Source organism: Sparus aurata, chromosome 20 (assembly GCF_900880675.1).
Source record: "Sparus aurata chromosome 20, fSpaAur1.1, whole genome shotgun sequence".
Taxonomy (NCBI): domain Eukaryota; kingdom Metazoa; phylum Chordata; class Actinopteri; order Spariformes; family Sparidae; genus Sparus; species Sparus aurata.
In genome coordinates, this window is record NC_044206.1 from 25242966 (window position 1) to 25315054 (window position 72089).

Below are 72089 nucleotides of genomic sequence, written 5' to 3' on the forward strand. Positions count from 1 at the left end.
ATCTACTTGGATTGACTGAAACCAACGACGTGCTTGTTCAGATCCTTTCAGTACTTTTGAAGAATCCCTGCAAACAAACACGTTTCATTTCCTGTAACTTCTTCACAGTAAAAGCCCCATTTTTTAGTCATTTAGATGCTTTTATTATGAAGCAGCGTCACAGGAAACGTTTTGTTTTCAGCAGCAGTCAGTAAACACGACGCCTGAACCAGCTGAAAGTGAACACGATGAAACAGAAAAACACAAAACAGGACGAGAGAAACTGAAGAGATTCAGTAAGAAGATACAAAAGTACTGAGAGCTGAACACACCGACTTTTAGAAACGTCTTTCTCTCAGGTTTCCTGCACAGACATAAGTCAAGAATGGACTTTAGGGGTTAGGCGGTTCTTGTTACGGGACAGCGTAAAGATGCGTCGTAAACAAACGACGTGCTTGTCCAGATCCCTTCAGTACTCTTGAAGAATCACCGCAAACAAACACATTTATTTTCCTGTGACTTCTTCACAATAAAAGCCCCCCTTGTAAGCTTTTATTATGAAGCAGCATCACAGGAAACGTGTTTTCAGCAGCAGTCACTAAACATGAACAAGCTGAAAGCGAAAACAATGAAACAGTAAAACACAAAACAGGACGAGAGAAACTAAAGAAATTCAGGAAGAAGATACAAAAGTACTGAGAGCTGAACACACCGACTTTTAGAAACATCTTTCTCTCAAGTTTCCTGCACAGACGTGAGTCAAGAATGGATTTTAAGCATAAGACGGTTCTTGTTACGTGTTGGATTCAGTCGCGAGCTGCAGGTCCATCGCAGACTCGGCTCGGCTCAGTAAAACCGGTGATAGAAAAGCAAATCAGCGCCACTCAGTTTGACCCGTTGCTGCCAAAAGTGCTGGTGGAAAAACAGCATAAGTTCCCATGAAATCAAAAAAGTTTAAGACTACGGACAGAAAGATTTAAGCTTTAAATAAAAAATTTTAAAAAAGAGGCACGCATGCACGTTCATCCAAAAAGGCTCTTTAATTGGTCTAAGTGATTAATTACAGGGTGAGGGAGCCGGGTAATATAGATACTAGAATAGCTTTCAATTACCTCATTTTTAAATTTGATCATGTTAACAGTTAAGAGGGGGATGAGGGAGAAAAGAGAGATGATGAGGGGAATATAAAAGAGTGGAAAAGAGAGAGAGAGTGATGAAAATCTTAAATATAGGCCAACTGATGAGAGTTAATACAGTAATAATAACAAATATTCCAGTAAATCAGCAACAGCTTTACAAAAAAGAAAATGTGCCAGAAGTGTGATTAGAAAATCTTTTTAAGAGTGACTATAAATTACTATTATATGTAGAATACATGAATATGACACTAACCAGCCTCAAATAACACAATTTCTCTATATCGATATAGTATTTAGATGCAGAATTAGTTGATGGTGAGGCCCTGTGTGATGTTGTGCTGTGCTGTGGCCTGGTTCTGAGACCCGGTGAGGAACAAAGAAACCCATGGTTTAAGACACCTAGTGCTGGTCAGTGCTGTCCACGATACCCTCCGTCACTTTTTGCAGATTTGTGTTCATATGGACTGCTTTCACAACAAGTTCTCTGCGTCTCCTCTGACTCATCACTAAATGAAGACTCGAAGGGTTTAGCTCCAAAACATTATACATCTTTTAAAAAGAAGAAGAAGTTACCTGAAAATTCATTTAACAGATGTCTCAAAATGATTATTTCATTCTAGAAAATACTGCCGCTCGTCCGCGCGTCTGGAGTCCAAAACGTTTTTAATATTGAACATCTTTCTTTTTTGGAGTTAAAGGGATATTCCGGTGTAAATTTAATCTATGGTCTAAATCACCGTGAAACTGTGTTAGACTCCCTCTCGAGAGATCAAGTTAGCAGACTGCTAATTTACGGAGTTTTATCAACCTCAGAAACGACCGCACGACAACAATACACTGCAGTAAATGGATCCAAATATAAACCGCCACCAAAAAGCCACAAATAATGCTCAGAACAGCACCAAACTTCAGCAACAGTACAAATAGGGTCTCAGCACATAGTCCGGGGCATCTAACCTCCGCTAGCTTAGCTGGATTTCTATTGGGAAGCTAAAAACAGACTTTAACTCTCCTCCATCAGCTTCCGGGTCGGGGAAGTCCCGACTCGACGATTACCGCGTGCAGGTAGAAATGCTCAATTCCGTTCTTTTCCCTGTCCGCTCTCGATAATAACTGTTATAAACTGGCAGGTAAGACACATATGAACTTTGATTGCTTTTCCATGGAGTCATAATCATACATTTTCATCCATGAGCCGCGGAACTCTACTGCACTCGGTAATCGACTCGTCGGGACTTCCCGTCAACAGGAAGCTGCTGCAGAAGAGTGGTAAATTTAGTCAGCTTTTCAGTAGAAATCCAGCTAAGCTAGCGGAGGTTAGATGCCCCGGACTATGTGCTGAGACCCTATTTGTACTGTTGCTGAAGTTTGGTGCTGTTCTGAGCATTATTTGTGGCTTTTTGGTGGCGGTTTATATTTGGATCCATTTACTGCAGTGTATTGTTGTCGTGCGGTCGTTTCTGAGGTTGATAAACTCCGTAAATTAGCGGTCTGCTAACTTGATCTCTCGAGAGGGAGTCTAACACAGTTTCACTGTGATTTAGACCATAGATTAAACTTACACTGGAATATCCCTTTAAACTCTTGCTGCTCCTCACAAATCTTGCTACAGTGGCTGCTTTGTTTTTGGTGGCTGTATTTTTTTAAAGAGACGATTCCCTTTTTTCCCCCCTTGACTACGTCCTCTGTAAACAGTTCATCTACTCAAGGCTGAACCACCCAACCGTCCACATTAAAAAATATACACAACACACACAGCATGAAAACTCTGGTTATAGTTTAACCATGCGCCAACACCGTGGACTGTTGTAAATCTTAGTGCACATTAACGCACGAGGAACACGCAAGCGTTGTTGTAGGAAAGTAGCAAGTGAGCAAAAACCTGCCGACGCCGGCTTTCCACAGCTTTGTTCGAGGATTAATTGGTAACAGTGCAGTCCCCTTATCTTACTTTAGTCTACATCAAACAAGTCCTAAAACATCTGGTAAGTTTCCAGACCGAAACTTCTATTCTTTACCACAAAAGTCACATAGAAAATCCACAAAAACTTCAAGTCATAACTTCGCCCCCCGGTACATTAATCTAATCTCTCTACAGTCTTCTGTTAATCCAAAGTATCCGTCCCATGAGATCCGTCAAACTTCAGACTCCAGACTGGAAACCCGTCGCCAGGGACGAAGCACGCAGGGGCTTCCCGAGGGTTGTCCTCCCTGACCTGCCAGGACCTCCGATCCAGTCTGGGATCCCTGATAGACCCCGTAAGCCCCGTACACGCTGTCCTGGTACAGCAGAGCCCGCTGGCTTCCACATCTCCCACCACCACAAGCCAGCAGCTGACACACTGGGCTGGGGCTCGGGTGGCTGCTGGAGGCCTGGCTGTGGTGCTGCAGGTCCAGGGGCCCGTGGTAGAGGGGTAGTCCAGGGTATGAGTTCAGGTACTGGGCGTACTGTCTGCTGAGCAAACTGGTGGCTCTGCGTACCATCCCACGCCCTAACCCGGTCCCGTGTCGGACTGCTTCTCCGTAAGTGGGGAGGTGGGTGGAGTTGGAGTAGCGCAGCCTCTGGCCCTTGCGCCCATTGGGCCTCCTCTGGTCCTCCCGTATGTGGAGGTAGGCCTGGTTCCGTGGGAGGCACAGGTTGTTTCGAAGGTGTGCAGGGTTGTAGGGCTTCGCAGGTGTGGTCGGCGTGATGATGCATGGGAACAGATCTGGCACGGTAGACGGTGACTGACTGGACAGCGATGACTGCGATTCGTCGAGCTGGCGCATCTGCTCGCTGCCCCACGTCGCTTTGAGGAACGAGGGGCGGCGGTTCCTGCGTCTGCCTCGGAGCATGAGGTCCTCCGGGGGCCAGGAGCCGTAGTTCTCTACCCGAGGACACATCCCCTCTCCTGGGTAGATGTTGTCAACGCTGGGGGCGGAGATGTGGTTCTCCTGGAGGTGATTGGCTTTGAGCTCACTCAGCGAGACGGGACTTTTGTCACTCTTCTCCTGGTCCCTGTGTTTGATCCTCTCCATATCTCTGTCGTCACACTGGAAACTCTTGGACCTCCGTTTCCGTCGGGATAACCCTGCTTGAGGCGAGGACATCGGGTGAGAGGCGTAGATGTCGGGTAGCTGGAGATCCGTGTAGGGAATGAAGGGCGAGTGAAGATGGCCGTCAACGTAGAGTCTCCCGGTGGTCTGGTAGTGATGTGGGTGCTGATGAGGGAGCGGCTCGCCCACGGCTAAGTGAGGGGTGCTGAGGCTGGACACAGGAAGTGGCCGATCATACAGACATGAAGAAGAGTGTGTCGGAAGCGTGTAGCGTAGCGGCGTGGGCCTGGTTACACCCCGCTGCTGTTTCAGAGAGGTAACAGCCGCAGGTAACAGAGGTGGAGTGATGGAGCGCTGAGGAATCGAGCAGTGATTCTCCGTGATGTAAGCAAATCCTCCCGGCACGGCCTCCGTGGCCACTTGTGGGACACGAATAGGCAAGGTGCCGCCATGACGGCTCAACTGCTCTATGGTCTTGGTGGCGTTGTCCAGAGAGGTCTCGACGTTGGCAGTGGAGACCAGGTCCTTGGCAGTGCGAAGCATCTTTAGCATGTTTGCTTGAGCGTAGTTGGAGGTCAGGTCCGGTTTGGCCAACCCAGATGAACGCCCGGGTTCCTCGACTCCCTTGAAACAACTGTAAATACCCTGCGAGAAGACAAGAGAATGAGACAGAATCAATCACCTCATCATCTGTAATTTAATCAATAGTTAGTTTAACCTTGAGCCAGCCAAGTGGTCCTGAGGGGACAATTCCACAGACGAGATTTCAAACAATTTGCGCTCCTCAAAGAGACGTTCCACCTCCCGACTAATAAAAAACTCCACTGGCAATAAAATGAAGAAAAAAAAAACCTGATTTCATTAATATCTCATTTTATCACCGAGGCAAGACTTAGTCACAAATTCATTATGCATTCTCCCGAGACTCAAAGAAAAACAGTTTAAGCTGAGAGGATTGCCCCAAAACACGATCACGGACACACACACACACACAGAACCCCCGCAGAACAAACCGTCTCTAACTGCACGGACAAACAGAACCAAATCCCATGACTACTCTCTGCTTACAGTTGGCTGGAAGATCCTGAAAGAGCCAAATTTAATTTGGCCCTTGGGGCCGCCCCGTACGGATTAATGATCAGATCGTCATTTAGCCGTTAATCTGATAAAACCCGGACCGAGGCACAATGGTGTAATTACACAGCAGAGGAGCGCAGAGTCCACAGACATTTTCCCTGGCTGTTACTTCAGCCAGAGCTTTTATTTTGCCTCAATAACCACATTCCCAAACAACAGCATCAACACACTGGGTGCTAATTTAGTCTAATTGCAAGCGAACGTTAAGCAATCATAGTTAAATGCTGACTAAACACCAGAATTGGCGCTGCTTTTACTTCCTTTTATCTCCCCTCTCTGCCCTCCTCTCTCATTCTTAATAACAACGCAGCGCCATTTTAAGCTAATATTTTAACAAGACCCTCCAATGATACCATGTAATTACATGCAAATTCACATCCATTTGCACCCATTTATCATCACATAAAAGAGATTTCATGTACAAAAAAACAAAACAAAAACAGCATCACACTGGAAAAAAAGAAGGCAACCAAGCATCCACTCAGAATCAAGATAATCACCCAGCCAATATTTCAGTCACTCAGCCGAGCTGTTACTGAACTAATCCAATCACAGGCAGCCAATCAGTCACTTAACGAAATAATCAATGGAAAAAAATCAGTCAAGCGGTTTCTCGACCGCACTTCCAGCAATCAAACCAACCGAGAGCAACAAGGCTTCCCGACAAAACAACCAATCAATCAACTGATTAGCAACTCTCACCCTGCTGATGGCCAACATGAAGTCAAGTTTGCGCGACTTGTGGAGGGAGTGTCGGAGTTTCCAGTAAAGCAGGTGTTCCCAGGCGAACACCAGCAGGCTGAGGCCCATCGCCACCAGCAGCATGTAGAAGACGCCCGCCATGTTGTCGATGTCCAGCTTGCTGCTCATCACCTCGTTCTTCTCGTTCTGGCAGATTCCCGACAGCCACACCGTCTCCAGGCGCTGGGTGTCTCCTGGAGGAGGAAAAACAGACACGAAAGCTCGAAATAACCATTTATGGATAAGTATATATATTGTGTTGTGCTCTGCAGACTGAAGTTTTAAGACACGTTTATACATTATGGTTGTTTTTCTTTGCACTAGCTCAAGTGAACGACCCGCAGACTTCTTGCTTCCTCTCTGAGCTTCTTTAATGTTAATGTCCTGGGGGAGTTGGTTTTTCCAGCCAAGGATTAATTATGTTTGGGGAAGCTGTGATATAGTTAGCTTAAATAATATGGAGCCCTGAAAGATCAAAGTGGAAGGACGCCTAATGCCAGCCGAGCTGAGTCGTTCACACAGCGCACTCCAATAGTTCGAAGACAGAAATGCTTCCAAGTCGTAAACATGAGAATCTCTCCTTTCGTTCATCCTCAGACCTGAACAACTGGTTTAATTCTCTGTTCTGCAGATTTACAAGTTTATTGGCAACACGTGAAAAGATACAAAAACTTATTGATAGCTAGTTAGCTGTGAGGGAGCTAAAAGATTACAGCTGAGCTAAACACACAGCAGGACTGAGTGTTTCTGCTCAGAGGAACATAAACGTTACACAATGACTTACAGTTAATGTGACAACAAGCGCACCAAGAGTAAATAACTGTACAACACAGATGTATGTGTTTTTGGGGTTGATGTGTTTTTGAATTTGCATCATTTCTGTGTGTGCACAAATTTCTTTAACGTGACTGTTCTGGGCTGTTGCTGTGTGTTTGTGTGTTTTCAAGCATTGTCAGACGATAAAGATAATAATTTTGCGTGTGTTTTCTAAAAACATATTTCACTGTTCACACTATTAGACAATAATTTACATTTATTTAGTCGGTGTCATCAGCCTCTCTGACTCTCAGTCGGTCAGTTAATTTCTTTATAACACAAGTTTCTTGGACAATTTCCAGCCACCGATCTTGTTTTAGGATGTTTACATTCAGATTATTCAGATCTATTCTCATTACAGCATTCTCAATATTTCCGAGATACATCACAGGGCTACAGAGTATTTTAGGGTTTTCATTCCAAAATAGATTTTATACCTGTGTTCACTTTTACCCAATATGACCTTATATGTGGACAATTCCAGAAAATGTGCGAACGGTCAACTCTGTTGTTGTGCAGCGAGTTGCCTGCTTTTTATTTCAGGTGTTAAATCCTTCCAGCAGAATTACCTCCATGCCGGTGAACTCGTCGTCGGTTATTTGAGTCTCTAACTCTTCATTTTGCTTTAATATAGACTGTTGAATCTCCAGCATGCTTTCTGAGGAAGCTTGATAGAAAGATGAGATGAACCGAGGCTTCTGACAAGAAATGGTCTGAGTGTGCTGCACCACAAAATTACTGAATTAAAGCTGCAAGTCAGTGCTTCCAAAGATACTCCGCACGTCAGGCTGACTGACTTTCAGCGTGCCAACAAAGCATCTTTTGAATGAGAAGAATTAAACACCTCCATCAGCCTCCATCAGCAGCAGGCCTCTGAACAGGTGGCCACCCTCTTGATCTACGTTCTCCACAGTGTCCTCCAGGTAGCTCGGCCCATTTTATCCCTCAGTTACGCATCTTGACCACAAACACACTGTTTTATTACATCATCATGGAAAGCTCGGAGTGACTGCGAGTGTGTGTGTGTGTGTGTGTGTGTGTGTGTGTGTGTGTGTGTGTGTGTGTGTGTGTGTGGGGTGCTGTTAAGCTCTCAGAGGAGGGAGGATATTAACTCCACACCGGCGGCTGTCATGGTGAGTGTGTGTGTGTGTGTGTGTGTATAGGTAGAAAGGATAAGTGTGAGTGTGTAATGGAGATAATCATATCCCCAACACTCCCTGCAGTTCTGCAGGATATTAACTCTTCCCTGTAAGCCCACTTCCCTGCTGACAGAGCACACACACACTGAACTGGATCGATGCCAGTCGCGTGGTTTCCCGCACGGCGAGGACAGAAACCGACACACACGGATAAAACACAGGAAAGTGTAGGAGTGTGTGTGTGTGTGTGCAGGCATGACGGGTGGGAGGGAGGTTGTGTTTATTATCATCATGTGCCCACCGTCTCCCAGAAACTGCAGCAGCGCCAGGTCAATGGGCCGTTTCCAGCGGGAGTCCTTCTGCAGGGCGATGCCGTATCCCGTGGTGGCGAACACTTTCCCGCTGCCGATGGTCACCAGCTTGCAGCCTTCGTCCTTCCCGGCCATGTAGTTCAAAACGGCGGCGTCGTAGATGAAAGCGTCCAGCTTCCTGCACGCAAATACATCATCTTCATTCCAGAGAATGTTTAGAAAGTTTCACAAGATGTTAAACACATTTAAAAGGATTCTACAGTATCGCCGTTTTAGCATGTTGTATACGTTAAATTGCTTCTGATCGTTTTACTCTGCAGCCTGCGATCGCTTTCTGTCTTTCTGAGCCTTCATCAAACATCCAGCCGGCTTTTTAGAATTAGAATATTAAAATATACACATGTTGTTGTTGTAATGGGTTCAAAATGTGCAAAGTCACTTGAAGCGTTCTGAGTTTATTCTCTGTGAAGCTTCAGCGTCTGACAGCACTTTACTGTACGAGTGTCGCCGCAGAAGCAGACGTGACTTTTCTTTAATCTAAAAATACATCCGTCACATCGATTCCAACACAAAGAGCGTCAGATCTCTGCTCTATCATCTAAATTATGATCTGTTAAATATATCCTCTTCTCTAAATCGTGTAATTTAGTAAAAATGTACCCGGTTTTGAGGCTCTCCAGAGCTTCTTCCACGCCCTTCTGGTTGTACTTTATCATGTGCGTGTGCATGTCGAGGTAGTTGCTGCGGATGTTCCTCTCCGTGCTGCCGTTTGGGACAGTCCCGAAGCGGAAAGGAGGGTAATGCTCGTGAGGTTTCTGGAACTGTAGAGAGAGACGGAGGAAGAGGAGAGAGGAAGACGGGGGAGAAAGATATGAGAGAGATGAGGAGAGGGAGACAAGAGAACAGAGGGAGGTGAGAGAAGAAGAGATTCGGTAAAGTGTAGGGGGAAGAGAGAAGAAGAAGAAGAAGGGAGCGAGGAGACGATGGAAGGAGAGGGGAGAGACTGAAGGAAGGGGAAGATGGGGGAGGAGAGAAGGTAGGAAACGAGGAGGGATGGACGGTGATGAGGAGAGAAGAACAGAATAGGGAGGGATGATATTTTGAAAAGCAGGGAGAGAAAGTGAGAAGATAAGGAAGGAAGAAGCGAGAAAAGAGAGTTTGGAAAGACAGAAAGGGAGAGAAACGAGTAGAGAGGGAAGGAAGTTGGACAGGAAGAAATGGGAGAAGGCAGGAAGTGGAGAGAGGATAATAAACAGAAGAGAAGAAAAGGGTAGAAGGAGAAAGAAAGGAAGGAATGGGAAAGAGGAGAGGAAATTGAAGCAGTGCAAAGGAGAGAAAAATAAAGGAAGGAAACAAGAGAGGAGACGAGGAAAAGGAAGTAAAGAAGAAGAAGGTAAGACAGGAAATGAGAAAAGAGGAGATAGAGAAGGACAAAAGAGAGGAAAAGGAAAGGAAAGAGAAGGAAAGAAATAGAAATGAAGGAATTATGAGAAGAGGAAAAGGAAATAAAAGAAGAAAGTAAGAGAGGAAATGAGAAAAGAGCTGACAGAGAAGGACAACAGGGAAGATGAGAGGAATGGAAAGAAAGGAAAGGAAAGAGGGAGGAGAGGAAATGGAAGCAGCCGAAGACAAAAGACCAAATAAAAGGTAGGAAGTAGGAAAGGAAACAAGAGCAGAAAAGAGAAGGAAATAAACAGCAGAGGATAATTGAGAGTAGAGGAGGAAGTAAAGTAAAAGGATGAAAGAGGCAGAAGAGTAGAAGTAACTGTGAAAAGAGGAGAGAGGAGTGCTGGAGGACGAGGAGCTGCTCAGTTACAAACAGTCTGAATCATTTCACCGCCCACAGACGGTCCCGACCCGGTCCGACCTGCTCGCCGTCCCACTCCACATCTCACCGCTCGACGTGTTAACGCGGCGCGAGGACAGAAATACTCAATTACACTGTAAACAGGAAGGAGATCCATTCATCTCGCGTTGACCTTCTGAGCCGAGCGAATAAATGAATGGGCCAATCAAAAGAGAGCGTGAGTGGTTCATCGCTCGTCAGCCTTTTTTATACAATCAGCTGTTCGAACAAAAACAACGTCATCGAGACACAATTGGGAATTAAAGAGTAGGCTTTTATTGAGTTCACAGGACGGCTCGGTTCCTGGTGACCCGCGTCGTTATCCAGCCTCAGTGGGCTCCGGTTATATCGCCGCAGTTTCTCCGGCGCCGGCACCCGAGTGGATCAGCTGTAGTAATTATCACAAGAGGGAAGAAAAGTGTTTGTTGAGGTGAGTCGAGTTCAGGAAAAATGAGTCCGTAACCTCTGAATCAGCTCGCAGAAGTTTCCTCAAGTGTTCGGTACGATTCAGGAGAAACAAACAAGGTAACGTTCTTCTTTACACACCGCTCAGTGGAATAAACCATTAAAGGGATATTCCGGTGTAAGTTTAATCCATGGTCTAAATCACCGTGAAACTGTGTTAGACTCCCTCTCGAGAGATCAAGTTAGCAGACCGCTAATTTACGGAGTTTTATCAACCTCAGAAACGACCGCACGACAACAATACACTGCAGTAAATGGGTCCAAATATAAACCGCCACAAATAATGCTCAAAACAGCACCAAACTTCAGCAACAGTACAAATAGGGTCTCAGCACATAGTCCTGGGGCATCTAACCTCCGCTAGCTTAGCTGGATTTCTACTGAAAAGCTGACTAAATTTACCACTCTTCTGCAGCAGCTTCCTGTTGACGGGAAGTCCCGACGAGTCGATTACCGAGTGCAGTAGAGTTCCGCGGCTCATGGATGAAAATGTATGATTATGACTCCATGGAAAAGCAATCAAAGTTCATATGTGTCTTACCTGCCAGTTTATAACAGTTATTATCGAGAGCGGACAGGGAAAAGAACGGAATTGAGCATTTCTAACCGCACTCGGTAATAAGTCGCGTCGGGACTTCCCCGACCTGGAAGCTGATGGAGGAGAGTTGAAATCTGTTTTTAGCTTCACAGTAGAAATCCAGCTAAGCTAGCGGAGGTTAGATGCCCCGGACTATGTGCTGAGACCCTATTTGTACTGTTGCTGAAGTTTGGTGCTGTTCTGAGCATTATTTGTGGCTTTTTGGTGGCGGTTTATATTTGGATCCATTTACTGCAGTGTATTGTTGTCGTGCGGTCGTTTCTGAGGTTGATAAAACTCCGTAAATTAGCGGTCTGCTAACTTGATCTCTCGAGAGGGAATCTAACACAGTTTCACGGTGATTTAGACCACGGATTAAACTTACACCGGAATATCCCTTTAACAAAAACGACATGTTCTAACCATCGCTGATCGGTACATAGTGGCCCGTTTTCGCTGTGTCCTTTGAAAAAAAAAGATTAATGCTCGTCAGATTTTTCCACATTTCTGTTATCGACAGGCGGACCAACACATTGATTTTCCCTCTTTTCGTTGTGTTTATGAACAAATAAGAGACATAAAGAATAACACCTGCTTCATCCTTTAAACCTGCGGGGATGTGAACCCGGCACTTAATCCGCCCACTCCTCCGTCGTGTAGGAAGTGAGGAGTTAAAGGAGGCCAGCTGAGGGTGATTCATGTTGGTCCCTGATGCTGCGGGACTTAAAACATCTGCATAAGAGTTCATGTAGTCGGTTAATTCAGCCGTAGATCACTCTATTGATCCCTGCTGGCGTCGCTATCCGGCTCTTCCGAGGTCGAGTGTTTGTGCTACAGAAATGTGCGGCTGACGTTTTCTTCTTCGACTAGTTTGACATTTGGCGATCTTGTTTTAACAGCGCGAGCGAGACGAGAGACGGAGGCGGCGCGGGAGGGGGGAATATTGATGGACGGACCGAAATACTTGACAGGACGAGCGGAGACTCAGACACCATCTGTATTGACAGACGGCGGTAATTGATTAGTCATTCATGCCACTGGGTTCCCCGCTGATAGGAGAAAGGACAGAGACGATCGACAACAAAGTTCTTTTACTTGACTTGATCTTAAAGGCTTTTCTGCGACTCCTTTGTCTCTCTCTCTCCCGTTCACGGTTTATTAAGCGATGCAGATTGATGGACGGAGAAAAGAGGAGATGATGTGGCACGAGCTGGATTTAAAAACACAAAGACGGAGAAGGAGGTTTTGCTGCGTATCTCCACAAAACCAGCCTGCGTCCAGCGCGTCTCAAACCCCTTTTACACCAAATTAGCGCGAGTTCTTGAACCCAGTTCTGTCGTTTGGATCCGCGGTGCTATCTGGCCAACCAGCCCGCGATTCCAACAGGTTTGAAGCAGAGCCATTAAACCGAGGATGAGTCACAATCAGAGGACGTCGGCGCTTTGTGTGAAGGAAAACCTGCTGTTTGTTGGTTCTGAATCAATTTATTTTTGGTTGCTTAACGATGTGGTGCACAGACCAGAACCTTGGAGCCGGAAAAGTTTAGCTTCCCGGTCAGAACTGGATTAGATCATTGGGTCAACGCTTCTGTTCATCACAGAAGAACTTCCAAGTGTTCTGACTGATTCTAATCGCTTTTCAAAGTACATCCAAATGGGTTTTTTTGCTGTCCAGACTTCTGAAATTCAATCTGGATACGTCAACGAACTCAAATTGGACTCAAAGCCTGGCACTGGTCCTGGAAGCTTCAGCAGAACAGAACTGGATCCATGCTGGTGGAATCTGGACATTCACAGACGTGGGTTTTTTTAATTCACTCCCTTACCTTTTTGTCTGAGAGTCCAGACACCGTGTCGATGTATTGTTCCTGGATCATGAAGGCAGCCAGGTTGGCAGTGTAGGAGGCCAGGAAGATGACAGCGAAGAAGGCCCAGACCAGAACCATGATCTTACTGGTCGTTCCTTTCGGGTTTTCGATGGGGACGGAGTTGTTGAAGACGATGCCCCACAACAACCACACCGACTTCCCGATGGTGAACGTCGGACCACCGGGAGCTGAGGAAACATACACAACACAACAGAGACGCTGTCGATAGAAAGAAATCTAAAACCCAAACTATCTCCTCGACTGGAGGTGAGTGAGAAATACGTTCAGTCTTTCCACTGACGTCCTCAACATCCTCATTCTCTAAGTGTCTCATCTCGTGGCCTTCTGCAGAAACTTCCAAACACGGGAACAATTTCACCGCCTCGGCCCGTTTCCATCGCTCTCTGCCACCGTCGCTCATGTGCAGCGGCGGGAGGGCGCCACCGCCATCAATCACACTTTCGATTAGCACGGCTACGAATCCTAATTAAAACAGGAAAATGACCTTTCGGACCTGGAGACGAGGCACACGCTCTGTCAGCGTTGCATTCTGGGATTGATTAGCCCTCTCCACCCCCAAAAATCCTGTTGAGAGTTCTGCAGGAACGTGCAGACGGGAGCTTTACTGTGTGAAGCGCTTTCCAAGATTAGCAAATTCATTTCATGCATCTTTTTTTTTTAATGATTTGTTTTATTTCACAGCTTCTGGCTATTCCGAGGCTTTTGATGGAGTGAGGACACATAACTACATTTATTATTTTTGCCTCGGAAAACAGAAGACGTTGCAAAATATGTGACATAATTAAGATATTCATGCAAATCTGTGGGCTTTCCTTGAGTCTGTCTCATGCTTACCTCTGGGGATATTAATCCTGCAGTGATCATTTCACTCCGATCAACTCAGGAGGAATAAATACTAAAACAAAAAAAGGTTTTGAGACTCACATTTGGCGCTGATCAGGCTGCGGTTGTAGCCGACTGGACTCAAGTACTCGAACACAAAAACTGTCACCGCCACTACGGTCAGGCACATCACAAACATCATGACCCAAACCGCCGGGCTGTAGGGCTCTGCAGGAGGAAGAGGAGGAGGAACAAACATGAAGGATTAAAGTAAGTCTCTCATGTACTTCCTGCTTCTTAACCTGTGATGGGGGTCACCATATGTGGTCGGGGGATAGCTGATGAGGACATGAGAAGACAGAAATACACTGTTGAGGATTTTTTTGTGCTGAATTTTGTTGTTTGGGGGTTTTTGGAAAAGGGATTTAGGTGTGTGCGCGGTACGTAAGGGGATTTAGTTGTAGGCTACAGTTATCGGCGGGATAAAAGCTTAATGGGAAGTTTTCCTGAAGCGTCTGCAGAGACAGAACTTGTGTAAGTAGGCCACACCGGGAGAATGTGGGGAGGAAGACGACGGTGGTCCACACGCTCTGTGCTGTACATCCAACTTCAAGGAAAAACGGATGTTGTGACCGGATTCAGGTGGCACAAATCAAAATGGACGGAGGAGAAGAAGAAGAAGCAGTTGTTTGTTGTTGCTCACCGAGAAAGGCGGAGGGGGAAACTGTCCCGTTGCTGCGGGCGACCATCACGCTGATGCCCGTCTCGACGAACGGCACGGAGAAGTCGATGATCTCCGAGCGCTCCTCGTTGATCGTGAGCGAGCCGATGGCCATGTCAGCTCGTCTGTACACGACCTGAGAGGAGAAAGAGACGAACACAGAGGTCAGCTGTAGCAGGAGTCACGTGCTTCTGTACCAAACCAGTACAAGAAACAACAGAACCTGCTGCCAGGGTCCCAAAGGACGACCTGCCAGGACCTCCCTCACTAAAACAAGAGAGCAAATCTGAATTTTCGTAACACAATCCTCTCTGAATGCAGCACACACTTTGTGCTCCGCGGTGAGACTCTAATGACGGCTGTCTGCAGAGATACGAAAAAAAACATTTGTCTCATCATCATCATCAGAGCGGAGAGAGAGCATGCTGCATCTCCAGAGTGCTCGTATCTGAGCTCGCATCTCTGAAAAGCAGGAATCTTTTGCAGAAACAAAATCTGCTTTTTTTATTATAAATGTAGCACACACACACACACACACACACAGATTCAGACCCACAGCTAAACGCCTGCAGGCAAAGAAACACAAGCATGAAGGCTCCCAAGGAACACCTGTTCAGGGCATTTTGCCTTCAGATCCAGCTGTGTTTGATGTGGCTCGGTGTGTATCAGCTCCGTATGTATGTGCGCGGCCTCACACCACTGACCTAGATAACAGCCATCAAAGAAAACTCTCTCGGCCGAGGCAGCACGAGCATCATGGCCGCCATCCTCCGACCGCGCCGGAGTGATCGGCCGATGAGTCGCTCGAGCTGCCGAACGATTAATCGCTCCGGTTGCTCTCGTGCAAAAAAATGTCAAACATGTGATGGTTCCGGCTTCTTAACGGAAGGATTCGCTACTTTTCTTTGTCATTTCTGACAGTAAATGATGAGTTTTGGAGGTTTCAGACTAATTAATTGGACGACAGAAGCAACCTGAAGTCGTCACGCTGGTTGATTGATGGGGAGTCACCACGTCCGTCTACTTAAGAGCCGCTGTCACTTTAGGCTTTTTATCATTTCTTTGACATTTTAAAGACTTAAAGATGAATCAATTAACCGTCTACTAAAGAGCCGTCCTTCTGTACAGCTGTGAAGCACTTACACTATAACATCTGTGTGGCAGCTGCACAAATTACTTCATTATTCTACAATAAAAACATTAACATCAGCAGAAGAACAGCCTCGTTTCAGTCTCATAACACGTGTACGTTATTCTTCGAGCTCTCAGTCGGTTAAGACGCATCCAAGATTTGAAAGTATATTTGTGTCATTTCTAGTCAAACATCTCATCACACAATGACACGATGAGCGAACACATAACATTTCAGTGACATGCATTTATTTTTGGACATCAAATCACGTCAAGAGAAAATGTGTATCTTCATAATTTATTGATGCAAACGACACCTTGTATTTATTCTTTCGTATTTATTCTTGAGGAAGCATTTCTTGCGCTGCAGTGACGGATCAGCTTGCAGCTGATTTGCTGTTTGTTGAGACTGAATTTGGACTGAAATCAACGTTTTCATTTAGTTCTTTTTAAAAGCTAACTTTGATATTAAAGCAGCAAATGACAAACGTACAACCCGAACATGTTTTAGTGTAATCTGGCCGATTAGCTAGTTGGTGGAGGCTAAACAGAGCAAAAAGGGAGAGAATATTACAACATAACTCAGAATTAATAATAATTTATCTCAGTGTTTCCTTGTTTGCAAACACAACAGCGTAAACATCTTAAAGGGATATTCCGGTGTAAGTTTAATCCATGGTCTAAATCACCGTGAAACTGTGTTAGACTCCCTCTCTAGTGATCAAGTTAGCAGACCGCTAATTTACGGAGTTTTAGCAACATCAGAAACGACCGCACGACAACAATACACTGCAGTAAATGGATCCAAATATAAACCGCCACCAAAAAGCCACAAATAATGCTCAGAACAGCACCAAACTTCAGCAACAGTACAAATAGGGTCTCAGCACATAGTCCGGGGCAGCTAACCTCCGCTAGCTTAGCTGGATTTCTACTGAAAAGCTGACTAAATTTACCACTCTTCTGCAGCAGCTTCCTGTTGACGGAAAGTCCCGACGAGTCGATTACCGAGTGCAGTAGAGTTCCGCGGCTCATGGATGAAAATGTATGATTATGACTCCATGGAAAAGCAATCAAAGTTCATATGTGTCTTACCTGCCAGTTTATAACAGTTATTATCGAGAGCGGACAGGGAAAAGAACGGAATTGAGCATTTCTAACCGCACTCGGTAATCGTCGCGTCGGGACTTCCCGACCCGGAAGCTGATGGAGGAGAGTTGAACTCTGTTTTTAGCTTCACAATAGAAATCCAGCTAAGCTAGCGGAGGTTAGATGCCCTGGACTATGTGCTGAGACCCTATTTGTACTGTTGCTGAAGTTTGGTGCTGTTCTGAGCATTATTTGTGGCTTTTTGGTGGCGGTTTATATTTGGATCCATTTACTGCAGTGTATTGTTGTCGTGCGGTCGTTTCTGAGGTTGATAAAACTCCGTAATTTAGCGATCTGCTAACTAGATCTCTCGAGAGGGAGTCTAACACAGTTTCACGGTGTGTTGGACCATGGATTAAATTTACACCGGAATACCCCTTTAATATGGCTCAGAGGACATCTTCCTTTGTATCCCATGACCTTGTCTTCTTGATTTCTTTGTTTTAAAGTTATTCCTGACCTCAACTGGATTACTCTGATTAAATAAACTCATTATATAAGAATAGTGATCTGTTCCTCAAACCGCTGGTCAACATTCACTGTCTGAATTCCTCCCTCACACCTTTTAAACGTAACTAGGCCACACCGTAGCCCAAAGCTAGGATTTCTTCTCTTTTTTTCCTTGTTAAATCTGGATGAAGATTTTAAAACACCTTGCTTCAATAACAGTCTGTACACGGTCACCGGGCGACTCAACACAGCAACACCAGCTGCTGCATTCAGGGACTTATCCGTCCTTAAATAACTCAGCCCTCGGTCTCACCTCCCCGATCATGCCGTTCCAAGTACCGTGGACCATCTTGCCGTGTTTCCCGTTGGTGACCAGGTAGAGGTCGTAGGAGAACTTGATGGTGCGGGACAGCTTCTTCAGGATGTCTATGCAGAAACCCTTACAGCACAGTTTGGTGTACGACTCAGAGTGGCCGATGATGCTGCAAGAGAAGGATGAGGGAAAAGCGGCGTCATGCAAAAAGAGTAAAAACAGTTTGTTGTTTTTAACATCTTGTGATCAAAAGCCTCCCTCTCTGGCAGCCGGGGACGCTGTTATCTTCAGCTTTCTTAAGACTAAAAGCTGTTTGTTCGTTTCAGACAGCGAGCGCTTAAATACGCTCAAAGCAGCCGGCGGAGTGAAGGGCAGGCGCTGGCTGGTTCATTAGCCAAAATCAATGTCTGTTAACAGGGTGTCTTTTCAAAGAGACGGAGGAGAGCGCCCTAAAAAAAATTGCAAACACACACACACACACACACACACACACACACACACACACACACACAGAGAGAGAGGAGCTGGCAGTGGATGGTTGAGTGACTGTGATGGCCTCTAATCAAAGGCCATTACGGTGTGTAGCTCGCTTCCTCCACGCGGCCTCGCTACTTAATGGGGTGTAGACGGAGAGAACAGAAGGACGGGAAATGGCAAAAAAAAAATAATAGAATAAAAAGATAATGGAGAGCCACTAACAGCAACAGAGGACGATGAAAGTTACGAGCAGACAGAGTTGAAAATGAAGACGAGCTGCTGAAAAGTCGGAGGCCTGAAAGTCTTCGCGGGCTGAATCACACTTTGTGTTTCCGTGATAACTCCGGCATGTCAATGACTCAGCACAAGCGCGGAGCATGTGAGTGAATAAATGAGCGTGAGACGTCGAGTCAAGAGAGTAATTAACGCACAAGTTGATTATTTTCAACAGCGCGAGGGTTCGTTTTTTGTTTTTTTTTTAGACGGAAACTTAAGTGCTTTCTGAACGACTCGCTTCTTTTCACGGGAGTCAATAGCTCCGATAAACGCAGCGTTAATTAACTGCTGCAGGAGCCGGCCACCTGTCGTCATTATACACACTCCACTGACAATACACACACATGCACAAACACACTTCAAATATGCCATCTCTCTCTCTCCAACACACACACACACACACACATCGTACAGTATCCTCTGAGAATAAGCAGCAGTTGTGTTGTGTCGTGTGTGTTCTCAACAAAAATGCCCAGAAACTAGCGCAGCGTGGAGGGAAGCACCATGAGGGAGTTCGACCGGAGAGGAGGAGGATTCTCAGGTGAACAGCAGACAGGAGAAACACACGGCGAAACAACAACGAGGCCTGACAGGGCTGCAGATTCAGTTTGGAGGGGGGAAAGGAGGGCAGGAGCGAAGGAGGACAGATGGAGGAGGAGGAGGATATCTGAGCTTATCACCACTGTGATCATGTAGGAATAATGAGGCAAGCACTGGAAAGTTAATTTCCTGCAGCCACTGAATCACAAATGATTATATATCAACTATCCAGAGCCACTGAAGTGCATGTGGACAGCCAAACATTACATCCATACCCGATAAAAACACACAGAAGGAAGGTAGTTTTTCAAATAATGGTGTTTATTTAATATTTCAGCAGCGTTTAACCAACATCGACAAAGATTGAAGTCGAGGGGTCGAGGTTATGTGTTCCATAACATCAAGACAAAGAGGAGCAAACGGGTTTTGTGAGTTTAAGAAAAACAATAATCTAAATAGTCCAAAGACGCCCGACCACAAACCAGTAAAAATAAGCCCAAAACACAAAGTTACAAGCCGCCCAGCATCCCTCTGCATCCTGTTCAGCCTGGCTTCACCAGACGAGTTTACAAATGTGGATTATTCTGGAAAGTCACTAACAGGCGCACAGAAAACGCCTCTGGACAGTCAGAGCAGGGTGAGGCAATATGTTGACGATGTTAGATTATATATCGTTATCACACAGCTCTTCTTAATGCTGTAGAATGCTCCGTTCACTTGAATACTTCCCAACATTCGGCGGTCAATTATTTTCATATAATTGATCGCTGCTAAGCATATTTGACCGTCGTCAAGGAAAGTGGCCTTTTTGCCTCTGATTCATGTATTTCGTATCACTCCGCACTCTAAAATCTTTGCTCCCCAAGTAGTCCGGTCACTTTTCACTGCAGCGTCTTTGGTTGCTAAGCGACGTCAGCTGATCTGTAGTCTACCTCATATCGGAAAAAACTACTCCTAGGCCACTAGCATGGACGAGTTTCACAATAACTTTAATATTCTTGGAAAATACAGTGATTTCAACTCTTGGCAAAAGGCTGAGTTGTTGTCACCGGTCAAGAAAAGAAAAAGAGGAAAGCAGCGAAGAGGGAGAAGAGAAACAGCGTCGGTTTGGTGAACTATATTTCTCTGTTGAAAAACACTGTGAACGGTAACAAATAAACTGTAAAAAGACACACTGTGTCAAGGTTTCTTTTGTGTTGGCAAGTAACCGTGTAATAAGCAGGATAATATATAGAACGGCGGCAGGACGAACTTCGCGTCAGGGTCCGGTTTATTTTCCGGATAGTGACCGCCGTTCTATACATTATCCCGCTTATTACACGGTTATTAAGTGTCGTCTACCCTGGTTTGTGATGTAACTTACCAGACTGTTGACTCTGACTGTTACTGATGAGTATTTATCATAAATCTCATTGTGTTCATATTCTGTGAAAGCAGCAGTGATCATCCCAACAGTCCTGTTTCAATATCGATACAGAGACATTTGGTTAAAAATACTGCGATTTGATTTTGTCGTGCAGTTCTCGGCATGTTTGTGAGGTTTTAAAATATTGAGATATCCATCGTCCATCGTGCTATCAGCTAAAAATATTGTTTAAATATTATTTGAAGGTCTTAATCAGAGCATTAAGATATGTGACGTAGAGCTAAGCTAGCTAACGTGATGTCGGATTTTTGATTTTCCAGCTAAACGTTCAGTACAAGAAGTCGTGTTCGCTTTGTGTGACGAAGGATCGAGTACAATCTCTCCAAACTTCAATCAAATGATTGAGTTCTGGGTCCATCATGTCGTCTTTTTATTGCATGACTTTTTGTGTTTTTACATTTTCTGTCCCTCCTTCTTGTTTTATCTCACCTCAGACGAGTCTTCCTCGTGTTCGGCTCGACTGCTCAGTCTTTATTCCGTGACCTCGTCTTCCTGAGCTTCCTGCTTTTGCTTGTTTGTCAAAGCACTTTGTAAACTTTGCCTTTAAAATTTACTCTATAACTAAAGTTTTACTATTATTTCATTGTCCACTGTCTACGTTTGGCCACATACCAAGAAAAGCAGCAAATCTTCACATTTGAGACGCTGCAACCAGCGAATTACATAAAACAATGATGGCTTGTCAAAAATCTTGGCGCCACATTTGCGGCCAAACGACAATAAAATGCTGTACGTATTGTTTCAGCGCTGCCTGACATTTAGCGTCTGGTCACTGCTACATCGTACCATGTCACGTCGCCAAGCTGGATTTCAGTGTGGTACTCCTGCTCTTAATCAGGGCAGGGAGGTGGGCTCAGCTTTCTGGCAAAAGCAGCAGTCATCTGTCCAAAGAAAGAATTTTTAATGAGCGAGACAAAAAAAGTTTTAATCACGCTAAACATCTGCTCAGCGGGGGGAAGCTGCTCAGACCACACAGCGAGATTAACTGATTTATGGAGCAGCAGCCTTCTCTCCACTCTCCCCCAGCTTTCTTTTCGCTTCTTCCTGTTTTGTTGGTCACCGTCCAAATGGGACACGCCAGCCAGAGAGAAGTGGTGAAAGAGAAACCAAAAAAAAAAAAAAAAGAGGGTAGGATGGAATAACACTGTCCCCATGCTATGACAGATGTCCTCATGTCGGACAGATAAATCTTCTTTACTGGCAATCAATGTGCCATCGCGCCCAACAACAGCCGCTACATATCTCCCTCTATAATTAATGTGCCAGCCATGGTCAGCTATGCAATCTGCATAACACACACACACACACACGCACACACACACACACACACACAGACACACACACACACAGACACACACACACAGACAGATACATGAACTTGAACGTGACATTTATACTCTTAGTTGTTTGTTTCGTGTTGTTCAGCTGATGATCAAAATGTAGATTTGAAGTTAAACACATCATAAACTGCTCTCATGAGCAGGTGTGCATTAAATTCAAAGTGGGTACCAGCAGCTAATTAGCTTAGCTTAGCATAGAGACTAGAAACAGCTGTACTGGCTCTGTCTAAAGAGTGAAAACAATCCTCCTGACAGCACCTCTTCGGTTTTTTATACGGAATAAAGAAAAGATTGTTTGGCTAGCTGTTTCAGACTTTATGCTAAGCTGTTGTAAAGATATGATGGTGTTGTTGCCAGCAGCCAGTTAGCTTAGCATAGCATAAAGACTGGAAGCAAGGGGAAAGAGCTAGCCTGACTGTGTCAGGAATTAAATTAGCAATTAAATTAAAACAATTGCAGTTGCAGCAATTGCGATTTCGTTTAATTTGCATATTATTGTGCAGCCCTAGATGGTTTTATAGGCTTAACTATTTGTTTTTGGTTGTTCAGGTGATGAACAATATGTTTATATTACACATGCCCTTCAACATTAACAAACAGTTCGACATATCGGTATGTTTATTGTATTATATGTACCGTGTTTCTAAATTGATACCATTCTCAAACCTGTCTGTTATATGTGAAGCTGTAGCCGACCACCGATTAGCTTAGCTTAGCATAAAGACTGGAGGCATAGGGAAACAGCTAGCCTGGCTGTGTCCAGCAATCATCCTAACAGCACCTCTTTGGTTTTTGTACGGAATAAAGAAAAGATTGTTTGGCTAGCTGTTTCCAGTCTTTATGCTAAGCTAAAGCGCTGCTGGCTGTTACTTCATAACTGTTGCAAAGATATGATGGTGTCGTTGCCAGCAGCCAGTTAGCTTAGCATAGCATAAAGACTGGAAGCATAGGGAAAGAGCTAGCCTGTCTGTGTCCAACAGTTAAAACAGTCCTGTTAACAGCACCTCATTAGTTTTTGTAGTGATTTAACATAATATATAAAACGTTGATTTGTTGGCTGTTTCCAGTCGTTAAGCTAAGCTAAGCTAACAGGCTGCAGCTGTCATTTCACAGTTAGTGCACATGTTGCTCATCTTCTGATGCTTCACATATGATTATTAAAGGAACTTAACATAAATGTGTATCTGCATCTAGATTTATTCGTTGTCTATTTTCCTTTACAGTGTCGGCCGGCGGTCACAAGACAACTTATCTGCCTGCTTTTCAATTTCACAGCGTAGCCAGATGAAAGCCGTTTTACAAGGTAAAGTGATTTTACCTTTGTTCTTCAGATATTATCCCATATTTGTATTGAAGTGTCGATCAAAACAGCTGGGAGACAAACCGGAGAGTGACGAGGATCACACTGTGGTTAGCGGCGCTGCTGTTGGTTGTATTATTGAGCGAGCGGCCGTGCTTGCAGGTAAACAACATGGCAGCATGAATACATAGTAAAATAATCAATAACAGGCTGCGAGAAAACCTTCACCTGAGAATTAAGTTAGAAATAACAAACCTCTTGAGTGAAGAGAGGGAGAAGTCTGAGCAGCAACAACAACAAGAACACACCAGCATACAGAGCGCACGTTAGCCCGAAGGCCTCTGAATAAAACATGGAGTCAGAGACGTGTCGGGGCGTCGCAGGTCGACGGTCAGCTGACACACGATGTACACCTCCGTCGTTAACAGGTGAAGAACTTCTGTTGGTCCTCTCACACAATCACACATGAGTAATAGATCCTGGGAGGGGGCGCCTCTCTTCTGTTAGGACGGCTGCTGGTGTTCAGTAGTTTGTTTCTGGGCTGTGACCCTCAGAGTTGATGATTCCAGCTGCTGCTGCGGCGAATCAATCGAGAGACGTCGTCGACAGGAAACGCAGGAGGGAAGCTTTCAGAAACCAGGTCCGTCTCAATAAATGTTTCAGAAAAACCTTCCGATTCAAGGATTAGCATTTCATTTCATGATGGCGAGAACATTTAAATACATAAGCAGTTATTATTCATAAATAGAAACATACAGTTTTGTGCTGCTTCTGAGCAACATCAAGGAGCAGACGTCACCGCGGACTGCTCGGAGGCGCGGCTCAACTCGGAGCAAAACTGGTGATGGAAAAGCAAATCAGCACGTCCAGAAGTGCTGGAAACATACGTCCTGCTGCCGGTACAGTGTCAGCCCTGCATCCTGCTGCTTCTCCACAAAAAACACAATGTGGGAATATGAAAAAAACTAAATCGATCACTGAAAAATCACCCAGAGAAGCCGACTGATCACTCACAGTGCACACCTGAGCTTACAGACGCAGGTGACGTCAACACAAACTCATCTGAAGGCTTCGGAGAGAGACAGTAAGTGGAGGTTGAATTCTGAAGACGAGCGTTGCTACGAGGGTTTTACTATAATTTTGAGTTTCCATTTTTCCATCTCAGAGCTCGACATTATTGATTATAACAGGATATCATAATGACAAACAGTCGAGACAGCTTCTGTTTCCTGATTGTGTTTTATTGGTCCAGCGGTCAGAAACACTTCTGTGTGAAAACAACACAGCTGAGCTGACAAAGTGGTTAACACTCGTTTTACGACCGATTTGAAATGTAATTACATTCCTGACAGAGCTGCACTTCTATTGTCTCTGGCTGTTTGAACATAATGAAGACGTCGCGTCTTCCTGACGAGCACCAGTCGCAGGTACTCAGAGGTAATGGCTGTTTAATGGCTGTTTTCTGCCATGCTGCGATCTGTGTTTGACACCGGAGGTGTGTTTTTAAAGTGCTTAGACGCTCAGCACACACAATTACGCTGTGTTTAATGAAGTGTGGAGGGTTGCGGTGTCGACTCAGAACTAAACTGGGGCAGAGAGAGAGAGAGGGAGGGAAGAGATGTCTGTGGGCTCAGATCGACATGCTACTGCCGATATCACGTCTGTTTTCTGGTTCCCATATCAAAATGATAGTTTACTTTGAGCATTGTGTTCCTCTAAACCTCTTTTTATTTAACAAAAGCTCTGAAAAGTTTAAATGTTGTCTGACGACAGGCAGCCAAGCGACAACTTTGCCTCGACAAAAACAGTCTAAAATTGGATAAATGTTTATTCAAATCACTTTCTGATCAGAGAATCAACAGACGAACCTGACAGCTCATTGTTCACCTGAAGAACAGCAGCGAGAAAACAACGTGGGCTCAAGGTTCGTTCTGGAGCTTCTGGTAGAAGTGGACCTTGAGTTGAGGCTGTTTTGTCAGCTGCTGTTGTCCAAAGTCAACAATGAACCATCGAGCTCAACTTTCAAGTCGACATGGATGACGGGACGTTTGGTTTGAACACACAGAACCACAAACACGAGAGTAAAGAGAGTGTTTGTTACGGGTCGGCTGCAGTTGTAAGACGTCACAGGAGGGTAAAGATTAAACCTGCACCACCATCTGGACCTGATGTGTGTCTGAAACGGACCTTGAGTTGAATTAGTTTCATCAGCCAACTAAAGAAATATCCTGAGCAACGTCTGTGCGTCTGTTCGCTCACGCCGACACATCTGTGCTGATGTGACGAGCTGTACGTGTGTCGTGTCGCTGCGTCTACCTCTCAGTGCGGTTGGACTGGCGCCTGCACGGCACCGTGTTGCGGACGCAGGTTCCGGTGCCCGGGTCCACGTTCTCCACCATGACGAAGGGATGCTCCTCCAGGGTGGCGACGGTCAGGTGACGGTCATCGGACACCTGCTCCAGGAAGCTGCCGTACCGAGGCCAGACCGGGTAGCGGACCTGAAGGATCCCTCGAGCGTACGTACCCACCTGGAGAGAGAGAACAAGAACTCTGTTTAATGATCTACCTGAGTTAATATTAAAACTGCAGCTTGTTCAGAACTTGTTCTTGGAAAGTATCTGATTAATCACGATTACATATTCTAATCGATTGACAGCCCTAATTGTGATCGATTAAGTGTTCCAGCAGGATACAACGTAGCCAGAATCAGCTACAAATCTACCAGCTGCAACATTAGATGATACGAACACTTTAATACGTAGTTATTTAATATTTTAAACGCAGGATCTTTATATCTGAATACTTCGTCAACCTCTCCATGTGTTTTAATCAGAGCTGCGACCTTCTCTGCACGTCGACCTCGTCTCTCGTCTCTGTCGACTTCACAGGAACAATGATTTTTAAATTTTTTTTAAGGGAAAATTAGCATCTGCTGACCTGGAGGAAGAGCATCAGAAGATGAAAGCCGAGCAGCGTTCATTAATGCATACTGAGGAGACGCCGAAGTCTTTGAGTGAGAAACTAAAACAAAAGAGCAAACCGACTGCATCGCATCAATAAAACATCCCAGCGTGTGTTCGCCTTCAATCTGCGTTCATTCTGTTGACTGATTATTCAATTATTAATTCTCTTTTTTTTTTTCAGGCGAATAAACAAATTGAAATGTCAGCGTTTATAAATGGGAGCTGCTCGTGTGATTAGTGTTATTTATTATGTGTTTAAATATGCAGTACTTAGAATAGATTTTTTGTCATGTTTTGTCCCGATAAATCGAGAATTGACGAACTGATCTGATGGACAACGATGTCGCGTAACAAGGCGACATACTGAAGGAATAAAAGCAGCAGAATGAGTTTTTTTAATGTCAGAAGGAGCCACTTTGGACCAGAACTGCTGTATAATGTCACATCACACAATGAATAATCCCATCGATGTCGGCGTTAGAGCTCAGTGAAACCCTCTCCGAGAGATCCAGGACTGTTTGTCACATCAGCCTCGACCTAATGAGCCGTGCTGAGCTCAGCCAGCGCCGACTTGCTGCATGTGAAAGTGAAAGTCGCTCCCTCACGGCTTTAATGAGACCTCTTTTTCATAACCGACTCTCGATTTGCTCTTCTGCTCGCTCACACTCGCGCTCTTCCCTTCGTCACGCGCGGGTGATTTACAAATCTGCGTGGACGTACAGTACGACGCGCGAGGTGGTGATTTGCTTCATGGCACCATCTGTGAATGACAGCGTCGGTCGTGACGATCAATCATTTCAATCTGTCTTTTATAAAACGATCCTCTCACATCTTCTCCTCTCGTGGAGCATCTTAAACCGACGCTCTGTCATCTACCTGTCATCGTCTCGCTGCAGGGAAGGTGCTTGTTATTGATTATTGGATACCGGGTTAAAATACAGGATGAGGATCTCCTCCGATGCATCATGTTGGAAATCAAAGTAAAGACATTATTAAATGCATTTTGTCACATGTGAAACTTGTTCTCAGGGCAGCCAGCTCAGATAAACGCAGCACTCTGTCTTCATCTTTGGTTTAGTTCAGTTGTTTCCTGTTTTATTTTGTAGGTTTCATATTCTTCCTGTTTTTGTCTTCTTCCCTGATTATCCTCCTGTTGTTTCTTCCTTCAGTCCACCTGTCTGTATTTTCCTCATCCATCTGTTCTCAGTTCAGTTTTTGTTTGTCCTCATTGAGTTTTTTATTTACCGCCCCACTTCTTTTGTTTTCTGTCTGTTTTTGTTCAATGAAATTGGCTTTTTCACATTAAAGCCTGCCTTTTGTTAGTTCTATCCGCCAGCCTGAAGAACTGCATTTGTCTAAGGAGTGTACTAAAACACACACAACCTGAAAGTGTAAATATTTGACATCATTTGCGTCCACAGGGTTTGTCTTTAGACACACTTTGGCAACACTTTCCAGCATCGGACGCCTGACCGAAACAGTACGCACCTTCTGATGACCACACAAGTAACTGGATAAATGCCACTCGGACCAACATGGCGGCTCGTTTTAGAAACTTTCTCCTATATTACAAAAAATAGCTCAGCGAGATTTTTGCCAAGAAATAAGCAGTGCAGTTGCCGAACCTGTCTGCCAACAGAAGCTGAGTTTCACTGACTGATAAAAAACAACAACAACCTTTTCAGACTGCATCTAATTACTGATCTTGAAAAAGGAAAAAACATCTTTCAGCACTTGTGATGCAGCGTTGAACATCCCCTTTATTTATTTATTTATTCATTTATTTGAATTTTGGATGTGAATCACAATCCAGGTCTTGGCCCCACGACTGGTTTGAATCCAGTTATTTTAGTCGCTGCAGAAAGAAAAAAAACATCTGCCAAATCAAGAATAATGTAATTTGTTGTGATGAAGCCACCGAGGTATTAATCCTTAATTCAATCAGACCACTGTGTGAACTGTCACTCTGAAAACATGTTCAACTTTGCTTTCAGCACAGACGGAACACAATACTAGTCGATTACTGTGTGACGTCAACACCGTCACCCTGCCGATTGTCATCACAAAGGACAAAATGATTGTCGTTGATTGCTGTGCAGCATCTGATGAGTCTTCAAACTCGTGGACTCAAGGGTTGTAATTTCATTGTCCGTCTATATGAAACAACACAACCCCAACACTTCGTAACTTGTAATTTTCTGTCTGAACTTCCCCTGAAAAAATAACCCCAAGCCCTTCGTAGCTGTGCAACCTTCAGTTTGATTTAGTGATGTTTTTAGACGGCTGCTGCTCAAACTTCTGGGAAAATCCCATAAAATACACAATATAAAATGTTTGCATATGAGCCACATAAAGCCATATCATCGTTTCTAAGAATGTGTACTGATTAGAAAATATGGAAAAACAAATACAGGTCAGATGAAGTCCAGAGTTAGCTCTTCTTTTTGCTCTGTTTTTGGTCTCCACCACCAAATACGTGGCTTGTTATCTCCTGAATGCGTCACTAACTTTGTCTGTGTGGTGCTGACGTAAGTAAGTATACAGTCGTTTTTTGGGGGGGGGTTTTTGCTGAAAGCAGCGATCTGCTGCTGGAAACGAGATTGATGAGAGCGGCGCCAGCAAACCAAAACAGTACAGTTGTTTTTTTACGGGAACTGCAGAGTCAGATGTTGACTTTCTGTGGGTTTCTCACTGCGAGTCACTTCTTTCAACACTGTACAGTTGGAAGAAAGGACGACAGGAAGCGGAGGAAAGAGAGGGAGAATTCGGGGAGTCGCAGAGCAGATATAACGAGGAATGTGTCACCCAGCATCAGCCATCGGACGCTGATGAGGAACAAACGTCATGTTACGCTGTCGAGGTGTCACGGAGGAGGATGTGGACTTGAAACGAGCACAGAACCGCTCGTCATTCTGGATCAGCTTCACGGCAAGAACAAGTAGCGAGAGACGGACGTGAAAACCTGACGATGAAGACGTAACGTATAGATGAAACGTACGTGAGACGGCGACCTACAGATCGACACACACACACGAACCAAACCTCACTACAGCACAATAACACACACACACACACACTTCGGCCAGGAGGTGACATTGATAAAGTAGGTTGGTCTTTCCAGGGTAGAAATAAATGAGTTCAACTGTAGCTGTGAGATTACATTCAGGTCTCTCTGTTTAGCCACACTTTTTCAAAACACCCTCGGGCTTTGAAATGTGTGTGCGTACGTAAAAAGGGAGTCAGAATACTCTCGGCGACAACGAAGCAGGGTGAAACACACACACAGACGCACAACGTTATCGATTTGAAATGACGTCTGCACTTGTAGCGTCTACACTTCGGTTTGTGATCAATCGCTGGAGTTTCGATTTTTCCCCTCGACCTGCTTTTATTTCCAGAATGCATCTCGACATCGAACGCAACAGGCGCACACTTGTTGCACCCAGTCGGATTGTATTTGCAGGTCAGAGGAGGAATATATCCTGCAGGAGGTGAAGGAGACAGGTTCACGCTGGAGATCAGGAAAACAACGGGGATGTTAGTTATTGGAGTTTGTCGTGCTGATTCGACCCATTCAGCAACACAATCATTACTCTCGGATCAGCAGCTAACTGTGACACGCAGCTCAACGAGGCACTTGACATACTTTAAACTCTTTAGCGCCTCGATTTGCTGGAATTGACGGCATAACTCAGCGAAACGTTGGTCAGGGATTAGCAGTCGATGGCTGTCATCGTCCTTCAGCCCAACCCTGATTCCAGAACAGTTATACGCCTGGCAGTAAATCTTGTGTTCCTGTGCCATCAGTGCCATCGTGTTTCTGTGTTTTGGTGCCCGGTACCTTGTCCCAGAGCCGTTCCCGATCCAGAGCGACGATGACCATGGAGGGGTTGGAGAGGAAGCCTTGGTTGTTGAACGACAGATCTCTCCTCTCCCACGTCACGTTCAGCATGTGCCTGCAGGAACACCGCGTCATGAGAGAGGTGTACATAGTATGCAATCAACAACTTTGACTCTACATCACGCTATCATTTGCATATTCATTTACACAGATAAACACACACAATGATCACCTCCTAATTAAGCCTAAAGCTCCCCCGGGAGGGCTAACGCTCGAGACTGGAAGTAGCTCATTAGGGGGATGAGGGAGGCAGCTGATTGGTGGAGGGCAGAGTGTTCCCGCTGAGTGATTTCGCTGTCTGTTAACGTATACATCCGTGACAGACTGCGCTGTGAATAATTAACGCAGGTTAATTTGCATTTCAGACCACGTGCTGCAGAATACTCTCAGCTCGTGCTGGTGAAGTCAGGTGGAAAGTGAGTATTGATCACTCGGACAGGAACAACTACCTCTACGCGGGCCTCACCTGAACAAAGTGTGGTTGTCGGAGTGTTTCGACGGTTTGGTGCAGTCGCCGTGTCCCTCGGGGATGAAACCGTACAGTTTCTTGAAGCTCTCGGCACCTTTCGCCACAATGGCGACGCCCTCCCTCACCCTCTGCCGCAAGCTCTTCCTCCACTGTTCAGTAATCACTCCGATAACGCCGATAGGGAAGCTGTCAGGCGGAGGGCTGTCGGGGTTGCCCACGGCCAGACTGGGGATCATCCAGATGTATCCCGGCCCCAGCAGACCCAGATCAGCTGCCTGACGAAACAAGTACTGTGCCTCCTCGTAGGAGCAGTACGCCATCACGACCCGCGAGTCCATCTGCAGAAACAAAAGGACACAGTTTGAGAATGCAACACAGCGGCCTCGGCAGCCGGCAGCACCAGCTGTTCCTCAGTTCAAATGTTAGCCTAGCGTTAAAGTCTTCACTCAACTCAAGCAGCACTAATAAATAAAACATTTACACCAAACAACCTACGTAGATTTTAGTCTTCACTAAACATTTTAACCCAGTAACTTCTAGTGTAGCTACTATTAGCTTGCTCCAACACACCGTGAAACTGTGTTAGACTCCCTCTCGAGAGATCAAGTTAGCAGACCGCTAATATACGGAGTTTTATCAACCTCAGAAACGACCGCACGACAACAATACACTGCAGTAAATGGATCCAAATATAAACCGCCACCAAAAAGCCACAAATAATGCTCAGAACAGCACCAAACTTCAGCAACAGTACAAATAGGGTCTCAGCACATAGTCCGGGGCATCTAACCTCCGCTAGCTTAGCTGGATTTCTACTGAAAAGCTGACTAAATTTACCACTCTTCTGCAGCAGCTTCCTGTTGACGGGAAGTCCCGACGAGTCGATTACCGAGTGCAGTAGAGTTCCGCGGCTCATGGATGAAAATGTATGATTATGACTCCATGGAAAAGCAATCAAAGTTCATATGTGTCTTACCTGCCAGTTTATAACAGTTATTATCGAGAGCGGACAGGGAAAAGAACGGAATTGAGCATTTCTAACCGCACTCGGTAATCGTCGCGTCGGGACTTCCCCGACCCGGAAGCTGATGGAGGAGAGTTGAAATCTGTTTTTAGCTTCCCAATAGAAATCCAGCTAAGCTAGCGGAGGTTAGATGCCCCGGACTATGTGCTGAGACCCTATTTGTACTGTTGCTGAAGTTTGGTGCTGTTCTGAGCATTATTTGTGGCTTTTTGGTGGCGGTTTATATTTGGATCCATTTACTGCAGTGTATTGTTGTCGTGCGGTCGTTTCTGAGGTTGATAAAACTCCGTAAATTAGCGGTCTGCTAACTTGATCTCTCGAGAGGGAGTCTAACACAGTTTCAAGGTGTTTTAGACCATGGATTAAACTTACACCAGAATATCCCTTTAAATGGTGCAACCCAACTAGTGAAGAATGAAACTAGCTAATGTTAAAGATGGTGCAACGTAGTCCACGACTCTTACAGCCTCGTCTCACTGTACCTGCTGCAGCATGCGCTTGGTCTTCCCATCATTAGCCCCAACAGACATTTCCAGAGATAAGACATCCTGAAGTTTCCACAGGAAATAGGAGGTATCTGTGTAGGACTCAACTATATCCACAAAGGTGTCGTAGCCTGGCAGCAAGCTGGTGATCACGGCGAACTCGCCCCAGTCGTACTCCTCCATGAGCTGAAGCACAGACACACAAAAGTGGGGATGATTCATTACATCACAGGCTGAACTGAGATCAGAGGGCTCGATGTCGATGTTGTGGCAGTCGACGGATAATCTATCATAAATACAGATTGTATTAATCTGTGGAAAACGGGCCAGCAGGAGCCACGTGATGTTAATCAGCCTGAGAGTTCCTGGTTGGCAGGCCGGACACGACAAACATCTGTACTGTACCGACTGTACACAGTTCTGTGCTGTACCTTGAACATGCTGACAACCTGCTGCTCCAGAGACGCTCCCATCTGCAAGAAGGAGGATCCCTCCGCCTGTGAAGAGAGAAAGTAGAGCCACGTTTAAGGATTCAGGCGGTTGGAAGGTGAGTGATAGAACAGCATCTCTGGAGCTTTGAGTGTTTGCTGTCACAGGAAGGATTTGAAGTAAAGTTTGATCTCTTCTCTCCGTCTGCCACGACTAAAACATCCGAGCACAGTGTTGAACTTTCCACCACAGCAGAAGCAAGCAGACTTTTTCAACATGAACTCGTCTGCTGCTTCTCTTTTTATAGCAGCACCTTTAACATCGACACTGTTGTGAAATATTTTTACATCCGGATGAAACTTTGCCACTTTGAGGACGCTGCACTTTGATCGCTTGTCCTTTCTGTTCAATAAGCGTCCGAAACATCAGCAGCACAGTGGAGTGGCCTTCCAAAACCAATTAAGTTGATGAGAGGTGACAAATACAGAAAAGAAAAGGACTCTTTTTTAAGTGAGCGGTGCTTCGACACTGGCACTTTTGAAATGTCTGAAAATCCTCATGAATATCTGCGAAGCCAAAGTTTAGAAATAGACAAAAATGTGAGCAAACAAAGCTTTGCAACACACATCTGTCGAATACACACTTAAGATAAGATGCAGCTGCAGAGAGACGTATCGTGCACGTGGCGGTCACCATGAATATTTATATTACAGTTTGCACCTTTATCGTCTCTCACATTCAACGACGGAGCTTCTGTCCTCGTTCTGGAGTCCCGAGTGTCTCCAGACGGCACACAGTCGGCCCGGCTGCTCTCTTTCTGTCAGAGGAGGGGTGGTCCAATGTTGTATGTGTCACAGTGTGTTAGCATACATTTGCATATGATCTCGCTGTGTGTTTGCGCGTGTTTTGACAGATAAGATGGAAGTTGTTGGAGCCCGCCAAACTCCTTGTCCTTCAAATAGCATTCATGTTGAGTAAAGTGGGCAATCGGGATGAAGAGGAGGAGGAAACGTACGTAGAGACAAAGAGAAGTGTAATCAGAAGAAAAAGATCAGACGGAGCGAGCAACACTAACAACATCACTCTGTGGGTCAGAAGATGGACGTTAAGACGACAAATCACTTGTTTTAACAGCCATTTTATTAATATATTTCACTGAAAAGCAGCTCCTGATATCTGCTAAAATCTAAGATAAATATAGAAATAAATGGAAAAAATCTGGTATCTGTGACTATTATTTAATTTCATGTTACATCTCTTGGATTAGACTTCACTGAATTAAAGGGGGACTGTTGGCGGAGGTAAGCGCTCTACTACCATTTTAATTTGCTGTTTTGCTTCTGTATTCATCCACTTTCTCGTTATGTATTCACTCATTCATTGTTTATTCCCCTGAACACAATCCTTTGATGTTATTTTGTTGTTGTTTTGTTTACGTCTTTATGCTAATGAGCGGCCGTCATTAAAGTGTGTCACAGGTCAACTCTTCACCTATTGGTTGATGCATTGCTCCCACAAACGGTGACGAGGCGCACCGTTAATTTATAACTTACTAACCGAGTCATTTATTTACACATTTTAAAATTTGAAATGTTGAAATTCCGTTTATTGAATGGTTTGGAAAGATTTCCTGTTATTTGTCTGATTTTAAGCGAGTTCGTGTTTCGATGTCCAAATGATAAAAAACGTCTTTATTGAGCCGATGCACACGGATCGTACGAGTTTACAACACAATGCACAGAAGAACAGGAAGCGTTCAACACAACTTCAGAAACATTTTTTACAGGTTCATCCAGAAACTGTTGGACACTCGCTGCCCGGCCTCAGGTGGGACTCAGTAATAACAGCTTGGATGGAAGATCTGAGCCGCCTGAAGGAGCTGAGGGGTGAAAGTAGACCTGTGATGTAAGCAGCTGCAAGACCACGCCGGACTTTCATACAAGTTGTAATATTCTGAATTTGATTTGATAACAGACAGGAGAGAGAGCTGGTGCAAGAAGGCGACGATCAGAGAAATACAGTCTCTCTAACAGCAGCATCCGACACTAAACGGAGACAGGAAGTCTGGGAAATCTCAAAATAAAGCCTCACGCATGTATGTAGATAGAGAAGTCGTGCAAGGGGGAGAAAAAGAGGGAGCAGATATTGTGTAAACTGTCAAGTGCCACATGGGAGCAGGTCTCAGATCCTTCTCAGGCTGTTCTCATCTCAGAGGTGACGAACTGTCATCTCTCCCGGCGCTCGCAGGCTCGGCAAAGCTCCAGAGAGCCGCGCAGCCCGAGGAATACCTCCGAATATCACAGCGAGACTCTCCTTCACTCAGATTCCACCACTCGTATCTGAGTCTGAGCTTGTTTGAGTCTCACCTCCGGAGGCTGCAGCTCCAACAGACCACTGACTGGGCCGTGCACCAAGAATAGCTTTAAAAATAGCAAGTACACAAGCATGTCCGGCTGTCACTGAATAAATAAAAAATGTCTCTGGATTGACAGTCCTGGCTGGTTATACTGTCCCACTTCATCTGCAAAAGAAGGAGGGAGAGCTGTGAATCGTTTGAAGATGTGTTGTTAAAATTAAAAATGTGGGGTTTTTTGACTGAGCTATCGAGCGAACAAATAAAAACTGCGGCCTCGTCTCGGCCGGTAAAGTGTGTCATCACCATCCAATTAGCTGCGTTTTTTTTTTTTAATCGTGAAAACTCAAACACGGGAGCAGATGTGATGAGAGACATCCGCTCTCCCGTTCACAGTGAAATCAAGCAGGAGTTACCACAAAATTACCTTCTTCTCCGTGTCTAACGCTCACACTCATACGCTCACATGAGAGGAGACAGTTCACCCTCCCTCCTCCATCCTCCTCCCTCCATCCTCCTCCCCTCCATCCTCCACCTCCCAGCCGTCTTCTCACCACCTTGGCGGTGCGGCTGTCACACACAGACGTAATTAGCAGTCCTACTGCAGGAGCGTATGGTAATGTGACAGGAAGACGGTGGACATGGTGGTTGCTCGCACACGTCCTCTCCTCCCACGGGGGAGAAGCTCTGTGCGGCGCCTCGCCTCCGAGGAGAGACCGGCGAGGGTCAAACAGGAAGCAGGTCGCACACAGACGCTCCCTCACATACGGACACATGTGTCATTGAACACGTGTCATATAAAATCTTCCCTCTCCAACAAGAACAATGATTTAGGATCATTTTCTGCTACTTTCTACATCTGCTCTGCCACATATCAGCAGTAAATATTGAACTTTTTACCTCACAACATTTATCTGAACCTCCGTATTTAATTTAGAAATGGAGGTTTGCACACAAAGTGACAACCCAGCAGTTTATAAATAACTCACTAGAATGAATCAGTAAAAATACACATTAAAAGTTGCTTTTCTGCAGAATGACTTGATGTCAATCTACACTACTGTATTAATACTTTAAAGGGGCACTTCAACTATTGTATTATTGTAATCCAGGTATTTAAAGTAGGGTTAGGGTTACATGAGACTCTAGTTATGATAGCCAGACCTGATCTCCAAAGTCCTGTCGTCAGAAATATTACCAATAATATACATATCTGGTAAAGTAAGGAAAAAGACGCTCTGGTTTGTTCGTTGTTTTGGACCGGGCTGAGCCCAGGATGCAGCACTGGTGCCTCGTGTGGCGGGGAACCAGTTTTGCACACGAGGAGACAAATAATAAAATAGCTAAAATCGTACAAAAGAAAAAGGTAAAAGCTGCTGGCTTGTTTAGGTTTGTTCCGTTAGAAAGCCATCCGTACCGTGTCCAAACACACTGGACCTCTAAAGTCCAGTTTGTTCCGACTGTCTTGGTCCTGGCACGGTTTGCATCAGCATGTATGGTTGCTTATGCACGGGTACGCAACGTGGACACGGATGTTCAGGTAACCCTGCTCAAACACTAGCAGCTCAGACAACTCTCAGACCAGCTGCACGCGCTGTTAATCACTTAATCAATCGATGTGTGTGCAGACGAGACGACAGACAGCAGTCGGAGAAAATAAACAGCGAGTGAAAAAAGAGATGTTAATCAAGAATGGACTCGTACACGTTCATTCTCCCATTTCAAGATCAGTCCGACTCGTATCCGACATGTGGAGACTATTAAAAGTTAGAATCAGAATCAGAATCCTAGCGCGTGTTTCTGGAAGTGGACCACTTCTCTGACTGTTCCCAGTTCTGTCTCGGATCAATACATCTGGCGTTGTTCACCCACTTGTGTCTGAGGGTCATTTAGATCCAGATCACCTGTGTGCAGGCGGATCGATGAGTGTTATCAACTGGGGGGCGTTTCCCTCTCAGCCAATCAGGATGTGACCACGCCCCTTTTCGTGAAGGTTGAGAACAATAATGTGTTTTTTGTAAATCAAAGTGTGTAAAAATGTTCCACTAGGACCAGAAATAAAAGCATGAACCTGAAAAATAGAACTGACCCTTTAAATAACAGATAATTGTGCTCTGTTGTGCATTTTGTGACCTCGTTATGTTGGAACAGGCGCTAAACTAATTAATTTCCGACCGTGGAGGAGAAACCTTGTTGCCTCCTGGATTAATGATCGTCACTCCCACAAACACTTCACCTCATTCTTGATTCTGATCCACAGATTACTGGGCCAGACTGTGAAGCTTGGAAGTGTCTTGGCCATTCACGCCGTTTTCATTCCCAGCGATCATGACCTGTTTTATGGAGTTTCTGGTTTCTGGACCACGAGGCCAACAGAGAGAGAGAGACGAGACACAAGCACAGAAGGACAAACGGAGAAAACGGGGTCAGTCCGGCCACAGAAAGAAAAACCCCCCCAGAAAAGATCCGATCCGATGAGAGACGTCTGGCTCGTTGCATCACTTCGGTCCGGAGTGACCTTAAACTATAACTCCTGAAATCTATAATCTTCTCCTGACAGCTTCAAATTGTAATAAATGATGTTATACGCTTGAATACTCGAGCTCAACAGTTTTCTTTGCTTCAAAAATCCATCACAGGCACATTTTAAAAGGCACTTTTGTTCCTGTTTACTGGCAAACACATAAAGCTGTCGGCTGTGTTTATTCCAGACTTTATCATCGTCTACAACCATCACTCAATATTTGATGTTTTGTAGCTGTAATGAACAAAAAAACAAAAAAAACTGGTTCATGACTGATCAAACATTCCTCAGAAACACAGAGATTTAATAGTGCTTCACAGTAACAGATAAGCTTTGTCATTTGTAGTTAATTATTCCGCTCTCTCCCCAAAATGATTCACAGCAGCCGTAATACAATGTTTTACTACACCCTCATTATTTAACAGAGGAGTGCGCTCGTTTCTACAAAAGCAATTTTGTTCCTGTTTTTTTCTGTGCTGTAAAAATCATTTATCTAAACAAAAATGTCACTCTTTATAAACCTTGCTGTGTTTGAAGCTTGTAATTATTAATTTTTGGCTGAGTTCAGTTTGTTTCGAAAGGTTTTTATCAATCATTTCGTGCAGGAGGAAGGTCATTTCTCACTAAGAGTTACACAGAAAAGTCCAGTTTATTGGACACTGAGCAGGTTTTACACAGCAAGTTCAATTGGCCTCAATCAGAGTGCAGGTTTTGGCACCAACAGGTGTTGACAAGGTTTAATTTGGGATGTTATCTGCACGTGACGGGCGCTCTCATGATTTTACCAGGTTTTACTTGCCTTCTAACAACAGAGTTATACGGGGTTGGTGGTTGAAATCTCCCTCTGTGACAGGACAACCCTTCATGACTCTCACGCATCATCAGTTGTCGTCGATGGCGTTTATGTTAACACAGCGTTTTCCGCGTTTCAACATTTGCACTGGACACCAACTTTGTGTTCCTGGTGACCAACAACAGACGTGTTTGCAGGAAGTCGGGAACATTTCTCGTCTTGTTTGACATTTTGGCAGGAAGTCCAGCCATGTTTGTGGAGATTAAAATGGGTATTTTAAGCCAAAATACAACATTTTCCAATCGCTAACCAAGTGGTTGTTGTGCCTCAATGTAACCACAGCATTGAACCTAAAGACACTTACAGCAAAACTCTCGCCAAAATGCAACCTAGGCTTTTTTTGTGAATGTCACTCTCCTCCATGTTGAGTCGCATTCAGAGATCGACACTTCTCCACTGCCATGACGGCGGCTAGCAGAACAAGCTAATGCTAACGTGAGTTGTTCAAAAACCTTCTTTTTAGTAAACTCTGTGTACACAAACAATGTTCTCAATGCTCGTGTTCATGTGTAGAGACCCTGGTAATACTACGAGCAAAGTTTCTTGTTGTGTCGAGACTTCTTACTGTTTTAAAAATAGAGATTTTGATGCTATCGCTAAAGTGCCCGTAGCACTCCCATTGAAAATGAGTTTGACCCAAAAACGAAACTACGGTAAATCTTAAAGTGGCTCTTTCGTCGTAATTATGCTTTTACGCGTACATTCACAAAAAAGCCTCGGTTGCATTTTGGCGAGAGTTTTGCTTTAACCCTGCGACACTACAAAAGTTTCAACACATCACATTTATTCTGGTGTTTGGGTTAACTAATCCTCCAGGAGAGGAAAACTTCAAGAACATAAAAACCACAAAATTTGGAGATGCATCATTATCACGAGACCGACCTCGATGCCAATTATTATTGTTACAATCAATTCCATCATAATTGGAGCCCTCATTTATCAGACCTGTTGAGCGTTGTGTCAAATAAATGAAAGTTTTGTGTTCGTTTGTAAAGTTTCTTGTTGTTTCCTCTCCCGTGACTCGACATCTGGCTGCAGCTCCCTCTAATGATCAGCCGGCACACTGCAATGACTCACAACCAGCCAGCCGACACACACACACACACACACACACCAACAGACAAAACACACTCAACCTCTGATTTCAAACTCCTCAGAGAGACACGCTGCAATATTTTTCCCCTCTCCCTCGCAGGCCTTATTGAACAGTCTTTATGCCTTTCCTCAGCCGTTCTTCACGCTCTCTCATTTCCTCCTCTTTGCCTTCGCTTGATGTGTGCGCCGTCTGACAAAAGACACACTTCCTCTCCTCCCCTCGATCTTTTCATCTTTGTCTCATTCCCTCCTTCCTTGTTGTTTGCCATAGAGAGATCACTGAGACAGGAACCATAAATAGGCGGCCCGGGCGGGTGCTGCTTCCTTTTTAAAACCCGCCATCAAAGATATTCATCATCATCAGGCTATTGATAATCAAGCACTATTGAGCTCTTTTATCCCCTTAGAGAATCGAGCGCTCACACATATGTCTTTCTCCATCCAATCCACCTGTCCCATTGTGCAAGACACCTCTGACAAGATTTTTTTTTTCCCCTCCTTGCTGACAACAAAGGAGTGTATAAGAGGGAGAAAGAGACCGAGGAGGAGGGCTGAACGAGGCCTTCGACAGGCAGACCTCAGAGGAGAGTGCTTTACTCTTTGTGCTATATAGAGAACTGTCAGTCATCACTCGTCAGACAAACGACGAATAACATCTGCACGTTTTTGTCTCATCACAGAGGTAAAGACTGAGCCAGATGTCGCTTCTGCAAATTGCCAAACCGGAGTTTGTTGATAACTGACAAACTTTATCCCCAAATACTTTGGGGAGCGCCTGAGACGAGTATGAGAAGCACATCTGGAGCTAAATACGAAACACCTCTCTGCCAGTTTAAGGTGAAGCAGCGACACGAGGGGACAGTGGCATGCGCCCTTTTTGAAGGGCAGGGGCAAAAAGAAGGGCACTTTAGTGCGTGTTTTGGCTCCCAAGAGGGCACTTTAGCGCGTGTCTTGGCTCCAGAGAGGGCAATTTATCATGTTTTAACCAGCCAAGGGGGCAGTTTAGTGTGTCTTGCCAACCAAGAGGGCACTTTATTGCGTGTTTTGGCTCCCAAGAGGGCACTTTAGCGTGTGTTTTGGCTCCAGAGAGGGCAATTTATCATGTTTTAACCAGCCAAGGGGGCAGTTTAGTCTGTCTTGCCAACCAAGAGGGCACTTTGGCATGATTTTTTGGCTCCCAAGAGGGCACTTTAACGCGTGTTTTGGCTCCAGAGAGGGCAGTTTATCATGTTTTAACCAGCCAAGGGGGCAGTTTAGTGTGTCTTATCAACCAAGAGGGCACTTTATTGCGTGTTTTGGCTCCCAAGAGGGAGCGTGTGTTTTGGCTCCAGAGAGGGCAATTTATCATGTTTTAACCAGCCAAGGGGGCAGTTTAGTGTGTCTTGCCAACCAAGAGGGCACTTTATTGCGTGTTTTGGCTCCCAAGAGGGCACTTTAGCGCGTGTTTTGGCTCCAGAGAGGGCAATTTATCATGTTTTAACCAGCCAAGGGGGCAGTTTAGTGTGTCTTGCCAACCAAGAGGGCACTTTAGCGCGTGTTTTGGCTCCCAAGAGGGCAGTTTATCATGTTTTAACCAGCCAAGGGGGCATTTTAGTGTGTCTTGCCAACCAAGAGGGCACTTTAGCACGCGTTTTTTCAACAATTGGGCCACAAGGGTGGGTGACTGCCCCCCCTGCCCCCCCTTGTGCACATCACTGCGAGGGGAAGATGAGGTTCGGCAAGGAACAGGCAGCAAAAAGAGGAGATGGAAGGCAGGAGGAGAGTGAATGGTTTGAGTTTTGGGGTGAATGATAGGAGCTGTGGGGGGGCTCCCGCCTCCTGAAGGGTCTAATTAACAGTTTAATGGGGTCCTGGAGCTCCGAGAGAGCAGGAAGGAGCCGAGGCCTCTCGCTTCTAGCCACGACCTTAATGGAATCAGCCGGCGCACAACAGAGCGAAAAATGGATTCAAATGTGTCGGGAGGGGGGGAGTGAAAGTGATGGAGGGAAGAAAGGAGGTGAAAAGTGGACGTGACGACATGTGAAAGGAAAATAAAGAAGTGGGGAAACAGAAAAATGACTAACTGCTGAAGGAGAGGAGGGAGACTTTATCTGTGAAACAGTAAAACTGTGCCTTCAGGCAGCTGTCAGCAGAGCTTCATCCCAGCATCTCTCTCGCCTCGTCGTCTCTTACTCGCTCGCTCCGCCATCAAAATGCAGCAAATCAATCACCCTCCTGCAGCTACGACTCCTCCTGTTTAATACCCATCTATGACGTGACATCTGCAGATACCTTTTGATTAACGGGACGCTGATAAATATAACAAGCTATAGTTGACAAATTGTTGCCTGCGGGTGAATTCCAGCGCTCGCAGCCGCTCCGTCTGGATGCTTCCCGGTGGCAGAGAGGTGTAGGGATGCATCGGTATGGGCTCCTAATACACGAGGGTGTTCATTTGCATGTGTGTTCCTACGTGTGAGAGTCGCCTCTATAAATACAAGGTGTTGATGATGGCGGGTGAGCAATTAAAGGAAGGCGGGGAAGACAGGCAGAAGAGCACGAGAGGAAGAAAGGATGGAGCCATTTTGCAACAAAGTGGAGAGAAAAAGGTGCAGATTAAGAATCCGGCTGCCGTCATCAATCTCCTCTTTACAGTCTCACTACACAGCTCGCCGCTCTCCATCTCCATTCATCAGTGAAATACATGCTAAATCACAGCAAAGGAAAAACCTGCTGCTCTTCAGCTACGCAGCGATGATTGATTGAGGCGCTCATCGCCCGTAGCCACTTGTCTCCCCTGGAAAAAAAAAGTTTCCCTTCCCATAACTCTTCCCAGCCCGGGATTAGAGGAGCTGATGAGGGTCGATGGCTGCAGTCAACACTTATAATTCACCCATCTGTATCGCTCATATCCAAATATTTGCATGCAGAGAGTTGCTTGCCAAAGTAGGTTTCACCGCTCTGACCTACTTAAGTTGTTTTAAGCTGAATGACGCCGGTGTGGAAGAGTTCTGACTAAGACAGGAGGCTGAGAGGAGCGGCGGCGGCGGCTGACAGCGCTCACATCACAGCGTGGCGTTCATCGTATTACTACAACCTTTTCTTCTTGCTTAGATAATTGTTCATTATACTGTTTTTGACAAATGTTATATCAACACCTGTGTGTGTGTGTGTGTGTGTGTCATCTCTGCAGCAGATTATTCCAGGTTCTGTTGAAGAACCCGTGCTGACACGGTCGGGTCATTATTTTGACGGTACCTTGTATGGGATGACAACTGCAGAGCCGCCACTGATGCCGACGATGGGCAGAGAGGTCTGAGTGGAGAGGAAGTCCAGGATCTGTGCCACTTCTGCCACCTGACGACAGAACAGAGACAGTCAGGGGGAAGTTGTGACGGATCGGACCAACTTCATGATTTTTCTAAATATTCCCACCACAAGATCCACTCCAATGTTTCCTGGAGATTTTGCAAAATCCAGAGTTGTATTTTTCAGGTATCTGTACTTGACCTGTTTTTGTCTGAACTTTCTACTGCTCACATTTCCAAAACAGGCTCGTTAATTTAGTTTTAAATGCATTTAAAAGGATTTCACCATCCTGGGAAAAAGAATTTATGTTCATTGTGAGATACGATCCAAAAGCTCCAGAACATCCACGGAAAAAAACAGATTCACCAAACATTAAAGGGTAACATGTAGTTTTGGAGACGAAATTCAAACTCAGAATTTTAATATTTATAATATTAATGAGGTAATAATATTTGTTTTTTCCGTAAGTGAATAAACAAGCTGTTCTCAGAGGAACATAACGTCCCAGAACAGTTAGAAGCTCGAAATGCGGCAGGGTCCGCCACATATAAACAAAGTAAAACAGTATTTTTTCAGGTGTGTGAGTTACAGTGACTGTAAATAATGACGTGATGTCACAAAAATCCTCAGATAAAAGATTGCATTAGGAGCCAAGGGTGGAAATAATAAATGAATACTACAAAAACATGATCTTGTGTCCTTTAAGAACAAAAAAGTGCATTTGTTGAAAGCATCGTACTTTAGAAGAGTAAGTTTAAAGGTCAAGAGTGTCGGATTTATCGGCGTCTCGCAGTGTTTTCTCACCCGTCTCTCTGTCGACTGAAGTCAAATCCTGCACACTGGACCTTTAACTTTTTTCCAGTGAGTGATATAACAGTAAAGCAATGAGCTGTTTATGGGACTCTTCATATTCTGCTTTTTACGATTTGATGTCAATTCTTCTCCCTTTATGATCAGAACCGACACAAACACCATAATTTCATTTGAGCAAAGACAGAACATGCTTGGAATCTCAATTAATTCTCTTCTCTTCTTCTTTTTTTTTTTTTGTAGCCCCACTTTGAGATTTAAGCCGACAGGACCGCTGCTTTTTTGTTTTTGTTTTTTTCAACATTAAGATGTTGCCTCGCGCAGCTTTAATGTGGGTGACTGAGCACCGTGACTCTGGAGAGGATGTCTTATCAGGAAACATGAAACTGCATGACTCATTTTTTACCTGAGCCCCGGTACCCGAGCCCACATCGTCCTCAAACACAACGCCGTGCAGTTTTTCTGTTGCCATGGTATCACAGAGGTGCGTCAGAAGGTCGCGGGGGTTGGTGTCGTTGACCAGCACGGTCACCGGGCTGACCACCACGGGCAGGTCCACAAAGTTCTCCCCGCTGAGGCGACCTCTGACCTCGGTTTGGTAGCTGGAGCCGCTGAACACCACCGCCACGTTGATGGACGGGTGGAGGAGGAGCGGCCGGGCCTGCAGGGGGAGCGGGGAGGAGATGAGGAGGAGGAGGAAGAGGAGGAGGAGGAAGAGAGGAGGCCAAGGGGAGGGAGGAGGGTGTCCCCTGGGAATGGCCATGTTGGCAGCCTACTGCCTGGAAAGGAGGGGTGGAAAACCGAGGGGAAAGGGAGGATGAGGAGGAGGAAAGGAAAGGAAAGAGAGCAACAGTCAAACATACAAGCTGCTTTACTTTTATGAGATTTTTGACATAATTCACGATAATCCGTCAGAACACATCCATCCCCCTACTCCCCTCTCCTGGTCTGTCTCTCTCGCCGACCCCTTTGTATGACAGTATTAGCCCTGCATTTAGACTCCTGTGTCACGAGGGAAACTGTGTGTGTGTGTGTGTGTGTGTGTGTGTGTGTCAGTTTGTGCAAGTATGCGTGCATGTAATCCTCCATAATCCAGCCCCCAGTGTCATGACTGTAATCACCTCTCCATCTCTACACATCTCTGACTCAGCACACAAACACACAAGCCAGCGGAAGCGGGATGCCAAAACTGTCTCGCAGGTCCTCAACCCTCACGACTGGGATTACGTTACGTTACTTCAGCCCCGCATCACTCCACGCGGTGTGACATCATCGACCCAGTCACGGAAAAGCAACCAGCGGGAAAAAAGCTGCAACACTAACGAAGCTGAAATCTGCAAACACGCAGTAACGTCTTCATAAATCCACATATGGCTGCTGCAAACTGTACGTGAAGAAAGTTTGGGTGGCTTTTATTTGGACCTGATCACATGTGCACGTTGTTGTTGAAACCAATTTTGAACTGGAAATATGTTTTTACAGTCGTGATAACTTCCTCAGAGGACGGGATGACGACCCATCAAGGCCGGTTCAACACACGTTCATGGTGCTGCCTTAAATATACATGTGGTGTCATAAATGAGTTCAATACGTTCACGTTCATCAGCAGTGATGGATTGTAAGTAAGCACAGGTATCCAAGTACCGTTCTTAAAGAGGTCATAGCATGCAAATTTATTTGGGGGTCGTGGTAGAACAGCTTTACATACGTTCATTTCCAAAAACGTTTCCCGAGCGAGGTAGTGTGATCTAAAATAACGTGGCTGCAGCAGTAGCACCTGTACGTCTGCCGACTGATGGGAACCTATATATTTTATAATAAATATATATCTGCTACGTGGTGACGCACATAAGTAACAGAAGTAAAGGCTCGACTCCACACCAGGCGTTTCAGGCAGTGCAGCAGTGTTTTCTGTTGGAGAGGTGTTGACTTTTTTAATTTGCAGAACTTTAATATGCACAAAAATGCTTCACAACACAATAAAGGAAAGGCAAAACCCCATAAAGCATAATATGACGTCTTTAAGCACAATCTTGAGGTACTTCTACTTGTTTTGAGTATTTCCTTTTTACTTTATTCTTCCACTTCACTACATTTTGGAGGAATATATTGTACTTTTACTCCACTACATGTTTAATAACTAGTAACTAAGGACATTACATGCTGCATTAGCACTAAAGTAACACATTTGCTTTATCAATCTTAATCTACAAACTACCTTAAGTTTCAAATGAATGTAGTGGAGTAAAAAGTGCAATCCTCTCAATAGAATACAGTAGATAATAAATACTTAAATATACTTATTTATCTACCTCAGACACACGTAAGTAGTCTGCTAATAAACAACAACACGCTGCCACATAAAAGATCCAGATATTTACATGCATTTACATTCGAGTCTGTCGTCCTCTTTTATGGAAATGGTAAATGGACTGGCATTTTGAAAGCACTTTTCTAGTCCACCGACTACTCGAGCACTCTGCAACACTTCAGACATTCATTCATTCACACGAGCATTCAAACACTAATGTCAGAGGCTGCTGAGCGACCCAACGCTTCCAATCCAAAGCGCACAATATTTTCTATGCTGAGCCTTTCACACACTCTCTCACACAAATGTAACAGCCATCCAGAGCCCGACGACAGCCAGGGGATCGAACCACGGACCGTCTTTATTAGCTCGTAGCTCAGAGTTGGTAGAAGGGCAAATTTAAAGTTCAAGTTAAATGAATAAATATATTTTGCCATTTAGAATTGTTGCCTGTGACTTCCTAATCACTGCTGGAAAAAAACAAACATTATTTATAAAACATCATGAAAAGATCAACGTTTGGGGTGAAATTACAGCTTTATTAAAGTTTGGGAATTATGTTTATCGTCGGTTGGAAACAGGGAACAAACAGTGGTGCCATGTTTAAAGCTGATATCATTGAAGACTTTGTGGGTTTTTATCCATACTGCTGTAAAATATCACCCAACTTCAAGAAGGTAATCTGCAAGATACATATCTTAGAAACACTGGTCATACAATAATTTATAATCTATTATAATCAACGTACAGCTCACACCTTCAACATTTGCATCCGCAGCAAACCGCTTCAAATAAACGTTCGGTGTTTGAAGATCTCTCCTTATTGATCGATCGCTTTTGAAGCTTTCATGAAGGCAGGTGGGCTTTTCTTACAGGAGATAAAGATCTCCACATCCCACATAATGATAATTAACAGCACCTCCCAGCTTTGATTCAAAGCTCCTAACAAAGCAGCGCTGGGTTAAACGAGTCCCGCCCCCTTCTCATATCAATCGCTCATCTTAATAAGGTTTGAAGCTCCTGGGCTTTAGGTGCCCATAGCAATAAATACAAATATACAGTCCCTGTTATTAGATGTTGCCGATAGATCAACCTTTAGTCAATATGAGGTGAGAGCTGGTTTACTTCATATTGCTTCACAGATCTGTTTGTTTTCGATGAGGTTGTCATACACTACATTTTGACAGTTTTTGTGATATTGATATTTGAAAAACGTAATTATGTATTAGAAGGTTAATTGAACTGTGTCGTCAGCATATAGTGACATTTTGAACAATCTCCAGGGAGTTCCTGCTGATTTTTCTACCCGCTGCAGAAGGCTGTTTCACACTGTTTTCCTCCTGTAAATCCTGGGATTGCTTGTTATGACTCACTCAGATCCCGTTTATTCGTCTCCGATGAATGATTATATCTTGATGTAAGCACCGAGCGGCCGTTAACCCGCCGCCCACTTGTGCTGGATGGAGATTCAGAACAAACCAGAACACCCACGCAGCAAAACTCTGAAAGGAAACATATTGTATGCCGTCGTTATAAGACAAACAACATCTAATTCAGACTTAACAGAAGTAACCGATAGGTCAATTTTCTAACCTGCTCTTTAAGAGAATGTTCTGTCGTGTTTCTTGTTATCATTTGTGTATATTTATAGAGTTTGATGAGTTCTCTTGACCTCACTGAAAATGCACTCAATGATTCTTCAATCAAAACAAAGTGACATAAGTAGTGTGGGATTATGGGAGTTGGCGTCTTCATTGTTAAACAATGACAATTAGTGATTAAAATCTGTGTGCACAATTCAGGCAGAAATGTTCATGGAAGAAGTTTTTAAGTGTTACTGACGTCTTGTAATCTTAAAAATGAGACCAGGAACCAGTGAAATCCTCTGTTTCAGCTGATTTCCAGGTCAAAGTGAGAGAAAACCTTTTAAATTTAGTCTCACTGCATCCAAAACTGTATAACAAACGCCACAACGAGTACCTCGACAGCAAAGTCAAAGACAAAATACTGTACGTTCTGACAATTTACACAAAACCCGAGTTGAGAAAATTACATGCAGATTTTTTTGTATTGCTGCAAAACATTTTGCGTCACGTTGGTGATACGAGGCTTTTAGAGAATGTGTTGCTAATCTGAGACAGATGATAACCAAGATGCATCTGCTATAGGATAAGTATCTTAAAAAATAATATTATCTGGAGATTCTTGGACACTTTTCACTGCTGCACTGCCTCAAATCCTTCATGAAGTGCAATTTGTTGACTTTAATCCATTAAAGTAGTAAAGAAATGTACAAAAAGTTGAATGAAAGCTTGTTACGTGTTTCTTTTTTCCATTCAAGCTGCAGGAAGAGCAACAAGTTTCACATGTGAGGGAAGTTATATTTCAAAATAACTACAAACATAACGATGAAAGACGGAAACGACGGCGCGAGAGAGAGAACAGACGAACGCTGACATCATGTGAGTGGAGAGCAGGTCAAGTGTTCGGTTAACAGTGTAATCTCTGGAAAAAAGGCAGCATAATGGGACCTCAGATTAGCAGTGTGTGTGTGTGTGTGTGTGTGTGTGTGTGTGTGTGTGTGTGTGGTGGGGGTGATGGCGAGGACGCTGACTGAGTGGGTGTGTCTGCTCCAGATTAGCAGCGATATCACAGGGTGTGATCACAACATGGAAAGGATGTGACCGCGGGGGGACGGAGCACAATGTGTTGCATCAGAATTTCAATCAAACACAAACAAACGATCAGCTGACGATCCTCTGATCCATCAGAGACAAACAGGAAAACATCACACGTATTATCATCATCCCTCTGTCTGTAGTCACACAGGCCTTTATGTCTTCGGCTTAAATGCTTTGCGATTGTGTGAAGCGGAGGGTCTTTTGTGTATCTGCGCACGGAACGAGTGGAAACAGGTCCAAGGAAAAATATTTGCACTGGGGCCAATCACAATTATGTTGCACTGCAGGTGAGCGCGGTAGTGCACGAACCCCGGTTTTCTATTATTATGGAGATTTCCAGATGGAGAGCAGCTCTGCCATGTGGGATAAACTCTCTCAGTGGGACCAACGTCAGACCGAACCTGCGTCACACGGCCGACTTCATCCTGCAGCCGACTGAAAACCAACCACAGCTGCAGTGATGTATCTCATAAAAGACGTGAAAGAACACGAGAGGAAAGAACAACAGGATTACTGTGTGGCTGTGACATCAGATACAGCTCACAGTGTCTTTCCTCCCAACAGTCTGAACCCTCACGATATTTGCAGGTCCGTTTATTGAATTATAAAAATAAACATGTATACAAGTTGCTGTACAAATACCAGAACAATAAAACTTACAGGTGTCTAAACACGAAAACACACTTTACCTCAGCATGCAGTTGTTTCCACAAGCCCTTTTTAGATAGAAAAGGCGGCACATTTGCTCCAAGGTAAGGGCGGCAATGTGCCGGCCTGTCTTTCTAAAACCGAGGCGTAATATTCCTTCTTTTCCAAAAGCCGCCTCTGAGGTAGGCGTAAACATGTGACGTGACGTGAAGCTCGAAGTTGGGCTGTGAACGGTGATATAGAATTTGTCTTCAAAATAACAGCTTTACATTGCACCCCACTGGAGTTTAGAACTGGGTTCTTAGCGGGGGGCTTTTAATTTGAAAGTAGCGATCGTCCTTAGCTTTCCGACACAACAACAAGCTAACACAACAAAACAGCTACAGAGAGCGAGGAGACGCTAGCATCTCCTGGATCTCAGCGGCTGTCCAGTTTCATCTTACTGTCTTGGATGAAGTGAAGGACTGACTGCTGTGATCAGCTGTTTCCTGGTTTTAAAACTCCCCGGCTGTGGGTCGCACAACAGTGCAGGTCATCGACACCTCCGCCCATCTCACGCAGAGGCCGGCACATTTAGATAGCAGGCGAGGCGGAAATAAGTGTACCCTCCGAGGCAGAAAATCGGCGGACCAAAACAGACCCCCAATTTGCCGCCCTCTGTCTAAAACCACGGACCGAGCCGCCAAAAGGACGGGCAAATTGGCGGCTTGGTGCTCTGTCTAAAAATGGCTACAGATGATTGTTCTTTAGAAATGTTTTAACTGTGTATTTGTAAAAGTAACACAACCACACCTGAACTTCATCGTTCTCACGTCATAAAACAGATTTACCTTCTACATTGGAGTGTAACCAGGTCGACATTACAAGCTTCCAACCTGACTTTCATACCTGGAGCTGGAGGAGATGGAGGTGGAGGTACAGGTGAGAATACATGACCAAACCAGTGACCACAGTTCAGGACTGCGTTTCAACATTTGTAAGGGTGATTTTTAAGGAGACCTCTGGACAATTTCCAGCTGTTTTCATGGTTACAAAAAGCAGAAGTCGGGACAGCTACAGTCATGATTGTGACAACCAAAACACATATTTTAAGCCAGAACATGCGGTTAAATTAAACTTTCTGAAACACAAACTTGCATCATAAAGAAAAGTAAAGTTTCAAGCGTCTGTGGTTTGCAGAACTGTACGATGTCGACATATATTCATTAATTATGCTGTTATACCAGGAAACAAACTGTATACAGAACATGTCAGCACATCTTTACCATTTAAATTCCAAATCTAACGTTGTTTTTTAACTTTTCTCAAGAAATAATAAATATCCTGAGCATCTTAGCCTCCAAAAAATGGGTTTAAACCCTCAAAAAGACTTTATTATATCAGCAAATTCATATGTGGGACTTTCAGGTGTCTCAAAAGAAGAAAAAGTATAATTTTGCTCTTTTCATTCCATCATAACAGTGAGAAAAATGACCAGCGTTGATTCACTGTTGAGTTCTCACATGCAGCACAAAGTGGGACAGGGTTTTTCTTTTTATATTATGAGCAAACTGTTTGACCACATGTTCAGCTGGTGCTTAAGTCTGTCCTTCTCCCCCGAGACGTACAGTTTATATACAGAAGGGAAGATTCAGTCATTTAACTACTTAGCCGGGATGTGATGGAGTCCCTGCGCTGAGTCCCCAGGGGGTGGAGAGGAAATGAGCAGAGAGGATCTAGTTGATGGGATGAGCATCACCACCAGAGACTTATCAACATGTCTGCCTTGAACCTTATTTTTTTTTTTTTCGCTGCACCTTTGAAACTGATTTGATTGCATTAATTAGGGCGCTTGAATTAGTGGCCTAGCATTAATGTAGAAGACGGCCTTCCTCTCATCAACATACTGCAGCTCTCTGACAGCTGCATGAAACATCAGGATTCTCCAGAGCCTCATTTATGCAGACTTGAGATCAGTCCAAGAAAATCCCGGAGTGAAAACTTATTCTGCAGCAGCGATTCCGTCTCCAGATTATCGCCGTCGTAACTGAAACTGGAAAATTCCTACTTAGTGTTTCTGATTTCAAGTATTTCATGTGCAGGGATGACTTTGTATTATTAATCTGAATCTGCAAAGTAGAATATCATTTATTTCACAACTGAATCATCACATGTAGGAAGAAAAATGTTCAATATGTACCCTTTAATTGTACTGAAGGTATGTGGTAGCTTAAAATGGGAATACTCAAGTTTAGTAGAAGTATCTTGGAATTATAATCAAATGATTACAACAGCAGAGACACAGTAAGGTTCCGTCCACACGGACGAAAACTATCTTTTTTTCCTCCGTCTTCCTTGGCATCGTTTCAAGAATATTTGCATCCAGACGGATCCACTGAAAACGACCGAAAACACTGTAGTTCATATTCCAGCCTATAGGTGGCGCTTGACATTCACCAAAAACGTAGAAGAAGACACGGAGCATGCGCAGAAAGCTTGCATGCTGTAAACAAACAGACAGTAGGAGAAACTGAACACAACAAGAAGAAGACGAAAATGGCGACTACAAGGAAACCAGAAGCGTTTGTGTGGACCGTTAACGAGGTCGAACTGCTGCAACTCACACTCAACTACAAGGTGAGTAAGTTGCAAGAAAGGCTCAATATCTTCTGCGCACGAACACAAGCATGTAGTCCGCCATTGTTGTTGTTGTTGTTATTAAAGCGTGGGGTTCAGAGGTCGAAGGCAAGAGGTCGAGGGGTGGGGCGATGGCGTCATCGTTTTGGAAAGTATGCGGATTCGCCGTCCACACAAAAACGGGAGGGCTGCGTTTTCAGATTTTTCCACCCTGTGACCCGTTTTCAAAAAAGTGCGTTTTCAGGATCCGTGTGGACGGTCGGCCAAAACGATGCAATACAAACGCAAAACAGGGTTCTCATCTGGACGGCCCCTAATACTGCTTCTCCACCAACATTAGCGGGTCTACACAGGTTTTTTAAACGTTGGTGCACCCATTAATAAAAATGTGCATTGATCTCATTCCCACTTCCTGCTGGCAAGGCAGCACGTCCATGTTTACAACACGAATGCGCCTGAAACAGTTGTAACAGACTCACAATTTGAGACATATGGTCCAATAACAATGGGAAAGAGCTGCACGATTAAATAGTTTTATCCCCCTTCAAGTGCTGTTCAAGGTGCTGAACTTGCTTAACGTGAAGTCAGCTGGCTCGCTCGGTGATCCAGGTACTTTCATAGCCGGCATGTTGAACTTCTTTTGCTTCAGAACACCGAGCAGCTTTCAGAGGAATGAACGGAGCTCCACCTCCAACACTGCGTCCAAAATACTTTACATATTTACGCGCCGCCACCCGATGTTTATAACCTGCATCATTTTGAGAATTTAGCGTGTTCACCTGAGTTTATATCAAAGCCGAGCGGAGGTGATAAAAACCTCTGCCTACTGCGAGGTCAACTGACCCGAGAGTAAATTGCACACATAAGTTGATCTGAGTGGAGTTTTAGACCAGTGGAAAAGAGGTATAAATGAGTAGCTGGTGAACATGGTGGAGCATTTAGCAGATTAACAAACAGATTTTGCAGTTTGTAGAGACCAAAAACTCGGGATGCGACATATCGCGACATGATTTTCTGCTACATAAACATCATCCATCCCTCTGTGATGTATTTAAACAATCATAGTAGGTTAGTGTTTACAGCTTGTTTTCGCTGCGGTCAAAAAATCAAAAGTACAGAGAGATGGAGTGAAGCAGCGCTGTTTTTTTTCTGCTAAGAAAGTAAGCACAATATTTTATTTCCTTCTGATAGGAAGCTAAAGTTCACTTCCTGTCAATCCTGTCAATAACAAACTTGAGTACTGAAATGTTTAATAACACAATTATTGTCATGACTGTCTCATGTTGTGGACACGTGGTTACAGAAACAACAGTCGTGTGAGTTCACTGAGAGGAAATGTCATGACTTCAAGATGACTTTGGACCACAAGGGCTCGTGGACCAGTTGTTGAAAAACGTGTGCTAAAGTGCCCTCTTGGGAGCCAAAACACGTGCTAAAGTGCCCTCTTGGGAGCCAAAACACGTGCTAAAGTGCCCTCTTGGGAGCCAAAACACACGCTAAAGTGCCCTCTTGGGAGCCAAAACACGTGCTAAAGTGCCCTCTTGGGAGCCAAAACGCACTAAAGTGCCCTCTTGGGAGCTACAAACACACACTAAAGTGCCCTCTTGGGAGCCAAAACACGTGCTAAAGTGCCCTCTTGGGAGCCAAAACATGTGCTAAAGTGCCCTCTTGGGAGCTAAAACACACGCTAAAGTGCCCTCTTGGGAGCTAAAACACACGCTAAAGTGCCCTCTTGGGAGCCAAAACACATGCTAAAGTGCCCTTCTTTTCGCCCCTGCCCTTCAAAAAGTGTGTGCACGCCACTGCGTTGGATTAATGAGACTCCGATCAATGAAGCACTTCCATCAGTCTTTCCTGAAGTCATCGTTAAAACATAACGTACGGACACAACAGTAAACACACCATGCAGCCTCCACCCTTCTTCTTCTTCTTCTCCTCCGTTCATCCCCCCATCAATCCGTCTGCTCTCCTCACAGATGAAGACGAGCTGATATGTTCACACACACACACACACACACTCAGCTAATAAACACACAAATTAAACCCACAATATGAATAAATGAGCGTGTCATGCTTTAACCCCAGAGCTTATTATGAAACATATCACACCACATCTGCAACATAAATTTATCATAATTAGGGTTTTAAACAGCCAACGCCGCGGCTCCGTCTCTCCGCGGGTTCCTGCTCTCACACGTAAAGACTTGACAGCTTTACAGGAAATCGTTGCGGGCCGGTCGTATCAGCCGACAGCAGCGACGTTGACGGGGGCATTTTGCAGATCGGCTCGGCCCTCCTGCCAATCGTAACGTAAAGCAATCAGACTCTCTCCTGACGCTGAAGCTGCTGCCACACCTGCTTAAAGCACGCGCGTGGATGAACATGCGCTACGTGACGCGGTGCAGTCATTCACACCATCACACACGTATCACTCGTTGTGTGTGTCAGTGGGTCTCACACAACACAATGGCTCGTTATCACAGGCGTGGGATGTCGTTTCTTATCCAATACTCACAATAAAGAAAGAAAGAAATGTTTTTTGTGGGACAAGCTGTTTTTTTTCAATGGTCAATCAATCGATCTTTATTTGTTTGGCGCCAATTCCCAACAAAAGTCATCTCATCTCCATCCTCCTTCATTTATTTATTTAGAGGCCCAACATTTCTCCAATGAGCAAGAAACTGGAGACAGTGGTGAGAAAAAAATCTGCCTTTAACAGGAAGAAACCTCGAGCAGAACCGGACTAAAAGGTGGGCGGCCATCTGCCTCGACCAGGTGTGTTAAGAGCGATAACTTAATAACTACCTGGTTTAAAGAACTACAGCATTGTTACAGATGACTGGGTATAAAAACTGGAGCAGTTTGTAGCCTCGGGCAGCGTTTCAGAGGCGATGACAGTAAAAACAAAGAAGAATTACAGCTCCATGTTGAGAAGAACATCTCTGAAACAACCTGATACATGTAAACTGGAGGGGTTTGGAAAGTATCAGATACTTCCCCCCGAAAATAAAACATTATAAAACTAAAATAAATCATTTTGCAGTCTCACAGGTTGTTATTCAGACGCCCTCAAAGGTTTAAGTGGCTGATGTTTCACAAAAATGCAAGAATTTGGACAAAAATCTGAAAAATAAATATTGTTTTGTGCACGATCAATGTGTTTTTCTCTTCTTTCAGCTTTTGAGAGTAACAGAATACATGTAAGGGGTTTATTAGGATACAAACAGGTAACTGTATTCTAGTAAAGTTAGAGGAAAAGGATGTAATTAGATCACAGATACATTCAGTAAAAACAAAGGGGGATTTCTGACAACATTCATGAGTCTCACACAACATCACTCTGATCTTCAGTGAAGCAGATTACAGAATTAAGATTAAATAAAAGTCTTTTTTCTGATGCTGATTTGGAAATATTTAAATATATTTAAACGTGATGTATTTAAAACAATCTCAGACAAACTCAGAAGCTTTTCGAAGGAAAAGTAGCCAGAAAGACGACGCAAATCAGAAAAGATCACAACATCAATGTTCCCTTAAATAAATCTCTTCTAACTGTGAACTTTGCATCCTTAAGCAATTGTATTGTTTGATTTTGCAGCATATTTGCATGTTGCATCCTGAGAGACGACGTTCACAAGCCAAAGTCAAACTAAACCCACTCGTCAGAATAAATGTTGGCGACGTACGTTTCTGGAAACGACGCTTACAAAAAGTGGAACGACTGAACGGCTGCGTCCTGTCCGCTGTCTTGGAAAACTAAACCAAATAATTTCAAAACTAGCGTGTAATGTTTCCCATTCCAACAAAAAAGTATTCTAACTCTTTGGGCAAATGGACACAGACACTTAAAACAGACAACACTGCTGACACGTGTGTGTTTGTGCTCTAGTTGGATAAAGGCACAAAAAACAACTGAGTCAGGCGTTCGTTAAACATCTTTGTTTTAAAATTCCTGCTTTGGTTGCCACAAACACGTCTGAAGATGTTGAAATCAGTCCTCCTCCTCCTCCTTCTCCTCTTTCTCCTCCTTCTCCTTCCCCTCCTTCTCCTCCTTCTCCTCCTCCTCTCCTCCTCCTCCTCCTCCTCCTCCTTCTCTTCCTTCTCCTCCTTCTCCTCTCCTCCTCTCCTCCTCTCCTCCTCCTCCTCTTCTCCTCCTTCTCCTCCTCCTCCAGATGTAGAAACCAGGTCATGTGTGACAAAACTTAACGTCTCTGACATTTTACGTTGGGACCAGGATGCTAACATTTGTTTTTCTGCTATCATCGTTCCATTAACCTTCTCGTGGCCCCGTCAGATTCAGTTTGTGAGCACCAGAAGGGCCCCTGAACCTCAGGTTGGGAACCAGCGGTCCACATCACAGTGACCTCCACCTCTAAAGGAAACTGTGGTGCACGATGCTCCGATGTTACACATGTAAAACTGGAGCAGGAAAGCTTGAGTCACTAATGGAGTGAGAAAAAAAACGAGCTGCTGGGACAGATCAATGAGCATCAACCAGATAACTGCAGCATCCATAACCTGCGAGAGTACATGAGTCACACACACACACACACACACACACACACACTGATAGATGCTCTGACAGTTACTTCCTGTGATAGTAACGACTGGCTGCTCTGGTTTCTTGGAGCTTTTTTCTCTCGAGGAAAGTATGACGGCTCTCTCCTCTCACTCTCCTCCTCCTCCTCCTCCTCCTCCTCCAGCTCCTCACAGTCTAATCTATTGATCCATATCTGTCTGCAGCCCCTCACTTATAAATATATATATAAGGAGATGACAGATTAGTGTCAGACTCAGGTGTGTGTGTGACAGTCTTACCTGCGCGTCCTGCCTTCATCCAACTTGAACTCCCGCTGCTCCATCGTCCCTCCGGCTGCTTCCCTCCAAAAACAAAAAAACAAAAACAACGTCTCTATTTTCCCTTTTTCTCACCCGGTTCTCACCTGCCTCTCTCCCCTCTCGGCACCTGTAGGAGTACGCATTTAGACCGAGTCTCTCTGTGTATGTGTGTGAGAGAGAGAGAGCGAGTTATCAGTGACTGTGTTTGGCAGCTTTTCGGGATGTGCGCGCTCTCCTGGAGGACTTCACAACGTGACAGCGAGCGTATGTGATCTCCCTCCTCGCTGTCTTCACCCTCTCTCCCCCTCTGTCTGTCTGTCACAGGGAGATTTTACAAGTGGTCATGAAGGTGAAGACAGGACATCAGAATGTGGGGGGGGGAGGAGAGGGAGAAGGAGGGGTGACAGAAGAGGAGAGGTGCGGGAGCCCCTTGACGCGCAGCCAGCCAGCCTGTGTTGTGTTGTGTTGTGTTGTGTTTGGTGTGTGTTTGTGTGCATGTGCGCACGGACCCGCTGTGTTTAGCTCTCTGTCTGTATCCCTCAGGCTCCCCGCTGGTCGGATGAGGAGAGAGGAGCGAAAGAGGGGAGGAGGAGGGAAGGTGGAGTGATGGAGCACAAGCCGGTAACACTTCAGCAGCAGCAGCGGCGGCGGCGGTGGCGCTTCCCCGCCGTCTCCTCTTTTCTCCCCCTCTCCACCTCCTCTGTCTCCTTTTCCCTCCTCTCCCAAGTCGTCGGGGGCAAAAGACACAACAGATCCATGAGGGGTGAAGTTTCAGAAAAACCTCACAGGCAGATGAGGAGGAAAAGCTCCCCGTGCGCGTCTCTGCATCTTTTATTTCTGGAGTATAAAAAGTTTTTTTTCCCAGGTAGTCAGACGGTGATGGTGATGTTGGTGGTGATGGTGATGGTGATGGTACTCCTCCAGGAGCAGGAGCGAGGCGGGATCCCCCCCCCACCTGGTGATGTGATGTGGTGCCTCCTCAGCTGATCACAGAGGATGAGAGGAGAGCGCCCTCGGTCCCATATGGATGCGAGGTGATCCAGATGTTGTTCTGATGGCGGGCGCGTCAGAACACGGAGAGAACAGCGGGACAGATGGCGGGTCGGGCCGGCTGCGCACTAGCAGGTCCTCATCCTGTTGCACTGATTTGTTTTCTCTCTCTCTTTCTCTCTTTCTCTCCCCCTCTCACCGTTCATCCGCCGGTGCTGTCACACCAGTTAATCCCGCTTTCCATTTCCTCTTTAACTCCATCTTTTTTTCTTTATCTCTTTCTATCTCCTCTCACTCCATCACAGGAGGGGCTGCATGTGAGTCCTGATGATAATGGTGTGAGGATTTAGCCTCCCTTCCTCTCCTCTCCTCCCCTCTCGCTCACTTTCAGCGCCACCCTTCCTCCTCCTCCTCCTCCTCCTCCTCCTCTTCTTCTTCTCCCAGCCCACTTTTGCTCCCGTTTTCTCGGTATTATTCACCTTCATCCTGTCACGTCTCCTGCCTTCTTTCCCCTGAAATCACCTCACTGTAGTGCTTCCCTTCTAACATGAACTGTTCCAGACTGAATCCTGCTAATAGGATTGTTTCCCTCCTCTCCAGGGCTCTGTGCATTTGTTTATCCCTGTAAATAAAGGTCAATAATAAGCATGCAACATTAAAATCACCTTGGAGTATTGACAGGAAACAGGAGGTGAAACAATTAGTCCATTAAAAAGGGAATTCCATGTTGTTTCTGCAAACACGGTGAACTTAACGCGTCTTTAGGCTGAAAAAAAACACAATTTAGAGTTTGGAAAATCAAAATTGGTGCCCTTCAACAAAACGGTGGTCTCTCACTCGGCAGCCATCTTGCCCAGGTGTCCCCCCCCCCCCCCCCCCCCCACACACACACCTTCCTGATTAATAATTAGAATATGTTGCTCACACTACACAACATTTGCAGAGATTAGAACATTTTTGCTCAGCCGGTCGAATCAAGCTGTCAGGACGTGAGATTTATCTCAGCTTTGCCTTCCAGAGTTCAAGCCTGCGTCACAAACCTGAGTCATGATATTTCAAAACCGACACAACACAAGAAACGTTTTTATCACAAGACTGTTTGTAGTTGTGACGTCCATCGTCCAGATATTAGCAATGGCTAACGAGCAACGTTCGAAGTCACCAGGAAGTCCTGAGTTCAGGTGTTTTCCTTCAGTCTCTCTGCTGTTATTGAGACATGAAGTCGATCATAAAACTTCCTGATGAGTCGGCATCATCTAATAATATGTTAATGAATGATGCTGTCAGTTTGCATCATGGGAAATGTAGGATTTCCAACTTTGTGAAGCTGAAAAAACTCTTATGTCTTTAAAATAATGATTGTTAATTATTGTTTAGGTTGTTTTTCTTCATTTGTGCAGATTGTGTGTGTGTGTGTGTGGCTGAAAGCTGACGAGCTGCTGATGTTTGTTTATTATTATTTTGATGGCGTGAGTCTGTTTGACTGATATTAAAGAATAAGTTCACACAAAAAATAAAAATTCAGGCAGAAACCTCCACGAGCGGCACAGAGACGTTTCTTTACGTTGAAACTTAAAGAAGAACTTCGGTCGATTTAAACATGCAGCTTCATTGCTCAAGCTACTCTTGACTTGCCAGTACCGAAGACGCGAACACATTTGGTCCAGCCATTTAAGAGACTTAGCATTGAACGCTAACAGCATGGGGTCAGAACTTTACACTGTGTTTTAAGCGTCTTAACATGCTCCACATCTCACACCAAAAGTTATGCAACATCAGCAGACACCTTAGCACACAGCACTGTAGCGTGTATGACTCAAAATGAATAAAAAAGTAGTTAAAACAGTGTGTTTGTGCAAGCAGCCACGTACCTGTTTGTTGACATCGGTGTGTTCCGGTAGCTAGACCAAACTAGCATATCCATCGAGTGTGCACTTAACAGGCTTAACAGGCTATTGTAAGGCTCATGGCTCATGACAGGCTGTAACATGGACATGTACATTATGAACAGAAACACGAAAATGCTGGAATACGTTTCCGTCTCCGCCAGTGAGGGAGTAAGTGCACGCTCGACGGATTGACTAGTTTGGTCTAGCTACCGGAACACACGGATGTCAACAAACAGGTACGTGGCTGCTTGCACAAACACACTGTTTTAACTACTTTTTTATTCATTTTGAGTCATACACGCTACAATGCTGTGTGCTAAGGTGTCTGCTGATGTTGCATAACTTTTGGTGTGAGATGTGGAGCATGTTAAGATGCTTAAAACACAGTGTAATTCGACCAAAGTTCTCCTTTAACGTTTGTCACATTGCTGTCTTTATGCTTTGGTTCGGTTTAGGCACAAAATAACCCATCTTGGTCGCCACGATCATGGATAGTGCGACTTTCCAGTGGAAAACATGGTGTCTTTAAAAACACATTGCCTGCATGTTTTGGTGGGAAATTGGCAGTAATGGTCCAATATGGTGTCATTTCTCTACAGCCATTATTTGGAAAGGTTTAATTTATAAACTAGTTAGAAGGCACTGAAAAGTGTTGTCCTAGGAACGCACCTAAAGCTTAGTTCCATATAAATGCAGGATAATTTGTTGTTTTGTCGTTAGCGAAAAACAATATTGACCTTGAAGTTGAAAAAGGAGCCTCATATAAGAAACAATACTAAAATAAAAAGCCGGAAAAGTCACGTGAGAGGAGCGTTCCACCTTAACTGTCCTCCAGGTTACGTCACATTCTGAGATCGACACTTCTCCACTAGCAGGACGGCGGCGAGCGGAACAAGCTACTGCTAACGTGAGTTGTTCAAAAACCTTCTTTTTAGTAAACTCTGTGTACACAAACAATGTTCTCAATGCTCGTGTTCATGTGTAGAGACCCTGGTGATACTACCAGCAAAGTTTCATGTTGTGTCGAGACTTCTTACTGTTTTAAAAACAGAGATTTTGATGCTAGCGTAAAAGTGCCCGTAGCACTCCCATTGAAAATGAGTTTGACCTGAAAACAAAAATACGGTAAATCTTAAAAGTGCCTCTTTCATCGTAATTATGCTCCAAAGGTCCAGTGTGTTGGATTTATTGGCATCTAGTGGTGAGTTTGCAGATTGCAACCAACTGAACACCCCTCAGCTCAGCCTTCCCAGCAATGGCTGCAGAAAAAAAAGTCCGTCTTGAGATCGAGTGTTTGTTTTGTCCGTTCATTCACACTGTTTGCTGCTCAACAGATTGTTCCTGGAGGTCTTGGCGTGTTCAGTGAGTCATCCTCCGAGGTGACATCTCTGTCACCGCGGCAGAGGTCAATCTATTTTTAAGGTTAGTTGTGCAACTTGTTTTTTCGACGGCTCTTTTTTTTGGTTAACAGAGCCAAAGCCTGCGAGCCCGTTCAGGCAGTCGTCTCAAGTTGTGCTGTGACGCTCAGAAGTGACATCCTTCACTCTCCACAGAAACATACCTCCAAGCACATTCTAGCATATGTGGCTCTATTTAGAGAAGTGCCTTGTGGGAAATTAATAACACTCTCGTATCTGTGCATCCAGCAGCTGGTTAGCTTAGTTTAGCATACAGAGTGGAAGCAGCTCTGGCTCTTGACGTACTAGCGCCTCTAAAGTGCTACATGCTGGACTATTTTCTGTCTGTAACCAACATAGATTATCATTTTTACAGTTTGGGTTTTGTTCTAAACAAAGAAAGTGTTATTTAATGACACTGGACAGAGCCAAGCTAGCGGTTAATGCTAACTCCTGATGAAACAGGTCCAAAAAAGAAGAAATACGCTTCCAAATGTCGCTCAACTTGCAAGACTTTACTGTTTTTTGACATCTGTCCTGTCTCACTTGCTCGTCCTCAGCAGACTTTAGTCCTGCATGATTTTATCTTTCCTCTTGTTCTTTTTGCAGCCCAACCTTTAAACAAAATCTGAAGAAGAAAATAACTTCTATTTTTGCTTTGGTCAGTAAAGAATAAGTTCTTACGGCCACTCGAGCTCCTTTTCAGGTCGCTCTTCCCAGGATGTTAACAAGAACAGGCTGATATTATTATTAATTGAAGGTAGCTTGCTCACATTAGCCTAAAACATGAAGTTAACCACTGTGTGAGGGTTTTAAAATTAGCTGATGCCTTGTTGGGTAAAATCAGTGTCGTTGAGAGAGGATGAACTGTAACCTCGTCTCGCTACATGACAGCAACACCATCACGGTCTGTTGTGTGACTTGTGCATGCAGGGCGATGTTTCTCTCTCTGTCTCTAGAGAAGGGTTCATTTAAACTACTTCACACTCAACTCTACACTTCCTTCCTTCCTTCCTACAACACCTGCCAAGTGGGAAGTCAAGTGTCGGAAGAATCGAAGGAGATCCCCTCCATTTTAGACAGATTGGAACAATCAGCGGATGCTGTTGTTGTTCTTGAAAGGAAAGTCTCCAACACGCTGTTCTCTTTCTGTTCTGCAGCTGCTTCATTCTTCTGTGCAAGTATCTGCTCATTCTTAGCTTTTTAATCAGCCCCACCTCCACCCGGCATCCACCTGTACACTCTGAATCTGTCGGCTATCATCGCTCCCCAATCTCTCTCTCTGTGTAGGTTTACGTCCACGCTGCAGGGAGTGATGAGGTCAGAGCCCAACATGAACTATACTGCTGTGCTGTACTCTCATATCAATAATCTGTTCTGACTGAACGGTGTATTCACAGACAGAAATAACCCTACAAATTGAGTTGGAGCGTGGGAGCTGCAGACCACAAGCTTTACAATAAAAAGTTGCAGCTATAAACTGAGTGAAGTGGGGCAAAGTTTGTCAGTGATCACACAACAGCGTCACTGCAGAAATAAATAGAGAAGTAAAAAGATCAAAACAAGAGAACTGAAAGATGTAGAATAAATTGTCCTTTAAGTTAAATTTTAAAAATACACTTCCCAGGAATGCATAAAGAACATTCTGACCATATTATAATATTTTAAAACACCTGACTGCTAAAACTTGGTCTCTCTTGGACCTTGAAGTTCAATGGAAACAGTCAGTGAGGTGCTATTTTATTTGGCTTGTCACTAATTATGAATCACGTCGCCCGCGATGCAAACAGCAGCTTGATGAAACAGGACAACCGAGACGAGATGGGTTAATTTGCCAGATTTGGCTCCTGGTACTTCGGGGCAGAGTTGCCATATAGTCGCGCTAACTAGCTAACATCAGCTAAATGTAGCAGCAGTTAGTGATTAGCAAAAGAGCTGGAGGTTTAGGTCCATCACGAGACTCCATAAATCAGCTTCATACTATAACTGGCCTCCATCATTCTCTGGGGTTGTGACTGGAGAGTGCTGGTTAGCACTAGCCTCACGTTAGTTAGCATTTACTTCAGCAACAAGTAAAGCTAACGTTATATGCATTATGTAATAAAGAAACACTTAAAACATGGATTTTCATGATCTTTTTCATGTGAACTTGAAATGCAGAAGCTCTAAAACTGGCTGCTGGTGAGAACAGATAATGATGCAGATCCATCTATGACTCAGATAAAAGACTTGTGACAATGAAATGGTCTCGATAATATGGCGTGCAGGGAGCTCGACCAGGCTGCTTTTGTAGAATAAAATAATAGGTGACCTTATGAAGTGCAGCCGAAGAGGGAAACCTTTCAATTTAATGAAGTTCTGCAGCTAAAAGAAGACTGAACAACCATGAGAGCTCCAAGCTAGAATATGACAAGTCTCTTTAACCATTGTGGCTGCTGTAGGTAATAATAGTGAAACTAAGCTGGACATCCAGCCTTTAACTTCAGACTGACAGCAGGTCACAGTGTGGGAGAGGCTATCAGCATCACTGGGTTTCCGTGAGACACAAAGTTGTGTCGTCTGCATAGCAATTAGAAACAATTTCACGCTTACAAACGATCGTGTTTACAAATGATTTGCCCTGAAGGAAGGATCCACATTTAAAACAGTGTGTTGAAAAATGAAGCCCCGGGGATCAGAAACAAATAAGCAGAGCCTGAGATGTGCCAGCGTTCCCAAAACGTACTCTGTTTATTATATGAAAACAGGAAGTCGCCGTCTGCGTTGCTTTCCCGTTTTGTGAGACGGTTGATTGGGACTGTGAGGTCAGCTGTGTCGACAGCAGAGCTGCAGTCTGTAGTGGCATTAAAACCCAACGTTCAACAGCATCAGCAGCCACCAGGAGATCATGTGAAACCTTAATGAGAGCAGCTTCAGCGGCGTGGAGAGCCTGGCTGAGTGGAATTAATCAGGTCATCTTTATTCATCAAGAGAAGTTGGGTAGACGTTTGAGTTCAGATGTAACATCCTGTCAGCTGTCGTCAGCGTCTGGTTCACCTCATCTGTCTTCAAACCCCACAAAGGAAACAAACTTGAATGTGTCTATTAGCTAACTCGTTGGCTGCATAGCTAGAGGCTTGATATTGATTCCTGCAACAACAGATTCTGTTTATGGCGAAAATAAAGCTACATTTTTAATGAGTGCTGTCCTCTAATTGATTCAGCTGTGTTGAATTATGTGAATTTAATGAGACTTGATTTGTGACTTTTTGTTTGATTCTCAGAAGATTCATTTTGGACTCGAGACAAGTTTAAGATTTTGGATCCGGCCCATATAATTGTAATCTGAATGTGATATAAAACAGGTTGTACAAATGTTGATATGATACCACTTTAGTTTTCTATATTTTTTAGGAGACCTTTCAACAATTTCTAATAGTGTTTGATGGCAACAAAAACCGACCTTTTGCCCTTTTGATGGATTTTGAGCCTAAACCAAACCAGAGCATAAGAACAGTTGCAAAATAAAGAAAGATTCAACATATCTGGTTTGCATATTTCCAACATTTCCTCTGGTGGTAGTTTGCTCTGAGACTCAATTCTACATTTAGTGATTTTAAACCATTATAGCAGCAAACTGTCTAAACCACATCAGCCTTCAGTGTTCTTGTGGCTGTTGTGTAACCAGACATGGTCCTGCTAACTCATCCAGCAATAAACAACTACACATTCATCAAATTACAGATTAGATTTGGCTGTTATCCGATGTTTACTCTGGTTTTTGGCTCTGATTTGGCCGACCAGCTCCCGAGACAATTATCAGGGTCTCTCTGGGTTTCTAAATGTAAGAGCTCTGAATTGTTTTGGCTCTTTGCCGTTTCACACCGAAGAGCTGCGAATCAGGTGTTGATTATCACGTACGAACAACTCTTCACATTAGCGCGAGTCTTAACCTCAAAACTGAATGAAATGTTAAATGGGCTGCGTTCACAAAGCGCTCGCTACTCATTCACAAACACACAACAGTCTCACGGCGGCTCTTTTGCACAGCAGAGTGAATTTATTGATTGTATTTTCTAAGCCTGGTCGTCAGGAAACAATCGGTTTGTTCAACCAGAAAGAATATTTGGACCTTTGGGAAATGTTCATAATGGTTCTTTGAGACTAAATCATGTTTACAAGAAGTCTTTACCTGAACAACACGATGACGTGGCGTTTACAGCCCGGTCGCCAGGATTTAATGTTAGCTAACGTTTCTAACCGCAGATACAAGGGTGACAGGAAGCAATGTTATATTTACATTATATGATTATTAGCCCACATCAGGAGGTGGAGTCGGTGTTTATTCAGCCAACAAGTCTGGCAAAAGGTCCAAGTCACACCACTGGAACCAGCAAACCAGCTAAATCTGTTATTTTCACAGGAAGTTGAACCATCTCCGTCCACGATCGTGCAACCAAAACAGTCATTTAAAGTTAAACCATGATGTTATTTTAAACCCTAACAAAGTATTGTTCACACCTAAACCTAACCAGAGCAGCACAGCGTTGTGACGAGAGAGAAATAGAAAATGTAACCTAAACAAACGCATCTGCTGTTTGACTTGCAGTGGATCTAACTCGGCTTTTTCACTGACTGTTGAAATGACAATAAACCCAAAACAATGAAGTCGCAGGCCGGAAACAATAAACAGAAAAGCACTAAAAGGCTTTCAGCTGTGAGGAACTTCAGAGTCGGGTCATAATTTAATATGGGATTGTCACTACAGACGACCCCTTTTACATCACAGACCGTCATTTATGCAATTGTGAACATAAAAATATGGATTAGTGCGGCTTAAATTTCTTTGTTTGTTGTCGTCGTCTGGTTCTTCCGTCTGGGTTTTTCCTCTGTTGTTGTGGTTGTATGTAATTTGTGGAAGTGTCACTGGAAACAGTTTTCCTTCAGCTTCCCGTTCTTCCAAACACACAATGAAACAACATCACAAGTTCAATTTAAAGGCAGCACTAAACCAACTCATTTGGTTCAGAATGAATTAAAACACAAACATTACAACAAACCTACGACACAGTTCCAGTACTCTATTACTTTATCACACGCTGTAGCTGCGTCTGGTGTTTTTTGGATCTCAGAGCCAGACGCTGATGTTGCCGCCCGTCTGGGACACAATCAGACGTGCCACATGTGTGTGTGATGGTGTGATTGTGTGCGACGCTGCTGTGTACACCGGTGTGGACAGATGTTTAAACAGGGAATCATCACTCAGCGAGTAAACAGCTCTGGAGATTGGACTAATGTGTGTGTGACGGTGGAGGTGAATACTAAGAGGGGAGACAAAAAGGAAGAAGACGGAGCGGAGAGTAAATAAACTCCATCAGCTCATATTAGAAAGCAGCCATCAGCGGCTGAATGCAGATTTGTGATTAGCCCACATTTGTGTTATTTTTATCGCCGAATGCAACTCTTTGATCGCAGCCACGCGTCAGCGGCGGAAAGAGTCACTCCGAGGGACATTTTACCCCAAAGTGTGGGTTAAAATACCAGCTCCCCCGGGGCCTCGCTGGCTGGGCTCGTTTAGCCTCGGGGCCACACACCTTTCCCAGCAGTCGGTCAGTCTGTCTGTCCACATCTTCATCTCCCTCCTCCTCCTCCTCCTCCTCCTCCTCGCTCTAAAGACACACTTTGAAAGCGAAAATAGCTCAAGAGCAGAAAGACGTGAGAAGTGTCAGATCCATAAATAAATTGGGTCTTTGTGCACCTTGTTTGAGACCGGCTGACATTTTAAAGCCTGCCAGGTATTAATACCATTTCTCAGGAGACAAAGATTGTATGCGTGGGCGTGCATAAATGTGTGTGTGTCTATGTGTGTGTGCGTACATGTGCAACGCATGTGCATGTCTGTGCATATTTCAGTGTGTGTGTGTGTGTGTGTGTGTGTGTGTGTGTGTGTGTGTGACACAGTGGTTGGTTGGTTTGTTATTGTGGAGAAACTTCGCCTCGAGGCTCAGCTGACGGAGACTTCACGGGTTTATTCCGTCTGAAATCCTCCTGACATCCCGACTGTTCACGGCCGCGCTGTCTCGCCCACATTTCAAATTCAAATAACCTTTATTGGCAACATTGTTCAGGTTCTATTATTGAGAAAACTAAATGACATATTGTTACAATTATCACAGTTTATACAAGAAAACAAATGCAGATTATCAGGAGATATTTGGATAGACATGATGTCTCACTTTGTGTGCATTTACAGGGACTTTACTCAGATAGAATGGGAATCAGTAGAGTGCATACCTCCGCCAGTCAAGCCTAATCCAATATAAAGATAGTGAGGAACCACAAATATCTGCTTAACCGCAGTTTAAACCCACCACATGTTGGATCCTCGTGAAATCGTACTCACAAACATCTCACAATGTTAAAGAAATTAATTCTATGTCCAGATCTGCAGCAGAAGTTACAAACTTAAACTAGATATTGTTTGTTTCCTGGCTTCTAATACGTATTCTTGATCTTTGGTATCTTGTTTTCAAGTCACGTATTCATAAGACAAATATAGCCGCTGCCAAAAACGTTTAAATTTGATCATTTTCATAGAAACAGTCGTAGAGAGTTATATAAACGTCTCCTGTGGTGCTCAGTGACACAGAGAAACCTCTCTGGGTTTCTGGCTCAGTAACCCGGGCGACGTCTAGCAGGAATTGTAGGATGCCCTTCAGTAAAACCTCCAACCGGACAGACGTCTCCGTCTCTCTGGTGCTGGAATGATGGAAGTCCTCTGGGACACGGAGGACGGGAGGACGGATATAAAGGGGGTCAAGAGCATATCAGCAGGCTAAAGGCTAAAGCAGGAGGAAATGGAAAAAAGTGTGGCGAGCGTGTCAAATTCACTCGTCTTGTGCATAAATGCTTTCATTACCACGCTGCCGAGGTGTCCGTGACGACAGACCGCTCCGGGTCTCCTGCTCGATAACTTCAGGAGCATTTATGAAGAATTGTGAAGCATCGTTTTGTATTTCTTGATGGAAAACTGTTGACTTAAACGACTAAAAGACGATTTATTAAACACCGTTCAGTCGGCCAGTTGTTAATGATTCTGTGCTGCGTGTCGAGCAGGAGACGAAAAGTCAACCAGAGGGAAGTTTTTGTCATTATTGGCTACTGTTTACTACATGATGTTTGTTCAGAGCCCTGATGAGACCTAACAGTCGAAACATGTTGTTTTTAATATTTTCTTTTCTGTGATCATCCTTTTCTCTTGTTTTCTTCGAGCACCCGTCACAACGTTTGCCTTCATCGCGTCGAGCAGAGCAGCCGGTCATCTTCTCTTTCGTCTGTCGATCAGTCGGCGGTGAGTTTTGAAGAGCGTCTGAAGTAAAGATAGAAAGAACACCGAGCACGTTTACATGAACACTAATAAAACAATCTTTATCTGATTTATGGAGTTATCTACGGTGGCCCTGAAGTTCAAAACACGAACGCAAATCAGAAACCACGAACACAAATCAAAAAACACAAATGTTAATGTTGTTGTTTTTTCTGATTTGCGTTTGTGTTTTTTGATTTGCCGTTGTGTTTTGCACTTCAGGGCCACCGTAGTTATCAGACTATTCGAGTGTTCATGTAAACAGTGATAATGTGATACGCTTTATCGGATAAAAGTTATCGTAGCGTTCATGCAAACGTAAATAAACCGGATGTTGTAACAAAAACGAGCAGAGACATCAGATCAGATTATTATCATCACCTGATTATTCCGTGTTTTCCGTCACCTTTCCAAGAACCAGAACTGTGTTTCAATAAAACAGCTTTTATGAGACAGCACTTAATATTTACTTAAATCACTCTGAGAGGACGCTTGTGTTTAACGTCTACAGTGTAAACATGGATCATTTCAGCCACACCTGCCACCTGACACACTTGCTGAGGCTATAAATGTATGGGTGTGTTTCACTGGTCGATTAAAAGACATAAAACTTTATATTTGTGCGTCCTCAACACTCAATAAACCTCCCTGATGGAGAGTAATACTGTCCTGTGTGTGTTTCTCACGAGCACATGCAGCCTCGAGGACGCTGACAGCTTTACTGATCATGATAATAATGTCCGGAGTCCCTCAGGTACGGGAGACGGGAGAGGAATTAAAGGAGGTCAAGAAGGTGTGTTGAGGTTAAAGGCTGACACAGAGGAGGGAAAGTAAGAAGGTGCGAAGAGAAGATAGCCTGAGTTTATCTGAAGCTTCCAGGTCTTCTTCATCGTGCACTGACTTTACGAGGTGGGGGGTCGCTGGTAATTATCTGCTCTCGTCAAACCTAGAAGGCCCAGCGAGACACCGGGTCACCTGTGATTCTGATTGAGGTCCTGGGCGCACACACACACACACACACACACACACACACACACACGTACGTACACATGCATACATGGAGAAGCAGCAGCAGGCGACTGTGCGGCGTTTCATTACGCGTCTGATTTGGTCATTCATCATGTCACAGCGAGGTCACACACAGCGGCCAACACATGTTTATGTCCGTGTGTGTGTGTGTGTGTGTGTGTGTGTGTTGGCATGAGAGTGTGCATTGCTTTGTTTTCCTATTTGTCCTGATCCGTTCTACTCAGGCAAACAGGAAGTAGATCAACATTTGTTCCAGTTTAGCAAATACGTTGTACGCCTGCAATCTGAGGAGTCAGATACGTTTCTCCGGAGCAAACTAGAGCAAAAAGATGAGAGAATGTTGAGCTTTAATCAGGTCGGCTACAACAAAACCCCAACAGGGTGATGATGTTGCTCTCTCTGGCTAAGCTAACACATCAGGCGCAGCAGGTAGCCTCAACAACAAACAGAATATGAGTTTAACATAACTGAAGCTCAGCGATGTTGCATCTCCTGCGACGTGTTTCCTTGACGATGACCAATAGGATGACAGAGCGCTCTGATGCGTGTATGTAAACATGGCGAGGAAGAAGAGGGAAGCTGCTGTCAGGTGGGATAGTGAAGAAGAACACAAACCCGAAGAAGAAAAATGTTAGCATGAAATAGCGGAGGTTGGCTATGCTAGCTTGTTTAGCCATGAGTGACAATTTCCTGTCCCTCCTCCCCGATGACCTATGAACTTGTGGACGGTCGTGAGCAGTGATTGGTCGGGGTCATAGTCGTAGTGTGTAAGTGTGTTCAGACAGAGGTGTGTTGCATTCAAGTTCATGTTTGTGTTGTTAATTAAGGAGCTTTGAGGATGCTTTTAGTCGAGGCTAGCAGTTTCCCCCTGCTTCCAGTGTTTATGCTAAGCTAACTGCCTCCACGCTTTAACTCATTATCACATTATCAAGACGAAGACACGAGTGTGGTGTCGATCTCCTCATTTCTACTCAACAAGAGGGTCAATAAGTGTATTTTCCAAAATGTTGAACTGTCCCTTTAAAAGAATATCAGCGGGATTTGAGACATATTTGACACTTTTTGTGTCTAAGCAGCAATTGAGGTCAAATACTGTGTATAGAATCAGATATTTTTAAGTTGTGGCTGCAATTTCCTGCCGTATAAAACGCTGATTTGTTCTCTTTTTCCGCTGCTCTCTAATAATTCCTTCCACAGATAACTGTGAAAATCAAAGAGTGGAATGCCGAGGACAGATAATGGGAGAGAAACGTTCTCACACGGAGGAGCTGTGACGGGAGAGAAACGCTGATTCTGAAAGAAAACACGACATTAAAGCAACGATACGACTTCGGAGCGACTCAGTCAGGTGTAACAGCAAACACCAGGAGGTTTCATTAAAAGATGCTTCCACACAAATGTATTTTAAAATATGCACACCTCGGATGAATGTTAAATATGTTGCATAAATTTCCCGCCTCCTTGCTAAGCTAATGTATGAGTGCTCTGCGCGTGGACGTCCCTGTGTGGGTATTGTGAGACCGAGATCGGACCGTTCTGTTCGGAGGCGCCAACAAACACACGCGCTCAGATCAAAGCGCCGCTCCGGCCTGCGGTTGAGTAACCTCGACGATCGGCGTGTTTGCTCGATGTTGACTACGAACGCACGCGCTTGTTGTTGTTGTGCGCACACGAACTCTGCGGTCCGTACGGATACGATCCTGTTTATTCCAGATAACTTGACCTTATTTAGGGTTTGTGTGGGAAATTAGATACCAGGGGAGCTTTAGGGGAATCACTCGACGCTGCTTCTTTTTGATAAGATTTCACAAAATTAAAATAATAATTAAGGAAAATATATAAAACATTGTAATAAAAGGTAAACTCGGGTTGTTTCTGTCAGTATTCCTGATCTCAGAGATAAACTACATCCAGATCTTTGATTCACATCCACCAGCTCCTGTTACATCATGTCACTCAGGTCTCCATCTGACTGCCTTTGCTGTATCGCCACCAAGTGGCCAATCACAGTCATCACATCCTGCAGGTCGGTTATCAGTCGATCGAGCAGCTTGTGATCAGTTTAACAAGCTGATTAAATGTGAGTTAACTTTAAGACACAGAGAACAAAAGTCTGCTGATGAACATCAACGTACAGACGGCGTTTCTGTAGTTTAACTGTCAACAGAGGTGGAAAAAGTTCACACAGAGAAGTTCAGATATAGAAAGAGAACTGATTTAACTTATGTACTTCAGTAAAAGTAAGAAAGTAAAGACTCTCAAATGTATTTATAGTGTAAAAGTAAAGAGTATCCAAACATAACTGAACCTCACGTTTCCTCTCATTCGAGTCTCTCGTCTCTGTTTCTGTTGTTTCGTCTCGCTGCGTCGACGTGATGCCACATAAAAATAATCCATAATTCTCCTAAAATGCATCAAACTGAAGTAATATGTCTGTTTTGAAAATGTGAAGAGGAGTGTACATACATTGACATAAAGTGTCAATCTATAACTGCTGTTAAAAAAAGGGTACAGAACATTTTATCTGTAATATAAAGAGAAGACTGACAGTAAAGTGACCACGAGGAACTTTTTAGTGTTTATGAAACAGTCTCTGATTCCTCTGATGATTATTAATCACCTGGAACAGCGAACAAACAGGTGGCTGTTTTTATACAGTTATTAATAACGCCTGTGCTCGGGTCCGATCACAGATAAATACGTCACCTCATCACGATCCATCCTGCCGTCTTTGTCACCAAAACAAATATTGATCTATAAGTTATATGTTGTGATTTAGCTGGTTTGGTTCTTCTGGTTCAGACTTTGAAGTCTTCGGCCTCCATCTTTAACCACAACACGTCTTTCCAAAGCGTCCTTGTTGTTAGATCGTTTACAGACTTCAGATCCAAACCTACCTGATAAAAATGTGATAAAAATATGTTTATGGACATGATGTGTTCTCGACGGCTGGACGATCGAAGTCACTGGAAGGTTTTGTCGATCCAGGAAATCATCCTGAAGGTCCAGAACAAAGAGAAGTCGTCGTGTTCTGAAGTCTGACTCACAAAGTTCTTTCATTCTGTATATATGTGAAGAAAATGCTTTACGATGGCGGCCCTTCGTTGATTATATGACAGTGTTGAGGGGAC

General features: G+C 44.4%; 1 protein-coding gene across 2 annotated transcripts; it reads right to left on the reverse strand.

Moving 5' to 3' along the window:
- Positions 1–2653: 2653 nt before the first annotated feature.
- Positions 2654–57704, reverse strand: LOC115570613 (glutamate receptor ionotropic, NMDA 2C-like). 2 transcript variants are annotated; one of them, XM_030399203.1, is made up of 16 exons: positions 56288–57704; positions 43620–43992; positions 42353–42451; positions 32293–32358; positions 31859–32047; positions 30350–30690; positions 29824–29938; positions 25336–25547; positions 17661–17829; positions 14600–14753; positions 13999–14124; positions 13012–13241; positions 8959–9119; positions 8289–8476; positions 5994–6226; positions 2654–4799 (listed from the first exon to the last, which is right to left on the reverse strand). In XM_030399203.1, the coding sequence occupies exons 2-16, from the start codon at positions 43974–43976 to the stop codon at positions 3255–3257; spliced, it is 4185 nt and encodes a 1394-aa protein (XP_030255063.1). In that variant the 5' UTR covers positions 43977–43992; positions 56288–57704; the 3' UTR covers positions 2654–3254. The 2 variants fall into 2 exon arrangements, with proteins under 2 accessions (XP_030255063.1, XP_030255064.1); XM_030399204.1 differs by having other exon boundaries at positions 3255–4799; positions 56413–57704.
- Positions 57705–72089: the final 14385 nt, after the last annotated feature.

Excerpts from the sequence above, each read along its gene's own strand:
- LOC115570613 (XM_030399203.1), bottom strand. The coding sequence starts at position 43,976 with ATGGCCATTCCCAGGGGACACCCTCCTCCCTCCCCTTGGCCTCCTCTC. Across the intron at positions 17,830-25,335 it reads CAGTCCAACCGCACTGAGAG|CATCATCGGCCACTCTGAGT; the intron begins GTAGACGCAGCG and ends CTTCTCTTGCAG. Across the intron at positions 8,477-8,958 it reads CTGGAGAGCCTCAAAACCGG|GAAGCTGGACGCTTTCATCT; the intron begins GTACATTTTTAC and ends ATTTGCGTGCAG.